This window comes from Vigna umbellata, chromosome 1 (genome assembly GCF_029865625.1).
Source record: "Vigna umbellata cultivar VRB3 chromosome 1, Vumbellata_1.0, whole genome shotgun sequence".
Taxonomy (NCBI): Eukaryota; Viridiplantae; Streptophyta; class Magnoliopsida; order Fabales; family Fabaceae; genus Vigna; species Vigna umbellata.
Window position 1 is genome coordinate 94429234 of NC_142165.1, and position 72089 is coordinate 94501322.

A 72089-nucleotide genomic window follows, 5' to 3' on the forward strand; every position below is an offset into this window, starting at 1 on the left:
AAGATTTGACTGAATATTATCGAACATCTATAATTAGACATAACCAAATACTAAAGCTTATAACCAAAATCTAAGAGTTTAAACCAAATACTACGAGCTTAGTTCGAACCCTCTTAGTTTAAATTTCAATTACATAATTTGGTAATATGACGACACCGAGTGCTTAATGCATCACCGAGCACTACTGAGACCGAGTGCTGGCATCTGGCCGAGCACGACCAAGACAGTTCAAGACCGAGCTGTCAATAATAGTTATAGCCTATGACAGACTAAACGCTGTTTGCAGACAAAAGTTATGTCTAGACTGAATGCTACATTAAATTGAAAATTAACACTAAACCGAACGGTCATTAACTGAGAATCCACAATAGCATAACTCAGTTAAGACCGAGCACCAGAGAAAAGTCGAACTGTCAATTAAAGACCTTCAGCAAACTACATAATTCTGCAAAATAGCTACATAATTAAGATCGACACTAAACCTTACCAATTTCACTTGGTCACGGTACCATAATCATACGGATACACAATCATCATAAACCCAGCATCAATATTCCACACCAACAACACCGAGCGCCCAATTCATCAAATTTTACATTCATACAGCTTTATCCAAATCAATTTCATACACATGCATAATTATCAAACAACATATTCATACATCAAAACCAAGTAATTAAATTATCTAACTTCCCTTACCTCTTAACCGGACCAATGGAAGACCTCTCACTGAAATGGCTATCCCACACGCACAATCACCGCCTACAAATCTTTGGATGGTTGAGAAACAACATTCACCCAACCCATAACTAAGAATTAGACCCAGAAGAGTAGTTGATTGACACATGCAAGTTATAGTGCTTGCATGTAACAGGGAATGTAGAACTTCAAAGGACAAAGGAATTTAACTTACCAATTCCAAAACAGTAACTTGATGGGTGAAAAGAGAGGCTTTTGTCACCAGAAAAGCTTAGGCACGGCCTGATTGTTGATCAGGTGAAGAATAAGGTGAGAATTTGTAGAGAGAGAATGAAGAGAATGGTAGAGAAATGGAGGAGAAAAGAAGAGAGAGGAAATTTCTAAGAGAAAGAGTGGTATCAGAAAATGGAATGAGAATTTACATCTTTCATTATATAGTAATATTATTTTATTACAAAAATATTCGGTCTCATTATTCTCACACACCTGCACAGTTCAAACCTTGATAATTTCTCAGTTCTTACATCTGTCCCTTCTTTCTACCTGTCATTTTTAGGATTTGACAAATTTTAAACATAAACAATAAAATAGTATAAACAATAAATAATAATCTTAAAATTTAAAATAGTCATAAAAACAAAATTAAAATTATAAAATGATGAAAATAAAGTTATAATTTATTATTTAATTGAAATTTATTTATAATATTTTTTAAGGTTAAATATGTTTCTCTTTCCTATATTTGAACGCAGAATTCTAATTCGTCAATGTCCTAACTTGATATAATTATTCTAAAATAACGATGTTAATCTTTTCGAAATTGTTAAATGATATTATAGATTGACGTTTAAGTTGAAACTTGTCAAAATGATATAAACAACTTATGCATCATTTAATAAAAAAGAAAATTAGTGCAGTTGAATTTAAATGATTATATTTAATATTTTTAAGGACTAAAGTGTATCAAATTGAAAATCGTTTATATATCCCAAATATATTTTGATCATATTTTCAATTTCTTTTTTTTTTCTAAAATCTATTCATCTTCATTCTTTTAAATTTATCGTCGAATCCAAACTTAAACTAAGTCTAATTTTATATTATGATTGTAGAATTAAACTTTAATAAATAAATAACATATAACATAATAAATTTTAAAAAGAAAACAAATTTTGTTATAATGAGTTTGAGATTATCTCATATCATACTAGAAGATATACTTTAGACTTATTTCAATTTTATAAAATTATTTGTATATTAAAAATTTTATGCACCTATATATATTTAATTGATGTTTAACCTCCAATCTTATAAATTTAAAGTGTGATAACAAGTTTATATAATTAATTTGAAGAATTTAACTAGACCTAGTTCACTCGTATACATTTAATTAAAGTGTGTATGTTTCATTTTAAGAAATACTTAACCTTTTAAATTTACTAAAGTTAATTTTTTTTTAAATAAAAGTTATAAATATTTTTCAGATATATTCTACTGTTTCGTCAGTAACTGTTCTGGCACGGAAACACATGCATAACATCATGGATCGTTTGTTGGCAAGTGCGTGATGGCTAATAATTACAGATATCAATGCCTTTTACTTTTTGGAGAGAAAAAAAAAAGTACTAGTTAATAGTTTAAGGTAGCCAAGCGACTAAAATAAAATATTTATTTACAATATTATTAATATTTTTTTTGTTGTTTTCCGCGGAGAGTATAAATTGCTAAAGTGAAAATGAGTGAAAAATAAAACAAAGTAGAAATTAGAGGAGTTTGTTTGAAGAAGAATTTGAAGGTTTCATAAAAACGAAATATTTTATTAACAATATTAATAATAGATATTTCGAATTGTTTTTAATTTAGAATAAAGAAATATGATGATTAAAAATAAATTGGTAACATGGAAATACGTTTGCCTGAGTGTAATTTAAATAAATTTATGTAGAAGTATAAATTCAATTTTTTATATAAAAATCTTGAAATGTTTGAATGTAGTAAACCAAGGAAAAATTATGTTCATCAATTTAATATTTTATATATATTTAAAAAATGAAAGATGGATAAAAGTTTTAGGTGCTTATAGCAGACAACTTATAATTGGATCTTATTGTTTGGGCCATTTCTTCTTGCACCTCCATTTTTTTCCTGCATCCCCACTGAACCATTAATCTCAAAAATACCCTTTAATCCTATCCCCTTACCTCGTCACCCCATCGTTCATCCCATCTACGGCCACTTCAAGCAACTCTTTATTGCGGTCTCCCTCACTGTTTTCAAACAAAGACGCGATTCCACAAGCTTTTGCGGTCGGCAACGACAGCATTACTAGTTTGTTTTGGATTGATTAATTCGAAATGCATTTATAGATTCCGGAATATATTTCAAGTTGACCAATTTAAAAATTATATATGTATACTGAATTGAGCAATCCAAAATACACTCTCAAATTCGATACTAAAGATTAGCCATTACAGGAATTCATGCAATTTTGGTTTTCGGAGGGAGAAAGATGAAGTGCAGTGATTAGGTGAAGAACGACCGACGAAGTCAAGGAAGTAGAATACATTTTAAATCTTCTTTACTTTAATACTATTTGGATTCGGTCATTCTTTATATTCTTTTGACTCTGATTATATTTAAATATACATTTTTTTACGTAATCACTTTTGATTAAACTTGAGTATTGTTTAGAATATAATTACTTTTAATTAAATTTAAATATTTTTGGAAGATGTAGGCATTTTTATCTAAATTACTTAGTTAAATAAAAAGGTATAATGACAGTTGCTAATTGAAATAAGATGATGTCCTTAATATGAATACGAGGTTATAAACAGTCCCTTAAATTGTAACGAGCACAATTTATTTTTCTTAAAAAGAAACTTATTTATATAAAGTTCAGAAAAAAAGGAATAGTTGTTAATCCACTTAAAGTCATTACGATGTTAACAAGTTTTTATTTTTGTTGAATATTGTTTAACCATGTTTAAACACATAGACATAATAAATGTTGTCCTTGCAACATTAAATGCATGTGACATCTTTACACAACTTTTGTTAGATATAACATGACTTATTAGGTCTAAATAGGTAGCTTTTTTTCTCTTCAACAAAAACATAGAGCATGGCACAACTAGTTGATTTCTAGTACAACATTTCTCCCTTTTGATTATTATTTTTTTTGTTTGTGGATAAACTCTTCAACATTATAAGATCCTTTTTAGAAAAACGAAAAGACAAACATTTCATGTTCATAAAGAATAAATATTTTATAAGTCTTGTATATGTAACATGAAATGTTATAATCTTATCGAAAGTATACTTTTTGTTTCTAAGTAAAAGTTTATAAGACAAAGTATATAAGTAAAATATTTATGTCTATTTAAACACACTTCTTACATATGTTAGGCTTAAAAAGACACTTGCCTTTGTTTAGCCATACTTTGTTGTTTAAGAACAATTTAGAGCCAAACAAGACGGTTTATTGAATTTTGATCTAACATTTTTCGATTACACTTGTTCGATATCAACCAAGTTCACTCAAATTGTTGATACTTTTCCTTTCAACATTTCCAAAAGTAAAAGATACTATAGTTACGAAATTTTAGTTTTTATTTTCTTTTTTATGATTGTTTTATGTTCAAGTAAAGTCTAAAAAACTTATATTGATTTTTATTCAGTGTTGTTAAACAACATTATGCAAACATGAATATGTTTTGTTTGTAAGATGGTAGTTTTTAAACATATCATATGAGACACAAAGTATTTTGTTTTATAGACTATATACTACATGTGTTCTTATATTTAATATTTATGTAATTATGATTTCTCTCTTAAAATTTGATATCAAAGAAAAAAAAAAGATATATAGATATATATATATATATAAACTTAAAAAAATGGAATGCTTTTAATCTGTTTTCCTATCTTGTTTTTTCTTTGAGTTTATACATGTATATATGTAACACAAATATCCAAAATCCAAAAACAGATTGATTCTTTTTCTGAGCAAATGAATCCAAAATCCAACTATTCTTTTTTCCAAAAGTTTATCAAACTTCACTTGTGTTTATCGTCAATTCTCAATAAACTGCACTATAGGTTGATTTTTTATTATTTTGTTATCATATCATACAATCTCACACACAACTAGGTATATCTTGATTCCTTTGTATCTTCCCAAGGTAAAAACTTGTAAAGATAATGTCGAAAGAGGAGTAAACCAGTTGAGGAAAATCAAGAATTCTTTTCAACATTAACAAGCCAAATAATCTTGCATCATCTTATAAAAGACATCATCATAAGGATATGTTTGGACCTTTCGCAGCTTAGCCACTTTGAAAGCAACCGAAGGTGACAGAGGATGACAGAATAGAAGAGTATCAGAAAAAGAGAAAGAATGAATGCAGAGGGAAACACTTTTCTATTTCTTTTCTTGCCTCCTTTCCCTACAATACAGTGCTATATATGCACTTTGGTAACAACCTTGCAGTAACTAATCATTTGTAATAATAAAAGAAATATTAGGAACTTTATCATTCATTTCTTCCTAACGGTTTTCCCCTTTTTACGGGAAGACGTGATCACAAAATCCTTGAGGTAGCCTGGCTGGCGTGGAATCCTTTTGGTATTTTCCTCACAGTCCTCATCTGTTGTAACTGCTTGGTTCTGACCTGTAGTGGGGCCTGTATGTGAAGTGGTTATTGGGCCTGTAGGTGACTCAAGTAATATGGGTCCTGCAGTCCTTACATCCCCTCCTTGATCAAGAAGCACCTTGTCCTCAAGGTGAAATTGTTGTTGGAACTGAGACCAAGATTCCCAACTTGCTTCTTCCAATGGCAAGCCCTTCCATTGGATCAGTACCTGAATATCGGATGTGGGGAAATCAGTATTGCTCTTCCAATCCACAATTGCAACTGGTTCTAGAATTGGTTGGTGATCCTCAATGTTAGGTGGGAGGGATAGAGGAGATGACGGTAGTGGCCCCTTGTGAGGGCGGAGGAGACTTATATGGAATACATTGTGAATTTTGGCAGAAGGTGGCAGGTTTACCTCATATGCAACTTCACCAATCTTCTTGGTAATTTGGAAGGGACCAAAAAAACGTTTCATAAGCTTTGTAGTGGTTGCACCGGTAACAGTTGATTGTCGACGTGGCCGTAGGCGGATATACACCCAATCACCTACTGCAAAGTGTAAATCCCTGCGATGTTTATCTGCCCAATGCTTCATAGACGACTGGGCTTTTTTGAGATTAGCTGCTAGTTTCTGAAGTATTGCAGTACGAATGGAGAGTTCAGATTGAGCAGCTGCATTGGTTGTGTCTTCGGAAAGCAGGGGAGGAATTAGAGGAGGTTTTCGACCGAACATCACTTCAAAAGGAGTGAAACCGGTGGAAGCATTGACGGATGTATTGAAATTCCATTCAGCCCAAGAGAGAAATTTACCCCAAAGGGAGGGCTTGTGATGCACAAATGATCGAAGATACTGTTGTAGTACCTTGTTGGCCACCTCTGTCTGCCCATCTGATTGGGGATGGTATGCTGTGGACATTCGAAGCTTGGTGCCACTGAGTCTGAAAAGATCTCTCCAAAATTGACTCAAGAATATCGGGTCACGGTCGGAGATAAGGCTGCGAGGTAACCCATGATGTTTACAGACAATGTCAACAAACAATTGGGCCACATTTGTAGCAGTGAAGGACTTGGGAAGCATACCGAAGTGTGCCCCTTTTGAAAATCGATCCACAACCACGAGAATAGTAGTGAAATTCTTATAAGGAGGAAGGCCAATGATAAAATCAAGTGACAAATCCTCCCAACAGTGTGATGGAGGAGGAATCGGTTGGAGCAAGCCGGCAGGGCGTTGAGTAGGCAACTTCGTCTGTTGACAAACTGTGCATTGCTCGACAAATTGCTTGACATCTTTGCGAATGTCGTGCCAATAAAAAGAGGACAAAATCTTGCTCAATGTACGGGAGATGCCTGTGTGGCCTGCTACAGGAGTGCAATGAAATTCATGGAGGAGCAATGGTATATAGGAACATGTGGATGGCAGCCAAATCTTATCCTTGAAGATAATGAGGCCTTCCTGGATCGAATAATGAGGATAGTCATGTGGAGCAGTAACGATCTTGTCTTTGAGAGTAACAAAGGCAGGGTCATGTTGTAAGGAGGACTTGAGGTCCTGCAGAAAATCCAATTGGGGAATTGTCAATACAAGAAGGGACGTGGGAAGAGGTTGAGCTGGGTCCTCCATGCGTGATAGAGCATCGGCTGCAGTGTTGGTCTTGCCTGGTCGATACTGGATCTCAAAGTCGAAACCCAACAACTTAAAAAGGTAATTCTGTTGTTCAGGTGTGAGAACCGTTTGAGATAAAAGTTCCTTGATCGACCTTTGATCAGTTTGAATCACAAAACGGCGTCCTAAGAGGTATTGACGCCACTTTTGAACAGCGGAAGTAATGGCACACAATTCCCTAATGTAAGTGGAAGAGTTGCGTAGCTTTGGACAAAATTGCTTGCTGAAATAGGCAATTGGGTGACCGTTTTGCGAAAGAACTGCTCCCATTCCAATTCCCGAAGCATCTGTTTGAACAGTGAACATTGAGTCAAACTTAGGAAGAGCTAGGACAGGTGAAGCCAGTAACCTATTTTTGAGGGTGGTGAATGCAGCTTGGGCATTATCGTTCCACATAAAGTTGTCCTTCTTGAGGAGATCGGTGAGAGGTTGAGCAATGGAGGCGTAACCTGCAACAAATTTCCGGTAGAACCCTGTTAATCCCAAAAAACCTCTAAGGGACTTGACTGTATTGGGGGTGGGCCAATTACTGACTGCAGCCAATTTAGCAGGGTCTGGTTGAACGCCTCTGTCGGAGACCACATGACCGAGGTACTGAATAGACGAAGTGCCGATGGTGCATTTGCTACCTTTCAAACGAAAACAATTGGAGAGAAGCAGTTTGAAAGTGGTTTCCAAGTGATGTACATGATCTGTCAGTGTGGAGCTATAGACCAAGATGTCATCAAAAAAAACAATGATGAAACGTCGTAAATGGGGTCTAAACAGATCATTCATGGTAGCTTGGAAGGTAGAAGGGGCATTGCACAGTCCGAATGGCATGACCCGAAATTCGAAATGGCCATTGTGAGTCCTGAATGCGGTTTTCTCTGTATCAGCTGAGACCATGAGGATTTGGTGAAATCCTGAAAAAAGGTCAAGTTTGGAGAACCACGAGGCATGACCAAGTTCATCCAGAAGCTCATCAACGGTAGGGATTGGGAACTTATCCTTGATGGTGGCAGCGTTTAGAGCCCTATAGTCAACGCAGAATCGCCACGTTCCGTCTTTCTTTTTTACGAGAAGCACAGGAGAAGAGTAGGGACTATTGCTTGGCTTAATGAATCCCGAGTTAAGCATTTTCTGTACTTGATTTTCTATTTCTTGTTTTTGGAAATGTGGGTATCTGTAGGGTCGTACGGTTATGGGAGGAGTGTTTGGGGCTAAGGTGATTGCGTGGTCTGTGGTGCGTGGTGGGGGAAGGGTTGTGGGGGTAGAGAAGATGGATGAGTATTGGGAGAGAAGGGATTGAAGAAGTGGTTCGGTGGTGGAAGGTATGATTTTAGATTGGGATGTAAGCTCTGTAAGTGGGGTAGTGGGAAAAGGGTTGTGATCAAGTGTTAACTGAAATAGCGCTTCAACCCGGTTGGTGTTGTGAAGACGACGGAGCTGATGGGCCGATATAGGGAAAGGGTTTGGGCCAGAATCCCCGTTTAACTCAACAAGCTTCTCATGCCAAGTAAAGCGCATAAATGGACCATTGTAATCCATAACAAAGGGACTGATCATTGAAAGCCAATGAACACCCAAGACTACATCAGTGCCCGATAGGTCCAATGGGTACAAGTCGATGGAAAAATCATGAGTGTCCAAGGTGAGAGTGATATTAGGACATAATGAAGAGCAAGGTAAAAAGGCACCATTACCTACCATCACCCTTAATGGGCTTGGTGTTGGCTGAGTTGGCAAATGAAGGAATTGGGCCACCTTGTTTTGAATAAAATTGTGTGTTGCTCCACTATCAATTAAAATTTGCACTGCATAACCCTGAATAGATCCTGTAACCCGAAATGTTCTTGGGGACCATTGACCTGAGAATGCATGGAGGCTTATAAGACCTGCCTCTTGAGTGATCTCCTCTGAATTAGGAATGTCCTCCGTGGACGCATCCTCCGCATCATCCTCTGCGTCGAAGGTAGTAAGCAATAGAAATTGTGGTTTGCAACGATGACCCCTAGTATAGCGTTCATCGCAATTGAAACAAAGATTCTTTTCTCTACGAGATTGCATTTCGGCTTCTGTTAGCTTTTTAACGGGAAGCTTGGTTGTAGGTGTGGGAAGTAGCGGTGGAAGTGTTTTGGCAGGAGAGGGTGTGTTTGGTGGAGGTGGGGAAAATGGCGGTGGACGGCCAAAGCGGTTAAAGGGTAAGGGTGATGAGCGAAATTTTTCTTCGTGGAGCTTGGCTAAGGCAATGGCGTGAGGGAGATCTGGGGGTTGTAAGGCGGTGACCTCACGACGAAGATTGGGCTTTAAACCCGATAAGAAACAGCTAAGGTAAAAACTCTGTGGGTAATCGGAAATGCGGTTGGCCAATGTTTCAAAATCCGAAAGGTAATCTTGAAAGGTGGTGGTTTGTGTGAGCTTACAGAGGGAAGCAATGGGGTCATCAAATTTGGAAGGGGCGAATCGCAGTTCCAATGCGCGGATGTATGAGTCCCAAGATGACAACAACCCGTTATTGAACATCCACTGGAACCATGCAAGAGCTTGGCCTTCAAGATAGAAGGAAGAGATCTGGATGCGTTGATCAGTAGGGGTCTGGTGATAATCAAAGAATTGATTGACTTTGAAGATCCAGCCAAGAGCATCAGTGCCATTAAAGGTGGGGAGGTCAAATTTGAGTGGTCTGGATGGGAAGTGTGGAGGGTTGGGGGGCGGCTGGGATTCGAGGACTGTTGTGCGGTTGGCTATGTCATGGAGGGTGTTGGATAGATTGGCATGGGAAAGGAGTAATTGTTCCAGTTTGACGTTAAGTTTGGTGAGCTCATCATGAGGAGATGCGGCCATGACGATAAGTCAGGATCAATGAAAGCACCAATTGAAAGCAACCGAAGGTGACAGAGGATGACAGAATAGAAGAGTATCAGAAAAAGAGAAAGAATGAATGCAGAGGGAAACACTTTTCTATTTCTTTTCTTGCCTCCTTTCCCTACAATACAGTGCTATATATGCACTTTGGTAACAACCTTGCAGTAACTAATCATTTGTAATAATAAAAGAAATATTAGGAACTTTATCATTCATTTCTTCCTAACGGTTTTCCCCTTTTTACGGGAAGACGTGATCACAAAATCCTTGAGGTAGCCTGGCTGGCGTGGAATCCTTTTGGTATTTTCCTCACAGTCCTCATCTGTTGTAACTGCTTGGTTCTGACCTGTAGTGGGGCCTGTATGTGAAGTGGTTATTGGGCCTGTAGGTGACTCAAGTAATATGGGTCCTGCAGTCCTTACACACTTACTTTTTGTCTCAACTCTCAAAGCTCTATCTGCAGACCTTAAATGCTTTTCTCCTTTATATCATCGTTGATACAACTAATGACAATAAAATTACTATGTCAAGAAAATCACAGTTGTTCAACCAACGGAAAACAATTTATTTTATTTCAATTTTTATAAAAGGACCATAATCAACGGATAAAAAAGTATCCCTCATTTGAAACTCTCCTCTTTCAGCTTCTCCCATTGGCTCTGAGAATGGTCAGAAAGTCACAGAAGAATTCCACTTGTGTAGTCTTAAAATTGGTGTGGTGTTTTAGACAAGGAACTAATAAACTCTGTTTATCAAAGTATGGTCGATCAACAGATCTACCAAAGGGACATTTGACAGTGTGTGTAGGCGAATCGGAAGATGAGAAACAACGTGTTTTGGTGCCAGTTACTCATTTCAATCACCCCCTTCTTGGAAAACTATTGGAAGATGCAGAGAAAGTTTACGGGTTCGATTATCCAGGTGTAATTACCATACCCTGCACACTCTCTGAGTTCCAGAGAGTTCAGAACATCATTGCCACCACTCCAAGCTACCACACCTCCCTTACAATTTCTTGTTCCATCAACTGAAAACTTCTTTTTCTCAATTCCATTCATTGGAATTCAGATTTAGTTTAAGAGTTTCTATCTCAAAGTCTCTACTCTTTTCTATAACTAATAAATGTCACCCATAATGTATTTAACAAAAAAATAAACAGGTGAGTGAATATAACTTTTCTTAGACCAATACTCTGGTGTAGTAGTAATAGTTCTTCTTAAAACATGAAGATTAGGTTTCAATCCCTTTGGAATAAAGTCATATTTTTTTTTAATTTTAAAAAAATAGTTTTTAATGAAGAATCCAAATAAATATTTCATTAACTTTCTCATTTATGAATTTATATTTAAAATATAAATTAAGCTGAATAATATATAATTTTCAGAGAAAATATAAACTTGTTGAAAGAGTGTCTTATAAGACACATCAGTTTTTAGTTTTCGTTCAAATTAGTTTTAGGTAGAAACTCCTAAAAGAATTAAAGAGTGATATCTTTTAATATGTTATTCTAATTAATATATATATATATATATAGTTGAATAAAGCTGAGTGTACATTTGTTCATAAAATTACAATATAATTAAGTTGTAACAGAAACTAAAAACAGTAAACTGAATTCAGAATTTAAAGCAGAAATGCATATTGAAAATAGAAAGCTAAAACAGAAACTAAAGCAATGCAGTGAATAAAAATAGCAAAATTGAACTAACTGTAAACTGGAAGTGTAAGCATAAACTGATATGGATATTGCAATTAGAAATGAAATGAACACGTGAACTGAATTATAAAAGAAAAAATTAGAAGAAATCCAACAAACATAAATGCAGAAACCAGAAACAACATTGTGCCAGCAACTCAAATCGAAGAAACTAGAACAGTAAATTTCAGAAACAAAGTAAAAGTAACACTATTCAAGGCTGAAGAATTAGTAAATTGACATCGAATTTTGTTACAGTTGACTCTTCATTTGCAGTTTTTTTTTTTTTTTGAGTTGGAAGACAAATCTCCAATCTGTTTAAGCTTTGTCCACCAAAAAACAGAATATAATGTTTTGAAAAATACTTAAGCCTTGTAGGTTTTAGTCATATTTAATTTCATGGTAGTAGTTGTACAGACTGCGTTGAAGTGTCAAGGTGAAGAAATGTTGTAGTTTACTCTTTATTTGCAGTTTTCTTATTGTTTATGTATAACTGTTTAACGGTTATGGTTGATTGTAGTTTTTTCCTTGTATTATGTATAGTGTTATGTTCATTATGCATTATGTTGTTGTGGTCGACGTAATAAAACAAATAGTATTCTGATTTCCTCTTTTTTGTTATCTCTGTTTGTATATTGTTTATACTTGTTTGAACAATGAATTGAGTTAACAAAAGCAAGAGTTTAAGAAGGATGACTTAACAAGCAAAACGAAAATGAAACTGAAGTGTAGAATCAGAATTACACGAAAACTAGAGAAGAAGGAAAACACCTAACAGAATTAATAGCCAAAGCCTGTAATTGAAATATGAAATGGATTCTAATAGTTTAACCATGATTCTAAACAACATTTAATCGATATAAACGTATTTCAATAGGTGAAATGAAAGCAGAAATACTTCATATATATATATATATATATATATATATATATATATATTGTAAGAATGTAAAAAATAAAGTCTTAAAAGTTGATAACGTGTTTAAACGATGAGACTATATTATTTTAATATTAAGAGTGTTAGATATATTATCTTTATTTTATATTTATTTTTTATTTTTAATTTGTTAATATTTTTTATTTTAAGTATAACTCATATTTCTTCTATTATAAATAGAAGACTCTGTATATATTGAACAAAAAAGATCAATCTCATACATAGTTTTAATATATTTAACACGGTATTTAGAGTTTAAGATAAAAAATATAAATTAAACTCAAAATATAAATAAAAAATAATAACAAACTAACTAAAGATAAAAGATTAATATAAAATAAAACACCTTTATTGAAATCAAATTTAAAATATTTTCAACTATAAATAAAATAAAAATAAAAAAGTTAACAATATTTTAAATAATAACAAACAAACTAAAGATAAAAGTTAAATATAAAATAAAGATAGTATATCTAACATGTATTAAACTTGTTACTAGTATAATCCATAAAAACTTAGTGAAAATATCTGATTCTATACTCGATGATACTAAATTGTTAATAATTTACAAAAAAAGATTTGCATGAAACAAGCTCTCAAATTTGTTGCTTATGAAGAGTTTTTTGGGTTAGTATTTTATATTTTATATCGTCTTACAAACTATTAAAAAACTCTTCCTGAGTCTCCAAAAAACTCTTCCTTCTATACTCGATGATACCAAATTGTTAATAATTTGCAAAAAAATATTTACATGGAACAAGCTCTCAAATTTGTTGCTCATGAAAAGTCTTTTGAATTAGTATTTCGTATTTTATATTGTGTTACAAATTATTAAAGACTCTTCCTAAGTCTCCAAAAGTCCTAAGTTTCCAAAAGACTCTTCCTGAGTCTCATATAAGCTTCTTCTTACAAATCGTAGTTATCATTGTTGAGAAATATATTGTTGACATCTAATAGATAAAGAGATTTATATAAACTTCTTCTTACAAATCGTTGTTAAGAAATTTATTGTTGACATCTAATAGATAAAGAGATCATTATTGAAGAGTCACTATGACTACAAATAAAATAACAAAACTATCATTAAAAAAAACATATATAAACGAGTGAAATACAATGATAAAAGAAAGGTAAAAGAGACGAGTGAAAAAAGAAAGGTAAAAGAGACAACAATAAAAGAAACCATGAAAATTTGGAATTAAAAAAAAAACTCAAAAATATTGCTAAAATAGTAGGTAGAATAGTAGCCACGAACAGACGTCAATATTAATTAAATGAATAATTAATGAGTTTGTTCAATATTAATTAAATGAATAATTAATGAGTTTTATTATCTAACGTCAATATTAATTAAATGAATAATTAATGAGTTTTATTATCTAAAAATATATTATATTAATGGATAGTTAATGGATTTAATTGCCATGAAGCATATAGTTAGTGGATTTAATTGCTATGAAGCCTAGAAAGAAGAGATTAATGTCTAGATAATTTTTTCCAGAATTATATTAAAACCTTTTTTAAAAAGATTGATGGTCAACCACCAATCTAAAAAGATTACATAAAAAAGCTAGGACAATCAAGGCACGGGGCAGAGTTAAGATGGACGATCGAAGCAGAGCTAAGGAAGAACGATTGATTTCGGATTTTAAAAGGATATATATATATATATATATATATATATATATATATATATATATATATATATATATATATTATCCTTCTTTGCGAAGTTCAAGATATGTTGCTCGTGATTAATTTCTTGAAAGGATAGCAAGAGATCAGACTAAAAACTAAGATAAGAAAGATGTCCTGGATTTGAAGGAATGGCGTTCACCAAGATACTAGAGCAGCACGAACCACACTAACTAATATTGTACTTATTTTATGTAAAAGGGTACTATTACGCTTATATACACTACCAGTATAATTAATATGGTATAGGGCTACTCAAGTTATACAAAGAACAAATTTGATCTAAGCAGCAGAAACCAGTAGTAAGAATGCAATTCAGAGTATTACATTATCAAACAGTCTCTGTGTGTACAGCCCAAAATCAAGCACTGTATCCTGTGTTTGATGGATGTAATTGGCCAGCATGATAGCCACCGCAGGCTGCCACACATGCATTCTCCATGGAGGTCTCAGAAACGCCACTGTTGCATATGTTGGCGAATGCTCGCATGTGTTTCATTCCATACTGAGTCAGAGACCCACAGTGAGTTTCAAACACCCGGACCTGCAACCCCAAGTTGTGTATCAGTAATCAAAAACTGATGTTTCCCTTTTGTGGAATATGTACATCAATCAAATTTTTGGACAGGATTGGTCCAACCTCTCATCACATGCATTTTGGTCACACAATGTGTGGAAGAAGTGATAGAAGAAAATTTATTTAAGGAAAAGAATACAACTGTGCAATGAATGTTAACAGAAAAAAAAATTAGTTATTTTTGTTTACCATTGATTTTAAGCATGTCCAGTCATCAACAAGGGGAAGACCAGGAGTCCTCACGGATTGTAGAACAGAAGAAGCTTTTCCTGGTCCATACAACAAAACTCCAATCAATTCCACGCTACCATCTAAGTGTTTCCTATGCTTCACTGTCTCCGTAATCTGTTTGAGGATGTCTGTCTTCGTTTCTGGCTGCTGGTTTGATCTCTGATACTGTTGAAGCAAAACCACTTTTGTAAATAGATGTTATTACCATAGTAACAGTATTTGAGCAATAAATCTGATCGAGGACGTAGAGAAATCTATAAATGGTGAAGTAGATGATGATGACTTGATTTGAGGGGAAAATAGGCATACCATTTGCCACATGAAGAAAAGATCTGCATCTCTCTGGTTAACAACTTCCATTTTAGCTTCTGGTCTGGCGTTGAATGGAGGGAAGTTCACAGTGGCAGGATTAAAACCTTGGTATAAATAAAGCTTTTCGGCTGTGATGTTGGCATCACCATATTCCATTACATGTGAACCCATCCCGTAGTTCTGAAGATTTGAAGTCCGATGTTTTACCTGCACAAGAAAAAATGTTTCTTGTTTTCTTTTCCCCCAATGCTATTATTCAAAATACACAGCACTGCAATTCATTCAAAACATCTTACCGATTGGTATTGTTGTGCCACGGTTTCTTTTTTCAGATTGTGACTCTCACTGCAGAAAATGTAAGTGGAAGTCAGTTTCGCATTTCAAACAGAGCGGAAGTTAACATTTATAGTGCCAATATCATCAATCCATTTTTCACTAAAAAAATTCAAATTTTGGCCATTACAATTTACTTTCAATGTCATCAAAGACCTAAAGGAACAACAAAAGGACGTTGACCAAAGTGAGCAAGGTGCAGAGCTGTAAGTGAAAAGAGTTTTTTTTTTTTTAATGTTTATAGTGGGTTAAACTTGAACACAAGAAAAATGTATTTATACCTGTCTTCCATCCAAGCAACGCTGTACAAATCCCCCAGGCAAGTGATGTATTCTGGAGGAGGAGAAGGATGCATTCCAGGACAATAAGTTCCCCAACTATTCTCTTGGGCATTCGATGCTGTTGTGACATAAATATTCAAATTCTTGGGCATTATACCCTCAAAAATGCTCCCACTTTCACATGCTTCTACGTATATCACCTACATCGCCAAATCGTAACTTTTTCACAACTTAATTAAAGTTATCGGCATCATTTCCAGTCATCATATACTCAAGAAATGATTTTTTACCATCTTCTTGTAGCCTCTAGATGCATGTTTCTTCTTCAAGACATCCACAAAATCCATAGCATAAAGGTAGGGCAAGTTTGGCATCCCTACAATCAAATTAGAATTCACAAACCTATAATGTCTTTATCCAGTATAAACATGCTTCTGGTTTGAACAGTTTTTCGCCCTTACACAATTTTAGTTCATACAACTACGTTCAAATACTAATGACTGAGTTCTGAAGGTTCTTAATCAGAAACAACTGGAAAAAGAAATGAAAAGCTTAACTCACCAAGAACTCCTGGACCTCCATGATCAGAGTAGTATATAAATATTCTATCTTCTGCTTTGCTATTAATCACCTTGCCACTTCCTCCCTTCACTTTTTTCTTGTCCCCCAGAAGAACGGCGAAGAAATTCCTGGAATTCACATTCTCACCAGTGTAATCCTAAAATGAAAAAAAAAAATAAAAAATCAAGGGACAAATTCAATGAACGGAACACCACAAGATAAGCAATTTTCTAATACTCTAGGTAACAAATCCTTTTCTCTTTACACACAAGAACAAATGGTAACGATTCGTTTTCTATTTGTCACTGTAATGGCTAATTTGTTTAGACAATGGAGCTAGTGCCTTGTGAATTGACCATTAAAATATTACTATTTGAAAAATATCATCAACAGTGAACGCAAACTTTAGACATCTAATGTCTATCAATAACGCAATAATTGCGTTTACCAGTGTTCTCTCCTAATTTATCAAATCGAATATATTAGAATTTAAGTCACTCCACCACCATCCATATGCCAAGTACCACAATTAATTAAGTCAATTGTTGGCAGCAACAAAAGTTTCATACGGAGTTTTATTTTTTATTTTTTGTATATATATTAGTTTCATTCGATATGATCTAATATCAACGTTGCTTTCCACCAAAAAAAACTTTAGACTTATATGCTCCAACGCACAATCAGACAATGACAGAAGAATGTCAAATCTTTTTTGCGTAATTTAACGTCTGTTTCCAACAACTACTAGGTATGATTAAATGTTTTTTAAATAATTTTTTTTTCACCACACTTTTTTTAGTGTTTTTCCATTCATAATACACCACTCTCTTCTTCTAAAAGTGAGAAATGAATGTTAATATAGTACAACTGTATCTCAAAGGCAAAAGACTCGCTTAATATATATATGCGTGTTTTTTCTTTCAAATATACAAACATCACATAAATCAGCAGACATGTTGCACCACCTTGTTTTAAAAAAGAAAGGTTGAGAAAAAAGTTTTCCCATTTCGAAAGACTAACATGGAAACCTTTGGCAGCTGTTAAATAATTGAGAAGAAATTAAAGCTCAAAAAAGTGTGAAAGTTTGACACGAGCGGATTAATTAAGCATAAGCGCAGGTAATACTAGAATAATTAAGTTTGTTAGCTTAAATAGAAAAGGAATTAGCAGAGAGAAGGAAATGACCTTAGGAACCCCAGCATAGACATCTGGACCCCGAGGATGGTTGATGATCACTCCAGGTCTGGGATTCTGCTTGTTGTGGGCTATGTCGTCGTACATAAACACCACAATGTTTTCTTTTTTCACTCCACCTTTGATAAGCAACTGGTACGCATGGCACACATCTGCCTGTACTTAATCATACCATTAGTTAAAAACAAAAACACAAACGAATTAACTCATTATCTAATTTTAGAAATCAAATGAACCAACTCACTTGATGCCTGTAGTTTCCGAAGCCGTTTGAACCGGCCACCAGAACCGCCCATCGCGTTCCCAGTTCATCCGACTCGTCATCCACCGCTTCGGTGGGTAACTTTATGAACGAGTCCAGCTCCCTCCGGTTGGGCCTGGCGCCTGCACCCTGCACTCTCATCAGCGTCACCAACATCCACGACAAAAATACGACGCTGCAGCACGAGGTTTTGCTGAGAAGAAAGCGACGAACGGCCATGTCAACGATGAAATCCGTAACAGTTCTGAGAAGAAGTTTGGGAATTAGCAGAGAGGTTGGTAAAGCAGAGGAGTGAGGACAAGTGCGTTTATTAGGCTATTGAAGAGGTTAACGACAATATGGCATGCAGATTCAAGGGATGACACGTTACGATTGATTGAGGGTGCGTGTCTTGTTGGACTGCCTCTGCCAAAATGTGTGAATTTGGCTCTCTTTTTCCGGGAAAGCGTGCACTTTCTATCAAACCATGGTTCTCTACTCTCTCTTGCAGCTAATCTATTTATATTCACTCGGCTAACCTCGGTTTCCACCATTAACATTATTATACCAATACATGTTGCATTCGTGAAAGCTAAGTACAACATAAAAAATAGTTTCAATAATTGCATGTATTATATTGGTCTTTCTAGGATGATTTTTATCAATCTCTGCAGAAAGAAAAAAAAATGTTTTTATCTTTCTTATTCTATTTTTAGATCTTTTAATTTAATACTTGTTTTAAATTAGTTTTTTAGATGTGTAATAACGATGATGTAACACACCGCCAAATAACACTGATGAATATTAATAATGTCAATGTTATTCGAAAGAATGGTAAAATATACCCTTCTATAATACCATGTCAATAAATATATTGTTTCATGATTCTTAATATTGTTATTATTACAAAGTATAAGTAAATCTTTCTCTTGACACTATACAAAAATTAAAGACAAACCGTGTCAACTTTCAAATAAATCTTATACCATTAACATTTCCTCTAACCAATCATTTAAAAGAGAAGAAAACAGAAAATTTTAATAGCAGTTATTATAACACACTTCGAACTAATCAATCATTCTCCTTGTCTTGCTCCTTTCATGTTATGATTTAATTGTACAATGAAATCGTAATTATTTTGTAAACTTTAAGAGTTTAGAGAATATAACTTAATATAAGTTTTGGTAAAATAAACTTTTGAATAAAATATAAAATTTAACATTTATTATCTATTTATTATTTTTTATTTATTTAAAAATAAAACTTGGTATTAAATGCGCGTGAGTACAATTACTTGTTTTTTTTTCCTATATTATATGAATCCTTTGTTTTAATTTATTTAAATATTGTTTTAAATTCATGAATTATGCAAGAGCTGTTGTTCTTAGAAGGGTATAAATTGTAAAGGTTGTATTCCAAAGTATAGATATACAAGTCTATTTCTCGTCGAAGCAAAGAAGAATGAAAATATGATGTTATTCAAGTAAGAAAAATTATTAATATAAGGTTAAAATTAAAAAAGAAAAGGAAAAAAAAGATATTTTGCCCTTGGATTCTCAAATATTAGTATCATCCTTTAATCTTCGAATGGTTTAGATTTTATTTGACAAGAAAATAATGTATAAGGAAAGTAAGAGAATCACTCTTCAAACTTTGAGTTCAAATATGTTAATATGATAAAAATGAAAAAAAAAATCAAAATAGTAAATATTAAAAAAATTATAAAAACTATGAAACGGTTAAGTGTTTTGATGTCATAAAATATATCATACGTGTGTCTCTAAGCATACCACTAAGATTTTTATCTCTTTAGTTTGAATTAAAATGTTTTTAATTGAATAGAACTTGTCATTCTTAAAACATAAATATTTCATTATGTTTACTATTTTCTTATTTTATAATTGAAGTCGTCTTGGGTCATTAGACGTTTTATATTTAATTACTAAATAAGGATTGTAACGTAACTTATTTTCTAAAATTAATATATTAGATTTTTATTATAATTCCCCAATATATTTGAGAGTGTTAAATTTTATAGAGACAAAAATTAATAAATTAATATTTTCAACAAAATAAATAAAATTACATAAACTAAAATTTATAGAAAAAAAATAGTAACAAAAACAAAATGTGAGATAGGGCATAAAAGGTAAAATTATTTAAACATATATGATTTTGTCTCATTGAATACTTTAAAAACCATTTCACTGAAATTAGAGAAAAAAAAGTATTTAAGATAAATTCATAAGAGAAAAATAATAATTGAGCTTGGAATGGAATCAGCTACCCAACCTTCGTTTGGTCGACTGAAGAGTTTAGGTGCATCACGCTTGATCCGGTGACTTTATTTTAAAATAAAGACGGTATGCGAATATCTGTACCGTATTTTTACTTTTAAACTGATTTCTTCTATAATTTCATATAGCTTAATTATTACGCCTTAATTGATAATTTTATTTTTCTTTTCTTCTCCTTTCTCTTATTCATACCAATTATTTTCCATAACAAAATATTTTCTTCCTCTTCATTATTCTACATAAGCAAGATGGTTTATCAGTTATATTGGGGCTCTAGCTCGATGTGAACTAAAATTAAATTTTCAGACCAATAAACAATAATCCATAATTGTGTTTCATGCAATCCGAATACACATTGGCACCATAATTGTATTTTATGCATAACTGAGTCAACCTTTTGAGGATAACATTAATAAATATTTTAGGTACACCACTAATTCTAAAATCTATTTAGAATACAAACTCAATTAATAGTTAGCTATAAATAATATAAATTTGTTAATATTTTTAAGGTAAAAATTAGAATTCACTATAATAATATTATATTAAGATATGAAATATTTATTATTACATATTTATTATCTTATTTTTTTATTGATTAAATATTAAAGTGTCTTTTTAAATTTTTTTTTTCTTATTTGATGATAGAGGAGAAAACATTGACATTTTGGACTCTTGTAAAGGTTATTTGATTCTTAGTGTGGAGTTAAATAAGATTTTTTTAAGAAATCACATAGTATCCACTCGAAATATGATGAAATATTGAATTTCATCCAATAGTTGTAAAGAGAACACACTAATTACTAATTACTAATGGAAGAGAATTGTGACTTGAACTTTGAAAGGAAATTAAGATGTTGAAGAAAAATAATATTGAATACATGGAGGCCTTGGAGAATGAGAATGCTTGGATTCAACAATGTATAGAGGAAAGACAAATCATCCCTCCCATCCAAAACCTAAGTATAGCAAAAAAGAAAAAAATATCCTAAGGCCATTGAACCTTCCACTTATGTCAAGAATACAAGATGAAAATAGTTTGAAAACTAGATTACTATCATGTTTATACCCAAACACCTTTTAGTTCTTGTTGACACCACTTTGTCAACAACATAACCAAAATTACTCTATCGACAAACTAAAAAGTCTCCATCTTAGACAAGTATGATAAACATTTGACTCAAATGAACACATCAATATGTACATCCTTGATATAAAACTTCATGATTGAAGGCTCAATCCTTTAAGTTTTTTCTACATTGTTGAAGGAGTCGTTCTAAGTTGCTTCATTAGGTTGTCACCTCACTCAATAGAATGTTTTGACACTCTAGTCATAAAGTTCAAAACACGATTTACAACCTTTTATCCTCATCACTTGATGTTTGTTGCCCAAGTAAACATTGAACAATAGAAGAAGAGACCCTAAGAGCATTTGTGAAGCGCTTTGGTGAGTTGGCACTTGATATAGTAATCTTAACCTTGAAGTGAAATTTCATCATTTAGTTAGAGTTTTAAGGTTGAAACCTTTTGGCATAAAGCCATTGTATTTTCTACAAAAGGGTAAGCATATTAATAAAATTGAAAGAAGTTACAATTTAAGGAGAATAAGGGAAATATCAATGAAGACTTTTGAAGTCCAAAAAGCAATATTCTAATTTAAGAAGAGTTGAGGTGTCAAAAAATATCCAGTTTCTCAAGCTTCTCACAAAAAAAAACTTTAGATTCATTAAGATTCTTTAATTCTCAAGGAAGTTAAATGTGGGAGTCAAAGTCCAATATAAGAGAAACCCCTTTAACAAGTTAACATTGTGAATTAGGGCATGAGTCTTAAGAAACTTATCTTTGAAAGACTTATAACAACTCAACCACTCACATATTTAAAAGAGGTCCATGAAGTTCTAATAGATATATAATACAAATTCAAAAAGTATAAGAGTTTGATGTCGGGACAAAACCAAAATGTATGCATAAAGTATGAAGGACTAGAAAAAAAGGCTCATCCAACTATTATAATGTAGTTTTTCTATATCAAAACTTATTTCATGCAAAAAATCTTTCTCAAAGAAATTAAGGGGAAGACATAAACCTAACTTAGCAAATAATGTATGATAAACAATAGAAAGGACTTTTGGATGAGAAATTTTGACAAATAAGTTCTTTAAGGGGACAAGAAATAACATGTGCATCCTTTTCATTCCCATAATGGCTTAAGGCTTCTGCATGCTGAAAAGAGTGAACCTTCTTAATCAAAGTGTGTATGGTGGTTTCCTTAAAAACATCAAGTACAAAGTATAATAATCTAAGAAGAAAAATAAAAAGAAAAGCATGTACAAAAGGATTGAGTAGAAGTTGAAGGAGAAACCCACGGCAACAGGCACAAAGGAAATGTAAGGAAAGATGGGAGAGAAAACATAACATAGTTGGATAGAAAGAAAAGTGGGGAAAATAAAGGCCAAAAGGCAAGAGAATGGATAAAAAAAATTGTAACTACCAAAATATGAGACATTTCAAATAACAATCAATTAGGAAAAGACACATGGAAGGTAACCATGTTGCAACTAAAAAGATAATTAGAAGTATCACCATCATCCAGGTGTGAAATTTTAACCTACCTTAATCAAATAGTATAGCTTGAGATTGAAGGAATGTATAGTGATAAGGAGGAGTGTGACCTATCCTAAAAGAAATTTATCACTCAAGACTAAAGGAATGTGTAGCAATAGGTAGGATTTTGACCAACTTTAAGCAAGTCTTATCACTCAGCGCTAGTATAATGATAGGTATGATTTTTTATTAACCCAAAAGAAGTCTATTTGTTCATAACTAGGGGGTTATATAATAATGTGTAGTATTTTGAGTTATCTTAAACAAGTTTTATTGTCAAGACTAAGCTCGTGTTCGTTTAAACGTGATGCACTATTTATCGTGATTTAAGACGACAGATTTACATATTATATTATGTTCGTTTTCATGTATTTGGAAGCGATGGAAGACAATGATTTGCAGGATGTATCATCTTTTTCATTCTTCACCGACTGATGAGATTTGGAGGTATTTATCCTAAAATGCACTTTTACCCTCTTCTAATAAATATTCAACAAGCTTCTGCCAATATATGAAAAATGCATGCAATGAGCTTATGATGATATGAAAAAGAAAAAGAAAAAGAAAAGCATGTTATTACAACGTGAATAATTATAATAATAATAATAATAGTAGTAATAATAATAATAACAAATAATAATAATAATAACAAATAGTAATAATAATATAATAATAATAATAATAAATAATAGTAATAATAACAAATAATAATAATAATAATAATAAAACAACAAATAATAATAATACTAATAATAATAATAATACAAAATAAATAATGATAATAATAATAAAAATAGTAATAACAAATAATAATAAAAATAATAACGTTTTTTTCATGTTAAAAATTAATTTTTTTTCTTATAATAATTTTACAATTATATATATAATATTAACAATTATAATTTTTTATTAATTATATTATTAAGGGTATTTTGGTAATCTTCAATTTTTACTAATTAAATCATTTTTTTAATTTGTCTCATCGGTCAAATTTTACACTAATTTTCACAAGCTTTACTTCCAAATTCATTATCATTCACCTTCAAATCTCTTAAAACAAACAACAATCAACTCACTCTTAAATCTTCTCAAATTCATCTAGTCACTCTCCCCAAATTCATCATCTCAAGTGAATACAACCTAAAGGTCATGATGGACAATATTCTAATCTATTTATTATTAAATAAGTATCCCTTAATATTGAGAAGTTACGTAATAATAAATAAAATTTCGACATATCTTAAGCAAATTTCATCATACAAGACTGAAGGATTATATAACAATAAATATGATTTTTACATTTATCTTAAACAAATCTTTAACCCTCAAGACTAAGTATAATAAAATATGAATGTTAATAAATAAATTAGAATATAGTTATCTCAATTTTATTACAATCAACTAGAATAAATATATAATATGAAACAAATTAAAAAATAATATAATAAATTTTAATACAAGTAATAATACTCATCGTTGTTACTTAATGAGAAGAAGAAAAACTAAGAAGGTGGATTTTAATTTTGACAAAAGTATTATAAGCTAAAAAGTATATAAAACCGGTAAAATTAAGATAGAATAGAAGATACATAGTACTCAAAATGGAACGATCTCGTATATTTTGTCTGCAACAATAATTTAAAAAGATTTATTTTGGATTCTATTCATTAACTTTAAATCAATGTTACCCTCCCAAACACATTGATCATTTCCAATTGGAGAACCATTTTGAGCCCTCTTTTAATTGATTCAAAAAGTGAATCGTGTCTCCATACCTGCATAAAAAGTGTGAAAAGTTAAACTAATTGTTAAGCCTAAAAGATTAGAAACAACATAAAAACAACGTAAGAAAAATACGTCTCTCAAGTTACTGAAAAAAAAACCCTGAAAATACAAACTATATTCTGAAATAAAAATATATATAGTCACTACGTCTTAAGAACAAAAGATCCATACTTAATTAACATATAATATTTAAAAAGATAAAGGATTAAAATAAATTTTAATAAAAAAAAGGATAAATCTATTTATTTATTTTTGCCTTATATGCAGCTTATAGTTGTAACTAACACGCGTGTTGTTCATATCGTGTAGACTTAATGTATATATGTAGAGTATCTTTGATGCAAATTTAATATCAGTTTTATTAAACTTTGGCAGACGCAATTCGTATTAGTCCCATAATTGATGTCTATTCCATCCATTATATATACATTTGAACTGTGATTCTTCCAAGGGACGACGAAAATATCTAGTACTTGCAATACAATCTTTTTCATGTCACATTTTAAATTTAAGTCTTTTTTAAAGCAGATATTTTTATGGCTAATCAATTGAGTATTGAATGAATCCACTAACCCAACAAAGAATATTATCCTAATCAGGAGTTTTAATCAGTATTGATTAGAACCACTTAAATAAAATATCTTGTTCTGAGCTATCGAGTCTCAACTTTCAAGTGGCTTTATATGGGAATACGACACTGGATTGGTTTAAAAAATTATTAGTACGTGGTTGAGACTCTAGATTTTGTATTATATATGTGTGGCTCAAGTTAATGTACTATGTAGTTGATTTAAGTTTTGTAGGCCCATTGTGTTTATTCTTGGCTACAAAGTTTGGCAAGTTGTAGCCATCACCCTACTCATAAATTTGTTTGTGTATCTAAATGTAAATGCAACAACTTCGAAATTCTCTCTTTTTCTTTATGTCTCTTCTTATTCATTTGATCAGTCACTTAATCCACAAACATATGCAAATTCTCAAGACCATGACAAAAATTAAAAAAACAACATTCGAATTTAAGAGTGGCATCTGAAGTAACTTATCAGTAAAAAATAAAAAATATTATTTTACCTCTACATTCAATTGTTTAATTTGTTTTTTTACTATCTAATATAATATGTTGCTTGAACTATCGACAACCAAGAGAATGTTCTAGAATTGGTTGAACCAGCTTTGTTCTTAATATACGTAACAGAAAATATGGCTTCCAATGGTGCTTAATTTGTGCTATTAATTTGCTTTTTGCTCTCTGACATTATTTGGAGATGTGAAATGTATCTACCTGCCTTGGTTTTCATCTACAGGGGTTAAAAGGGGTTGGTTGACTTTCAGATTCATTGTACAGCTATAATGGGGATATTTTTCTTATAAATTTTTCTTAAATTATTTTGTGATTCGTGTACTTTTTATGTCCATCGTTGTTTCTCTAAAAAGCACGTTTTAGTTTGGTTAATAGTAAATAATTTTAAAATATTTAAACAAACTTAATTTTTTTATTTAATTATGTTTGAAATAAATTTTATTTAAGAATTTGTTTAATTGTAATTGAAAGTTTATGTTTTTACCCTAAAGAAATAACTTTGTGCAAATTTTTTTTATTAAGTTAAATAAATTGGATGTGTATAAAACCTCTTCCTTAATGATTTTGTTGAGAAGAAAATTGGATATAATTCTTCGAGATTTAATTTATTCGAATAAAGGAAGTTATTAAGAAACTTTTATTGTTTGAATGACATTCTTAATTGTTTTGGTTGCTGCGAAAAGAAGTAGGGTCAACAGAGGTGCTTAATAAATTCCAAAAGTGATGTGGAAAATTTGCCTCGGTTGAAGGCATTAAAACGTTAATGCTTATTAAGAAACGTTTAGGAAGTGTATATGTTTATGTGTGTTATGGAGATGTGCGCGGGATACGTTGTGTTTTTGTACTGATGAAACTGATTGGTGGTGTTAGGGTAGGTTTGATTTGGTGAATTAAAGGAGCAGTTTTCTCATTGAATTTGTTGGCATGAAACGGAATTGAGTGAGGCTCAACATTGTTTTGTAAAGGTAAAAGTAGGTATGGAAGATCGACTAAAAATAAGAGAATATGACAATTTGTATTGGAGGTTGTATTTGAAACATCCAAAAATATAGATCTATATTTAAGAGTACTTACATTTACAATAAAATGAACAGTTACAAGGAAAAATAAAGTTAACTTACAGTTATCCTAAAATAACCATAAAATTAAAAACTTTACAGAAACCTATACTGATACAAACCATAAGAGCAAACCGATCTGATCAACCGAACGGTCCTACAAGCATTGTATTACACTGAACGGCCCTATCTTGATACAAAAATAAGCACAAGACCGACTATCTTACTCTAATGGAAACCATCTTCTTCTGTCAGCGCCTGCTCCAGAGAACCCTCATCACATTCTGCTCACACCCACAGGGTGATCATTGCAATGACAAAGACGATTGAACGGACAACATGACAAGACAGGAAAATAAGGGTAAGCTAATGTAATTTATTTATACAAACATACATACATTTCGTACAAGTACAACCAATGCAAATACGGATAAGCATATACAACTGAACACTATACTTCAAACATAAGTCGAACACCTAACTTGACCATCCGAATTGTATGAATATGTAGCTTGAGGCCATTCATGCACTCGGGTGGTGTAGTAACTGGAAAACCATTAACTACCACCCGAGGTTAGTCCGTTATAACTCACCCAAGAACCTATGGGCTAGGACCTCCTGCCATTCTCACACAATGCCTTATCTATCTCTACTTGAGAATTGGTAATCATCAGAATATCAGGATGAACTCCGTGAATTTCACTATCCATATTCATACTATAACACCACTTTGATACACTTTTCACTGAGACATTTACCACTTCAATACACTTTTCACTGAGACATTCCTCCTTGGAATTCTCTTCCACATTACTTGAAACATATGCCTTATTGGAATGTCAATAAAATTTCACATACACAGTAGATCAATACAACTATCTCAACCCATCATAGTCAAACAGTGATAACAGCATTTAAAGACCAAATATTCATTCATAGAAGAAAACCGAACTGCAACAACATAAACCCCGAATACGACCGAACGGTAAATGACCAGTCAGGCCTAAGCATGGGCCAAACTCAGTTAAGGACCGAACAAAAAAAAACATCAACATATATGAACAAAACCGAACACCCTGTGAATGGTGGAGACCGAACGGTTTCTCACTTCCCAATGGTAAGGACCGAACGGTCCATAAAAGATAAGACTTAAGAAGTGATCGAACACTATTTCAGTTTTGGTACCAACACATATAGATATATGCTTCAGTTTATAAGGAACTCAAACTTATAAGTTCACAAAAATTTCAAAATTATCATCACGTTTTTATATGACCGAAAAAAACAATATGATTTCAAAATACAAAAATACATTAGTGAAACCAGTATTAATTAAATAAAGCAATTTTTTTTGAGTTTTTTTTTACTTAAAGAGGTTATTTAATAATTTCCCGTGAATTCATAACTTACAAGATGAATCCTTAGAAAATGATGACCATGCCACTATTAGAGAATGGGTAAAGGCATTATTTGCTTTGGTTTACTATCATACTATAATACTATAAGTTCTTAGTTTATAAATGTTTTTCACACTCTCAACTATATCAATCAATCGTTATAGATTTTCCTGAAAAAATATCAATTTAAAGAGTAAAAAATAGGAAAATAGTTTCATTGAAGATAGAAAAGAGTAACATAGTTATATGTTTTTGTCAACTTTGAGAAAGAAATAAGATTAAAATAAAAGAATGAAAATGCATAATACATCTCTCACATTAAGAGGATTAAATGAACTACCTCAATGTTAAAAACTATAGTGAAAAAGTAGTTTACTTAAATTAAACTAAAAATTAGTTCAATCGAAATTAACTAAATTATTATTTGTTTTGTTAAACTAGACTGCACTAAATTATACTAGTTTTGAATCTAACTACTTGTGAACAGTTTTTGAATTGTCTTGAATTTTTTTAAAAACCTTGAAACAAAGAGAAAAATTATCACCCGATAGTTAATTTGGCTATGTTCGCCACTTTTTCAAAAATTGATTAAAAAAACAAAGCATTCCATTTGATATGTGTCATGCTTTTTGCTTTTGCTCAATTTGATTGATGTGATTTTTGAATTGTTGTTTTGTACCCGCATCAGGAGTGAACAAAAGATTGCAATACAAGATGTTATAAAGATTATGAACCTCACATTCAGACTTTCAAAATGCACTTACAGAGCACAGCAACTCAGACACATTCAAGAAACCGAATGAAGCCAAGAAGCCCTAATTTGAATTCCAACCCCCAGATTTGAATGACGACAACCACCACAACTGCTTCGACTTCCTCAAACTCTTGGTATCCTTCATCGTCATCTCTGCTTGCCTCTTCTAACCCACAGCTGCCACCGCTACCGTCACCAAGGGCAAGAAACGCTTGTCCAAAAAAACAGTCTGCCAAAAAACCTGAAGCTCTCTCATGGAAGGAGCTTAAAACGTGTCAAAATGCAGTTTATTTTTACTCTCGACTGGTGCGTACTGCGTTCTATCTCGGATTAGTTATTGTCCAACGTTCTATACGTTTTCTTCAATCGGGAACGATATACTTAGATAAAGCAGGTTCGTAATTTTGGTAGTTGCTGATTTGGCTTTTGGTTAGTATTGTAATTGAGAAACCATAGACCATTGCCATTTCTGGCGTTTTGGCTGTCTGTACGGGAATGAACATCGGGTTCTCATTAGGGGGAAACAAAATCTGAAAATTAGTTTTACGTTTGTTCAATTAAGGATGGGGCTCCAGTGATTTTTCCTTTACAATTCTTAGCTATTTTGTGCTTCTTCTTTATTCTTCTCTTAAGATAATATTTTTGCATTATAGTATTTTTGCCTTCAAATTCAAACTTTTACACTATTAGTTAATCAAATAATGTTTGCTTATCTATCATTTTTGGCATCAAATGGAGGTAGTGCTACCACAACTAGGTGATTAAGTTGTCAAAATCACTCAGTATGTACTGTTATACACACCTTCGAAAAATCATCATGTCACGTGGACACATTCGATTTGTAGTTTCTACTGAAAACAAAAGATAGGAAATAATTTTGGGTTCTCGGAATGGATTTGCGAATCCAAGTTAGCACGCTTTGTTTTTCCCCCCAAAACAACAAAAAATGCATTCTTATTTGCCCCATATCAGTTCATTCTCTCTCCAATGTGGAAGAAAAATCGTCTCCTATTTTTCTTCTGAAATTTTAGTTGGCTAACCTTGTATTTGTACAAGGAAAATTTCAATAAATAAATACCAAAAACAAACCCAACTATTTGACAATGGACACAATACGGCTATCAAAAGTAAGAAATTCCTTGTTGGGAGACCAAGCAAATACACTAAGCGGCAACTTCTTGCTCTTTTGAGGCAAGTTGGTTCTGAATGTGCTGTGGCACCACATCAAACATGGCTAATTGCATTGAGTAGGATGCACGGCCCTTTGTCATCCCCCTGAGTGTGCTCACGTACTGGAACATCTCAGCAAGAGGTACCAGGGCATCAACAACCTGCGTTTGTCACCAACAAAAGCAAGAAAGGAATAAAGTCCACCTCCAATCCAAACTAAAAGCAAAACAATCCACTGAAGGAAAAAAAAAAAGAGAACATGAACATTGTCCTCATTCATCCTATTCACATGTATCCATGTAGTCCTAAGACCCATATAGAACCCAAGACCTTCGAATCAACTCTACTCAATCCTACTATTTCACCAGCCCGATAGGCAAAAGTTTTCAATTACAATCAACCAACATGATAAACAAGAGAGCAGTCCCCTAGGTGATATACACTGTTTTTTATGATCATACCTCGTGGGAATATCCATACGGTCTTTTTCGAAGATTATGATGGGTGAGGTTGGGAGGGTTTTTTTATCCCACTTTTCCTTTATTGCCATTTTGGGTGTTGTTCCATAAATTAGAATTGTGTATAAAATATATGAATTTGGAAATGTAGATCATTTTAAGACAAACAATACGGCACAAGAACTTTCGAGCAGTACCTTCAAATTTAATATAACAATCCAACAAGGAGAAGTTTAATAGGATAATCCAAGAGAACCAAGTTACTAAACTTACCTTTAGGCCACCAGGTTTGTCACCAAAACTGTTGATCTGACCTCTTCTTGAGTTGAGATCACCAATTACATCACCTAGATGTTCTTCTGGAGTAACAACTTCAACCTTCATTATAGGTTCAAGCATCTTCGGTCCAGCTTTTCTAACTCCTTCCCTAAATGCTCCTCTTGCTGCCAACTGGAATGCCAACACACTCGAATCTACATCGTGATAAGAACCATCTACAAGTACCGCTCGTACATCAACAACTGGAAAGCCAGCAAGCACACCGTTGCTCATGCACTCTTCCAATCCTTTCATCACCCCAGGAATATATTCTTTTGGTACAGCACCTCCTTTGATTTCACTCTTGAACTCATATCCACTACCTGGATCCATGGGTTCAAACCTTACTGTGATATCTGCAAACTGACCTTGTCCACCTGACTGTTTCTTGTGCACATACTTCACTTCTGAGATTTTTGAAATGCTTTCCCGGTAGTTTACTTGGGGAGCACCAACATTAGCTTCCACCTGCGTTAACAAATATAGATAATGTGATTTTCCCAAAATTATGTTATTGCTACATAATCCTTAAAATGTGTAAAAGTAATTTAGCATAAAACTACTAAAGGAAGAGAGATATGGAGAAGGGAAGAAATGTTCACGCCAAGGGAACAAGCCTATAAAAATGGAAAGGAATAGTACACCAGACAAACTAATGCTTTATCAGATGATATACAGAGATTTTATCAAGGGTGGTTCTTTATTCCTTTGTTCTTATTTTACAGGTAATAGTGAAAATTCAAAGTGCAAGCAAACAGATTCCGCTACAGTCTAATGTGATAATGTCCATGTTTATTTACCATTATTACTTCTAATCGTAACTATTCCATGCACAGCATCAAGGATGGAGTTAAGAGTTTCAAAGACAAAAACAGCTAATAAACACAACCATGCTAACCGATCATTGAAAATTCTCAAAAGAAATGAATTAGAGATTACCTTAAATTCTCTTTTGAGCCGATCAACAATGATTTCAAGATGTAATTCTCCCATCCCTTCAATCACTGTCTGGTTTATCTCTTCATCACGGGAGAAGTGGAAAGAAGGGTCTTCCTGTGCAAGCTTGATTAAACCAGTTGCCATCTTGTCAACATCAGCTTTAGTCTTGGGTTCAATTGCAACCTTAATGACAGGATCAGGGAAGTCCATCCGTTCGAGCACGATTGGATGATCAGGGTCACACAATGTTTCACCTGTTATAGTATCTTTCAAACCTGCGAGAGCAATAATATCACCTGCCAAAGCTACTTTAACATCCTCTCTGCTGTTTGCATGCATTTCTAGAAGTCTACCAATTCTCTCCTTTTTCCCTTTGTTTGCATTGAGTACGTAAGACCCAGCACTTAGCTTTCCAGCATACACCCTGACAAATGTAAGGGAGCCTACAAATGGATCACTCATGATCTTGAAAGCTAATCCAGCAAAAGGTTCATCATCACTTGCTATCCTCTCTATTGTCGCTTCTGGGTTTTCTGGGTCACTGCCCTTCATTGCTGGCAAGTCAAGTGGTGATGGTAGATAATCAACTACAGCATCGAGCAACGGTTGGACACCCTTGTTTTTGAAAGCCGAACCACACATCACTGGCACAAAACTGGCTGATATGGTTCCCTTCCTAATTAATTTTTTTATAGTTTCCTCATCCGGTTCAATTCCTTCCAGGTAGTTCTCCATAGCCTGGTCATCTAACTCAACTATGGTTTCTATCAGCTGGGATCGGTAATCCTGAGCCAGCTCTTGAAGATCTTCTGGAATATCTACAATCTCAAACTTGGCACCCAGCTCTTCTCCTGACCAAACTATAGCTTTCATCCTAACAAGGTCTACAACTCCCGCAAAACTATCTTCTGAACCAATCGGTAACTGAATTACAAGTGGTTTAGCACCCAAATTTGTTACTATCATGTCTCTTGTTCGATAAAAGTTTGCTCCAAGGCGGTCCATTTTGTTGACAAAACAAATTCGTGGAACCCCATATTTGTCTGCCTGCCTCCACACAGTCTCTGATTGTGGTTCCACACCAGCAACACTATCAAACAAGCATATAGCTCCATCCAACACCCTAAGAGCTCGCTCCACTTCTAAGGTGAAGTCGACATGACCAGGAGTATCAATAATGTTGATCCGGTGCTTATTCCAGAATGTAGTGGTTGCAGCAGAAGTAATGGTAATCCCTCTTTCTTGTTCTTGTTCCATCCAGTCCATGGTTGCAGTTCCCTCATGCACTTCTCCAATTTTGTAGTTCCTTCCAGTATAATACAGAATTCGTTCAGTCGTAGTAGTCTTTCCAGCATCTATGTGAGCCATGATACCTATGTTACGATAATCCTTCAACGGAACACTCCTCTTTGAATCTGGAAGCAAAGTTAAAAAGGGTCATTTCCAAAAGGATGAAAGAAACCCAACCACAGTTCCTAGTCTTACAGAATAAAAGTGGACACCTTATCTCGCTTAAAATCTCAATTCAACACACAAACAACGGTTTTCTCCCTAATATCACAACCGAAGCCGAAATTCAAGAATAACACAAATATATTAAGCATGATACAAAATTGAAACAAACCCAAAAAGCGGAGGAAACTGTAGAAAAAAGGAGTTTCATTCATTTTGATTTCCCTCAATAAACCAGGTCCACATTCAAAACATTAGATTAGTCGCGAAGCAGAAAGGAAGTTAAAAACAAATAGAAGAAATTATTAGAGGTAAGGAGATGAATACCGTCAGCCGCCATGGCGAAAACAGAAAAGGGTCTTCTGGGAGCGTGTTGGCGTGGAAAGGGAGCATTGGAGTTAATGCGTGTGCTCCCGAAAAAGTGTGAGAGGGAAGAGGAAGTGAGAGAGTAAGAGGGTCGAGGGCGAAAACCCATGAAGCGAAGCGGAGAGAGAGGGGTTGTTCTTCTCTCAGACCCATTGAGGTTGCAAAGAGTGGTCGTCGCCACCCTCAATGATGACTCTGCCGCCATATTTTGAGCTTCTTCTCCTTCTCTGTTCTGTTATGTTGCAGTGTTTCAGATAAACAAACCCACACACTCACCCTGGCCTCAAGTTTTCGGTAAGGCCTAGGAACAAGATAGTGTCTTCTATTCCCTGCACTTTATTATATATAAAAGAAATCATTTATTAAGGTATATGTCGCAACCGGAATCGCGACGGGACGACGATCCAAAAAAGAAACGAGTTTTGAAAAGAGATTTGGAGTCGCCACCATAGTTTATTATGGAAAACTATGGAAAAACCTCAAAACGATAAAGCACGGTCCACGAAAACCAAAGATTGGGTTCGGGAGTCGGTTACGCGTGGGGAAGGTGTTAGCACCCCACAACGCCTGCCCTAAGGCAGTACCTTTAACTAAATGCACGAATATGATGTGGTTTTTTCAAAATGTTTAATTATCCCCTAAAATAAAATTCTAAATAAACAAAATATATTTTTTAGTTTTTTGGGCCCGACAAGGATTGACCTTGCTCCTACGTATTCTCATTCAAAATGAGAAATCAGGGTTACGTAGTTCTAGCTTGAAAGACTTTTTGTTTGTTTGAAAAAGCAGATGTTTTTAATTTTTGGAGATTTTTATGTTTTTAATATTTTCGAGAAAAAGAAGGTAATGAGTACTAGGCCGACGCGAACGGTCGCACGAGTACTCATACCTTTAAAATGATATTTAAATATTTTTAATTATTTTTGAAAAGAGAGATAACGATATTAAGCACTAGGCCGATGCGAGCGATCACACGAGCACTCATACCGTTATCTACTTATTTAGAAAAACTTGAGAGTATTGAGTGCTAGGCTGATGCGGACGATCGCACGAGCACTCATACCGTTATTTACTATTACATAAATAAGAGAGAAAGGTATCGAACACTAGGACGATGCGAGCGATCACACGAGTGTTCAACCTTTAAAACATATTTTTGTAAATTTTACTTAAGAAAAGAAGAAAAGGTTTTTAGCACAAGGACGACGCGAGCGGTCACACGTGTGCTTAAACCTTTGAAACATATTTTTTGAAATTTATTTAAGGAGAAGAGAAGGTTTTTAGCACAAGGACGACGCGAGCGGTCACACGTGTGCTTAAACCTTTAAAACATATTTTTTGAAATTTATTTAAGGAGAAGAGAAGGTTTTTAGCACAAGGACGACGCGAGCGGTCACACGTGTGCTTAAACCTTTAAAACATATTTTTTGAAATTTATTTAAGGAGAAGAGAAGGTTTTTAGCACAAGGACGACGCGAGCGGTCACACGTGTGCTTAAACCTTTAAAACATATTTTTGAAATTTCTTTTTATTTAAACTATCAATATTGTATTATTAAATATATATTTTAGGATAAGTAAATGTCTAAAATAAATAAATAGAACAAAATAAAATAAGACAATAAAGAAAAAATAAATAAACAAAAGAAAATTGAGAGGCTGAACGGACGCTGGGAAGAGATTCAGAATAACGAGCGTTCGTTAGGTAAAGAACGAACGTTCGTTGGGGAAGAGGACGAACGTCCATTGGGGAACATAACGGACGGACGTTTAGAAATGTGACCGAATGACGAGCGTTCGTCAAGAGATATGACGAACGGACGTGGAGAACGAAGACTCAATAACGAACGCTCGTTGAAGGCATGACGAACGGACGTTGAGAAATTGAAGCTGAGTAACGAGCGTTCATTGGTTCGGAAACGAACGCTCGTTCGAGTGCTCTTCAGGGAGAAAATTTGAACGAACGGTCAAAAAGCTTAAGGATAACGAGCGTTCGCTCATTGGGATAACTAGCACTCGTTGGTGAGAAGGTTTGAACGAACGGTCAAAAAGCTTAAGGATAACGAGCGTTCGCTCGTTTGGATAACGAGCGCTCGTTGGTGAGAGTGCTGAACGAACGGTCAAAAAGGCGAGCGTTCGCTCGTTTGGATAATGAGCGTTCGCTCTTTTGGATAACGAGCGCTCGTTGGTGAGAGTGCTGAACGAACGGTCAAAAAAGCTTAAGGACAACGAACGTTCGCTCGTTTGATGAGAATGTTGAACGAACGGTCAAAAAGGCGAGCGTTCGCTCGTTTGGATAATGAGCGTTCGTTCGTTTGGAATGGTTAACGAACGGTCAAAAAGGCTTAAGGACAACGAGCGTTCGCTCGTTTGATGAGAATGTTGAACGAACGGTCAAAAAAGCGAGCGTTCGCTCGTTTGGATAATGAGCGTTCGCTCTTTTGGATAACGAGCGCTCGTTGGTGAGAGTGCTGAACGAACGGTCAAAAAAGCTTAAGGACAACGAACGTTCGCTCGTTTGATGAGAATGTTGAACGAACGGTCAAAAAGGCGAGCGTTCGCTCGTTTGGATAATGAGCGTTCGTTCGTTTGGAATGGTTAACGAACGGTCAAAAAGGCTCAAGGTTAACGAGCGCTCCCTCGTTTAGATAACGAGCGTTCGCTTGTTTAGATAACGAGCGCTCGTTCATTTGGAATGTTGAACGAACGGTCAAAAAAAGGCTGAATGTTCCCGGACGTACGTTCATTTCTGGGCCTGGCCCAGTCCAATGCTTCTGACCTAGAATTTCCTAGGGGTTCAGAGATTCATCCTCATTCTCACTCCTTCAAGCCGATTTGCACCTTCTCCAGAGATTCAAGGTTTCTTGTTCAATCACCACAACTGATCACCACCTCTGCCATGGCCGACCACCGTCACCTCAAACAGAACGCGCCTTGGCTTCACCGGCGACCCCTTCGCACCACCAGAACCACCGTCAGCCAAGACACCATCGTTTCCACTTCTCTCTCTTCAAAAACCAGCGATTCTCAGGGATGGTTTTCCTCCGTCTTCATCTCCGATCCGCTCGTGCCATCCTCATCCATCAACATCCACTTCACCATTGCTAAAACCTCCACGACGAGCATGCACTGTCACGATGATGTCCCTCCCCATGCCTATACTCATCCACCTCCTCGGCCACCTCCACGGCCACCAAATTCCTTCTCAACAGCTCCAGGCCGCCGGGACTCAATACCCTCGCGCCACTGCTTCCTTGCTCTTGTCTGCACTCTCCGATACCGGCAACCCAGGGAGGGGTTCGTCTCCGCCAGTTCAAACATACGAGCTGCCTCTTCTTCGTCGAGCTCTCCGCCTTTCACCGCTGAGACCATCATCGGCCATCGCTCCAGTTCATCTCTTCATTCTTGGATTGTGCGATGGGTTTTGGATTTTGATTTGTTGAGATTGGCCGTGAGCATGGGAGTTATAGCAGAGAGAGGAAATATGGTGTAACAGAGAATGAAAAGAAGGGGAGGTTGGTGATGAGGGAACCCAGGATATTCAGAGGAAAAACGTTCATGATGGAAGAAGTAGCAGAAGCAGTTATGCAGTAAGCACACGATGAGTCTGGATGCATAGAGACTTACCTGCTACTACGTTTGCTGCTGTCGTCCACTGCGTAGCCGGTGACCTCTTCACGCTCTTCTCCTTCTCTGCCGGTGCTGGTGCCAATGATAACTCTGGATGATGATTCCAGAAAATCCTCCTTCCCTGCGTGCCCTTCCTCCCTTCTTCTCTCTCTCTGATCCACCCAAAATCCAATTCTCCTCCTGCCAAATCTTCGCAAATATTCCCCTAACCACCTTGTCCCCTCCTCTCCGAAATATTGGAAAAATTCTCCTTAACCACCTTGTCCCCCCTGCTGAGACACCCTCCTTCACGCGCCCTTTTCCACGTTTTCTATTTGTTTCAATTTCATTTTATTATTTTTTTTTTTTTTTTTTTTTTTTATTTTCAGTTTTAATTTTATTTTTCAATTTTTTAATTATTTTGATTAATTAACTCTATTAAAACAAATTGAAGATAAGAAAAATAGAAATTGAATTAAAAGCAAAAATCTAAATACATAAAAAATAGAATAGAACAAAAAGGTAAAATAAAATAAAAATAAAAAAACCCAATAAAAACACACATTTTTTTTTCAACCCGGACAAAATTGAGTGTTGACAGCTGCCCCTCTTTACTTAGATATTACTAAATAATATGAAAATTTAATCTTTTCTTATTATTTAAGTAAAGCTAAGTAAAGATAAAAACACTAATTTTGTCCGGGTTTCAATCATGAAAGAAAACAAACAAAATGGTTCAAGTCCCGATGCCAAACGACCAATGTCAAGTAAAGTATCGGTAACAAACTAAAACCTGGATTTGACCATTGCCTCGCAGAGGGCCAAACTCACAGAACAGAAATTTAAATCCGACCATTGCCATGCAGAGGGCCGATAACATAAAACTAAAACCTGGATTTGACCATTGCCTCGCAGAGGGCCAAACTCACAGAACAGAAATTTAAATCTGACCATTGCCATGCAGAGGGTCGATAACAGAAAATTAAAACCTGGATTTGACCATTGCCTCGCAGAGGGCCAAACTCACAGAACAGAAATTTAAATCCGACCATTGCCATGCAGAGGGTCGATAACAGAAAATTAAAACCTGGATTTGACCATTGCCTCGCAGAGGGCCAAACTCACAGAACAGAAATTTAAATCCGACCATTGCCATGCAGAGGGTCGATAACAGAAAACTAAAACCTGGATTTGACCATTGCCTCGCAGAGGGCCAAACTCACAGAACGGAAATTTAAATCCGACCATTGCCATGCAGAGGGTCGATAACAGAAAATTAAAACCTGGATTTGACCATTGCCTCGCAGAGGGCCAAACTCACAGAACAGAAATTTAAATCCGACCATTGCCATGCAGAGGGTCGATAACAGAAAACTAAAACCTGGATTTGACCATTGCCTCGCAGAGGGCCAAACTCACAGAACGGAAATTTAAATCCGACCATTGCCATGCAGAGGGTCGATAACAGAAAATTAAAACCTGGATTTGACCATTGCCTCGCAGAGGGCCAAACTCACAGAACGGAAATTTAAATCCGACCATTGCCATGCAGAGGGTCGATAACAGAAAATTAAAACCTGGATTTGACCATTGCCTCGCAGAGGGCCAAACTCACAGAACAGAAATTTAAATCTGACCATTGCCATGCAGAGGGTCGATAACAGAAAATTAAAACCTTGATTTGTAACTTTGAAAAGTTGATAAATGCCGAGTAAAACATGAAGATTTTGCAAACAATTTTCCTCGCTTCCTCTAAGATGATGTTATGTCATGATGATGCATGGATGCATGGACACATGAGACCTTCATTTTGGTCTTTTCTTTTAATCTCGTTTTTCATCATTTTTTTTTTTTTTTTTTTTTTTTTTTTGAAAATTCCATGCTTGGAATCCATTGTTAATATTGTCATCAAACACAATGTACGTTCAAAACGCATTCCTAAAATCAACGTTGATAGGTATAGAACCCTTTGATGAGCAGGAAGAAAGTGTAACCCTGAGTTAAAATTCTTTTTATCGCTTTTTGCAATCCAAATTAATTTGAACCCTGTAGAATGTGGATGAATGGCTATGCAAAACAAATGAATAATGATTAACGTATGTGTGTCCCTCCTTTGGGGAAAAGTGCTATTAACATGTTGTGCTCCCATACTGCCCCAATTTTGCACAATGGAAAAGTGAAAAGATTTGGGTATGAAGGAGTCCCCCAAATTGGATGATCTTCGATTGACAGGGAGACCTCTTTTTTCTTTTTTTTTTTTCTTTTTTTTTTTTTTTTTTTTTTTTAAATAACACTGAATTGTGTCGTTCACCACATCATTTTGTTTCAAAGTTAAATTCGTGAGAAAGATTAGGACCAACAGTCTTCAGTCAGCGTGGACTTTTATGGGCTTGTACCGTGGTTAAAGGTCAAAGGGTTTTGAAAGAAAGGATAACAAAGGCCCAAATAAGTGTTTGATGGTTAAAGTCTTTAAACACGAATCATTTGCAAGGTGCCCAGTCAATTGTCCTTAGGGATTTGAATTTCAAGCATATTTATTGTTGTTTTTTCTTTCTTTCCCTTTGGATCATTCTTTTCGTTGCCCATGTTGTGGTCTTTTATGATATTTCCCCTTTCATTCATTTTTTCTCAATTTTGGATGCTTGTGATGTACCCTTTCAAATTGACGTCGACATGCTAATGATTCTTGTCTAGGGTGATGAAAACAATTATGAATTTTGGCTCAAAAGGGGTGCAATTGGATGAACTGTTTTTTGACGATTGGATAACGAAAAACGGCCACACGTCACTCCGAATCTTGTTTGTCTGACTTTCTCTTGAATTTAAACCTGAAACTAAACTATGTAGTGCTTGACACATCAATTTCATTTTTTTTTTTTTTTTTTTATCTCCCTAATCAATGGATTATCGGTGGTATGTAACATGATGAAAACTGCCCCAATATTAGGCATATGGCGAAATCCTTCGTCTTGTGAGAAACGAAAAAGTTAGGGTTCAAGTAATGTGAATGCAGATGCTTTATCAAGAAAAGAACACCGGTTACACCCAAAACCTTGAATCAGGGAAGTATTCACCAACGGTATTTTTCAAAACTGTTTTCGAAAATACTATGTCTTTGACAACTTTATTAACAACAAACTCAACATGTAACCCCTTTTTTTTCGTTTTTCCTTTCCGACATCCTCCAGGACCGAGCTCGCCAACCTGATATACCTGTGATGCTTTTATCAACACGCGTTTACTTATTTTCATTTTCATTTTCACTTAACTACTTAACAGCTCAGCGTGACATGCAATATTTCAGATGGAATGCAAACCAAAATATGAATGAACTACGCGAATTTCATTTATTAAAGAAAACATAGAGTACAATAATCTTTAACGATAATATCAACATCCCCTTAATAGCAACGACTATCACGGAATCATCATGCGTAAAACTTTTTTACTGCATCAGAATTAACTGGCAATGGTAACTCCTCTCCGTCCATTCTTGTGAGAATTAGTGCCCCACCAGAAAATGCTTTCTTCACTACAAATGGCCCTTCATAATTTGGAGTCCATTTGCCTCTATGATCCTTTTGTATAGGTAGGATCTTCTTCAACACCAGCTCACCTTCATGAAATTCTCTTGGATGTACCTTTTTGTCAAATGCCTTCTTCATTCTTCTTTGATACAATTGTCCATGGCATACTGCTGTTAGTCTCTTTTCATCAATGAGATTGAGCTGGTCGAAACGAGCTTGAACCCACTCCGCCTCTTCTAATTGGGTTTCCATTAAAACTCGTAAGGACGGAATTTCCACTTCAAACGGAAGTACTGCCTCCATTCCATATACAAGCGAGAAAGGCGTTGCCCCAGTCGATGTTCGTACCGAAGTGCGATAACCATGTAAAGCAAAAGGAAGCATTTCATGCCAATCCTTATACGTGACCACCATTTTCTGCACAATCTTCTTGATATTTTTGTTAGCAGCCTCTACTGCTCCATTCATCTTTGGACGATAAGGAGAAGAATTAAGATGATGAATTTTGAACTCCTCACATAACTCTGTCATCATCTGGTTGTTCAAGTTAGTGGCATTATCAGTGATGATCCTGTTAGGGAGTCCGTATCTGCAAATCAACTCCCTTTTTATGAACTTGGTCACTACCTTTCTAGTCACATTAGCATAAGAAGCAGCCTCAACCCACTTGGTGAAGTAGTCGATTGCGACTAATATGAAACGGTGTCCATTTGACGCCTTTGGCTCTATAGCTCCGATGACATCTATTCCCCACATCGAAAAGGGCCATGGTGCAGACAACACGTTCAAGGTCGTGGGTGGAACATTGATATTACTTGCGTATACCTGGCATTTCTCACACTTTCTCACATGTGTACAGCAATCATTTTCCATAGTCAACCAAAAATACCCCGCTCTCAGTATCTTCCTGGCCATTGAGTGCCCATTCATGTGCGTGCCAAATGTACCCTCGTGTACTTCTTTTAGTATCAGGTCGGCTTCTTTTGCATCTACGCATCTAAGGAGAACCATGTCATGATTCCTCTTATATAGAATATCCCCACTCAAAATGAAACTGCCAACCAACCTCCTTAACGCCCTTTTGTCGTTTTCTGATGCCTTCTCTGGATATTCTCGGGTCCTAAGATAATGCTTGATATCAAAGTACCAAGGTTTACCATCTACCTCCTCTTCGATGAAATGACAATACACTGGCTTTGCATGACTCTTCATTTCAATCATTGGCAATTCTGCATCTTGATCAACTTCAAACATCGATGACAAGGTAGCCAATGCGTCTGCTAATTGATTATCTTCTCTCGGTATATGATTAAACGTGATGGAATCGAAATACTCAATTAATCCCCTGATGTAAGCTTGGTATGGAATTAATTTAGTATCCCTAGTCTCCCATTCTCCCTTCAATTGATGGATGACCAAAGCTGAATCTCCATATACATCTAGAATTTTTGCTTTAGACTCTATAGCTGCTCGAATTCCCATGGCACAGGCTTCATATTCTGCGATATTATTCGTGCAATTAAAACACAACCTTGCCGTCATTGGAATGTATTGATTCTTAGGAGAGATAAGCACTGCCCCTATTCCATGCCCCATTACATTCGAGGCCCCATCGAATAATACCGTCCAGGCTTTTTCATTTTTGTCCTCTTTATTCTCAGCAAATAAAGCCATGATATCTTCATCAGGAAATTCAGGTTGCATTGGCTGATAATCATTAATGGGCTGATGGGCTAAATATTCCGCTAAAGCGCTACCCTTGATAGATTTCTGAGTAACATATACAATGTCATACTCCGATAGTAGCATCTGCCATCGAGCTATCCTTCCAGTGAGAGCAGGCTTTTCAAAAATATACTTGATAGGATCCATCTTGGATATCAACCAAGTAGAATGGCTCAACATGTATTGCCTTAGGCGATGAGTAGCCCACGCCAGTGCACAACAAGTTCGTTCTAACGATGAATATCGTTGTTCGCAATCTGTGAATCTCTTGCTCAAGTAATATATAGCATGCTCTCTTTTTCCATCTTCATCATGCTGACCCAATACACAACCCATTGAATTATCCAATACGGTCAAATACAAAATGAGCGGTCTTCCTGGCATAGGTGGACGCAATACAGGAGGGTCTTGCAGGTATTGTTTGACCTTTTCAAAAGCAACTTGACAATCTTCATTCCAGACTACGGCCTGGTTTTTCCGTAGTAACTTGAACATTGGTTCACAAGTATCAGTTAATTGGGAGATGAACCTAGCAATGTAGTTCAATCTTCCCAAAAAACCTCGAACCTCTTTTTCTGTTCTGGGCGCAGGCATTTCCGTTATCGCTCTTACTTTGTCCGGATCAACTTCTATCCCTCTTTGGCTGACAATAAAGCCCAACAATTTTCCAGACTTTACTCCAAACGTGCATTTGGCAGGATTTAATCTGAGTTTGTACTTTCTCAGTCTCTCAAATAATTTCCTTAAATTGGAAATATGCTCCTCTTCTGATTCCGACTTTGCAATCATGTCATCCACATAAACTTCAATTTCCTTATGCATCATATCATGAAAGAGTGTCACCATTGCCCTTTGGTATGTTGCCCCAGCATTCTTGAGTCCGAAAGACATCACCTTATAGCAGAATGTTCCCCATAACGTGATAAAGGTCGTTTTTTCCATATCTTCCGGTGCCATTTTAATTTGATTATATCCCGAGAATCCATCCATGAACGAAAACAACGAAAATTTGGCCGTATTATCAACCAGAGTATCGATATGTGGTAACGGGAAATTATCTTTCGGACTTGCACGATTTAAATCACGATAGTCAACACACATTCGAACCTTCTCATCCTTCTTAGGCACTGGTACAACATTCGCTACCCATTGTGGGTATCTTGCCACAGCCAAAAATCCTGCGTCAAATTGCTTTTGGACCTCTTCTTTAATTTTTAGTGACATTTCCGGCTTCATTCTTCTTAGTTTTTGCTTGACTGGAGGGCATTCTGGTTTGAGTGGGAGCTTATGCTGCACAATATCGGTATCCAGACCCGGCATGTCATTGTAAGACCACGCGAATACATCTTTAAACTCCTTCAACAGGACACGCAATCTTTCCCTCACCTCCGTTTTCATACTAGTACCGATTTTCACCTCCTTTATCTCATCCTTCTCTCCCAAGTTAAGTATTTCAATCTCCTCCTGATGGGGTTTTATCTCCTTAGACTCTTGTTCCACTAATCTCAATAATTCCGGAGAGGGTTCCACATCATCTTCGAAATCATCTTCCGTATTATTGATAGGGTGCTCAAAATTAGGAACATTGATATCATTATTTTCAAAACAATCATTGTCACATCTGCATCATTTAAATTTATGAAAAAGTATAAATAAATGAGATAAACAAAGAAAAATGCCAAATGATGATGAAATGCAGCTTTATTATCACGCTGAGTGAAAAGTAAAAAGAATCAATCCGCAAAACTTTAGTTCTAAAGCCCCAATCGAAACTATGAGCTTAATTAAAACTATTACATTTTGTTCACATTAAGCATCACAGGTAAATCCAGTGTTTCCCAATTGTTGAGTTGAGTATCAGGGGAGCAAGCCCACACAAAGCTCGAACTTTGAGGCCTTTCTTCATCCTCCACGGCTGCTATCTGGCCAATGTTGATCCACCCAGCACTGCGGAAGCTTTCCTTGATGTCAACAATGTGAATTTTGCTCTCTCTGGGCCCTCGTCTTTCTGCACGGGCCAAACTGCGCTCTTTTCTTTCTTCAATCACCCTTTTCCTGTCTTCCTTGGTAGGTTTGTACCCCAAGCCATATCTGTTCTTATTTTCAACGATTTCTAGAGGGAATGCTCGCCCCTGCCGATATTTGCCCAAACCTTCCCCATATACATAGCCCTCTTTTATCATAATCTTAGCCATCATAATAGAAGCACATGATAAACGAGGATTTACTGGAAACTGTTCCACACAAGCATTTCCCACAATCTCCAACGATTGAAAGGCTATCTCGAGAGCTTCTTCAGCCGCTTCGATGTATCGTGTGGATGATGGCCCACTCACAAGAAGATCCTCTTCTCCTGATACTATCACTAGTTTATCTCCCATCACATACTTCAACTTCTGGTGTAATGAAGAAGGCACAACTCCAGCCGAATGGATCCATGGGCGTCCCAACAAACAACTGTAAGCTGGCAGGATATCCATAACCTGGAATGTTATTTGAAAAACACAAGGGCCAACTTGTATTGGCAATTCCACCTCTCCCATCACTTCTCGTTTGCTACCATCAAACGCTCTCACAATCATTGAACTCGGCCTCATATGCATTCCTTCGCAAGGTAGCTTTTCCAGAGTTGCTTTCGGCATGACATTCAAGGAGGACCCATTGTCCACTAAAACACGCGCTATAACATGATCCAAGCATTTCACAGAGACGTGAAGAGCCTTGTTATGCCCTCTTCCTTCAGCAGGTATCTCTTCATCCGTAAAGGTGAGATAATTATTAGCAACAATATTGCCAACAATACCTTCGAATTTATTCAACGAAATACCTTGCTCCACATGAGCCTCACTGAGTATCTTCATTAGCAACTTTCTGTGTGATGCCGAATGCATGAGCAAATCTAACAAGGATATGCGAGCAGGCATACGGTTTAACTGTTCCACCACCTTATATTCGCTTTGTTGTATGAATTTTAAAAATTCAATAGCCTCCTCTTCAGAAACCTCTCTCTTCTCTTCCTTGTCGGGGATTTCCTCTGTCTGTGCCCCCTTCCCCTTTAAGAATTCTTTTGCTTTCGCGGCTATCGTTGCTTCATTATCATTAACCCTTTCTCGTGCCAACTCAGGTGATGTGAAAATTCGACCACTCCTAGTCATTCCCCCTATCCCTGATATGTTTTTGACGACAGGATCAACGCTTTGCGTTTCGCCTGACGCATACGTCCCATATCTCCATGGGACGGCCTTTTCGTTCTTGTAAGGAAAAGGGGCTGGTACATGGATAACCACAGGCGACCTTCCTTGAGTTGGTGGGATAGAAGTAGTCTTAGTGAAACGAATCACCAATGGTTCTGGTACAATCATGCCGGATTCATCACCAGTTTGTGCAAATACATCACCCTCTTCCCTCTTGTAGCATACCTGCATCAGACCACGATCTAGCAGGTCTTGCAGAATTTCTTCAAATTCAACACACTCCTCAATAGAGTGCTCAGCCTCTGGGTGGAGCGCGCATGCCATACTCTCATCATAATCACCCTTCAAGATACCCACTTTCAGCAACGCCTCCAAGATAAACCTCCTGGAGCTCCTGATTTCTTTCACATTTCTCACCAGCTCATGCTCTTTCTCTTCGACAGCATTCGTCGAAGTACTTCCATGCCCAGATAAAGGATTGGACTCGACACTAGGCTTATCCTCTTGGAACTTTAACCACCCAGAATCAATTAGAGTCTGCACTTTATGCTTGAAAGCCAGACACCTCTCAGTGGAATGACCAGCGGCCCCTCCATGATAACTACACTTTGCCTCTGCATCATAACCTCTTGGGTACGGAGGCTGCAAAGGCTTCAGGGGACAAACGACAACTAGCCCTTGTTTGATAAGCTGAGGCAATAATTCCGTATAAGTTGTAGGAATTGGAGTAAAATTAACATAATTTCTTTCCTGGTTCCTTCTTGGATAAGTATTGGGACCCACATTCATATTGGAACCTACATTTGCCCCTCCCCTCCAATTATTCGTCGGGATGTATTGTGGTTGATAGTACCCCGGTTGTTGTTGAGGCCTAATTTGATGACCAAATGACGCGTTAGCTGCATGTGGATGTTGACCCCAGTATGGTCGATAGTTATGGGTGGGAGCTTGACCTCTCCACACGGGGGTTGCAGATGTTGCATGCACATCTCCCTCCTTTCTTTTCCCTGAGTTGAAATTGGGTTTTTTGGAGTTTGCACCCGCCGACGAGCCATATGCAATCTTCCCATTCTTCAACCCGATCTCTATCCGCTCACCTATCACGATGATATCGGCAAAATTTGAAGATACATTTCCCACCATATGTTCATAGAATGGTGGTTGGAGCGTATTTACAAACATTGCCACCATTTCTCTATCGTACAAAGGTGGCTCAACTTGTGCAGCCAATTCCCTCCACCGCTGAGCATACTCCTTAAAAGTTTCGTTGTCTTTCTTCGACATGTTTTGCAACTGTAAACGATCTGGCGCAACATGTGTATTGTATATGTACTGCTTCACAAAAGCATCAGCCAAGTCTGCCCAACAACGAATTCGAGCCGGCTCCAAATGGGTATACCAATTTAACGCCACTCCAGCCAAACTATCTTGAAAAACATGGATGAGCAGCTGCTCATCATAAGCATATGCAGCCATCTTTCTGCAAAACATGGTCAAATGGCTCTTTGGGCATGTATTTCCCTTATACTTCTCAAAATCTGGTGCCTTGAACTTATGTGGTAATTTGACGCCAGGAACCAAACTCAATCTGGCAACATCTCCGAATCCATAACTTTCATACCCCTCAACAGCCCTCAATCTTGCCTCTAGGCTCTCCAGTTTATCCTTTGCCCCCTCAACATTACTAGTTACCCCCTGAAAAGAAGTATATGGCGCAGCCCTTGTAGAAAAGCCCTCTCCGGTAATCACAGGTGGCACCGGAGTTACTCGTATTCCATCAGACATGTTTGCATGCATTCCCTCGTTTACCATAGGTGCGGACATTATGACAGGTCCCTGAGTACTGATTGGCGGTAAGTTAGCAGTGGTAGGGAAAGAGAATGAAGTCTGCTCCCCTTCTGTGTATTCTCCCACAGGTGGGGTGTAACCTGGAGGTAATCCATACATTGGGAACGAAACAGATTGGCTCCCAGCATTGAACAACGGAGGGTAATATTGAGCACTTCCCTCGACTTGCGCAGGCGTCGCCCCTCCCATAGTCTTCAGGGCTTCGAGAGCCGCCAAAATCTGGGCCATTTGATCCTTCAACTGGTTGACATCAGCCTTAATAGATTCGTGTGACTGCTCCCAATTCTCCATGACCTTCGAATTAGCTCTGGTCCTGTACGGATGTCGTGGAAAACTTGCCGTTGTTCTTTCACTTGTACTGAGAATTATTTTTTATTAAATTATATTATATAAGGATGAAAAATGCAAAACGAAAACATGATGCATGCTAGTGATAAGTGGAAATCACAGGATAACAATGACAATACTGATGGAAAATTAACACAAGCCGATACCAAACAAACATCCCTTATCTTTCATTTAAAGGAAATTTGATCCATTACATAGTCTAAGGAACAAAACACATAATTCCGATGTACATCAAACCCGCGCCCGGGCAATGAAAGATTTCATCTCTCCCACCAACCATTTACAATGATTAATAAACAATTCTATTTCCGCTGGTGAGTTACAAAAATGAGTGCTTGCTTCAGCATTCGACACCATCCTGGGGATGTCTTCAATTGCCCCGTTTGCCAAAGCAGCCAACTGAGAGAATCTTTCCTTCCAGTGCTTTACAGCCATTTCTTGCTCGGCGATGTGCTCTTCCATTCGCTTTATCAAGGCCTGATGCCTTTCTTCAAAATCTATCGACCTCCATCGCTCCTCCTGTTCCTCGATATATTCCTCCATTTGTTTTATCAGAGTTCGATGCTCTTCCTCTGCTTCTGTTAGCTTCCAACGCTCCCTATTCATATCCGCCTCAAACGACATGGCCATCTCTTTCATCTCATGCCCCGCTTTTTCTATCTGAATCTGCGCTTCTCTTAATCTCTTTAGGGCTTCTCGTTTATCTCTTTTGGCTTCTTCGTAGAGGTGCTTCCACTCCTTTCCCTCTTCTAAAGCCACCTTCTTCTCATTTACCCTCATGGATAATTCCTTACTCGCAGCTGCCAGATCCTGTTTCACTCGAAATGTGTAATCCCTCTCAGCCTTCTGGCTTTTGACAAGGTTTTCATAAGCCCGCGACTTTTCTTCATTATCATTTTTCATATCCACAAGATCATTACGCGCCCTTTGTAATTCGTTTTCCAACCTAGCATTCCTAATTTTCAATTTCTCCATCTCAGCTTTTAGTTGTTGCAGCTCTTCACTTTCTGGAGCTTGGGATGGTCCTTCACTAGCTGATTGATCCTTGATCGGCTTGAAAGGCAGCTTGACTACTTTCACTCTCTCCAGAATCCAGGTGTGATAACTAATACTGCTATCCACTACTCCATCCCTTAAGTCCTTCTCTGCTCGAACAACATTTTCCCAGGCGCTTTTAACCTTTCTTAACAGTTCGATGAAATGCCCGTCTTCGTAATAAATGAATAGGGTAGCAAGGTAATCTGATGAAGGTGCCCCTTTCATGGGATGCCCAAATTGTCTTTGCACCAAAAGAGGATTGTAATTTATACAGTACCGGGCACCTATGAGAGGCACATTAGGAAAACTACCACAATGTTGCATAGCCAGTTTATTTCCGAGCCAAGGAAGGCGTCATTTTATACTTCTTTCGCTCAAGCCGGCAAGGAATCGGGCCCAATCGTTTCCTCCTTTACCTTTAAGCCCTTGGTGTGACAAAGTCTCTGCTAGACTCTTAACGTCGACCATCTCTTTAAACACGCGCGTTGTCATCCATGTATACAACGCCGGTAAGCAACAAAGAATCTTCTTTCCCTTTCTCTCATGGCAAAAACTCAAAGTCCCATAAACATCCGCAAGAATTGCTGTTACAGGATTCTCTGATCTGGTTTTACTCGCCACGAAGACGTCTATCGCGGTGTAATCCACAAATTCTTCTATTTTGGGAAACAAGACAATGCCATATATGGTGAGGGCTAATACATCCATAAAAGTTTCCCAATCTTCTTTATCAGCCAGATGATGTAAGTACTGCTCTAGATATCCCTGTGATAACCCATGCACTTGATTCCTCATCATCATCCTGTCTTCAAGCTCCTTGGGATGTAATTTCATGATGGCAGCAATGGTGGGTATAGAGGCATGATGCTCTAAATGTTGATAGGGAGTGGTGCCCTCCAATGGCAAACCCAAGATATGCTCGAACTCCTCTATGGTTGGCGCCAACTGAAAGTCTTGAAATGTGAAACATCGAAGCGGAGAATCATAATATTGTGCCAAGGCTGTGATAGCGGGTATTTGTACTTCAACCTCCATTAAATTCAACAAATTTCCATATCTTCTCTGAAAGGTTTCTCTCTTTATCGTCTTAAGCCTTTTGCCCAAGTTTATCAGCCCGGTCAAGTTTCCCACATGAGTCCTTAGACTATACTTCTTTCTTAAATCGGAAGAGTCGGTGTGCTGTGTAGCATCGGATCTTGTGTTAACATCCATCTCGTATGAAGTCAAGTAGGTACCTGTGATTTCCCTTAAAATTAACATGTTACTAAATGATGTATGAATATGATGCATGATAATAAATAACATGACAAAACAAAACACATGCATGGTATGAAATGTAATATCATAAAGAAAACGAACAGCGTGAGGGTTACAGAAGCATATATTCCTCCCATCGTGCCCTACCAAAGGTTCACTGCTTTGAGTTCAAAGTCAAGTATATGCAATCTCACAAGGATGATTTCCTGAACCTAAAGGTCAAAGGTCACTAGAGCTATGGCCCCCTTCATAGCATTTCTACAACAGTCGAGTAATCAACTAGGTGTGAAAACACATATGAAGAGAACAGACTCTAGCTGGAGTTCTCACGATAGCCAAACAGGAAGTACATCCCAGAGTGACACCGCTACACAACTCCTCTAATTCTAAGCTACGCTCAGACCCGGGTATAGGGCCCCACTCATGATATGCCAAAAGTGTGTGTGTGAAGGGAGGAAATTATGCACACCCAAACCCTCACCTGCAAAACAACCAGAAAAATTCCCAGGCAGATATAAACATATTGTCTACCCTAGGGTTCAATATTCCACAGTTATTGCAGTTATTCTAAATATCAAGCATAGATAGAGAAAAGGGAAAGAAAAACACAAAGCAAAACCACACCAAATTCGCGCATCTAATTAAATGGCTCGACTCTCTAGACGTCCCCAGTGGAGTCGCCATCTGTCACAACCGGAATCGCGACGGGACGACGATCCAAAAAAGAAACGAGTTTTGAAAAGAGATTTGGAGTCGCCACCCTAGTTTATTATGGAAAACTATGGAAAAACCTCAAAACGATAAAGCACGGTCCACGAAAACCAAAGATTGGGTTCGGGAGTCGGTTACGCGTGGGGAAGGTGTTAGCACCCCACAACGCCTGCCCTAAGGCAGTACCTTTAACTAAATGCACGAATATGATGTGGTTTTTTCAAAATGTTTAATTATCCCCTAAAATAAAATTCTAAATAAACAAAATATATTTTTTAGTTTTTTGGGCCCGACAAGGATTGACCTTGCTCCTACGTATTCTCATTCAAAATGAGAAATCAGTGTTACGTAGTTCTAGCTTGAAAGACTTTTTGTTTGTTTGAAAAAGCAGATGTTTTTAATTTTTGGAGATTTTTATGTTTTTAATATTTTCGAGAAAAAGAAGGTAATGAGTACTAGGCCGACGCGAACGGTCGCACGAGTACTCATACCTTTAAAATGATATTTAAATATTTTTAATTATTTTTGAAAAGAGAGATAACGATATTAAGCACTAGGCCGATGCGAGCGATCACACGAGCACTCATACCGTTATCTACTTATTTAGAAAAACTTGAGAGTATTGAGTGCTAGGCTGATGCGGACGATCGCACGAGCACTCATACCGTTATTTACTATTACATAAATAAGAGAGAAAGGTATCGAACACTAGGACGATGCGAGCGATCACACGAGTGTTCAACCTTTAAAACATATTTTTGTAAATTTTACTTAAGAAAAGAAGAAAAGGTTTTTAGCACAAGGACGACGCGAGCGGTCACACGTGTGCTTAAACCTTTGAAACATATTTTTTGAAATTTATTTAAGGAGAAGAGAAGGTTTTTAGCACAAGGACGACGCGAGCGGTCACACGTGTGCTTAAACCTTTAAAACATATTTTTTGAAATTTATTTAAGGAGAAGAGAAGGTTTTTAGCACAAGGACGACGCGAGCGGTCACACGTGTGCTTAAACCTTTAAAACATATTTTTTGAAATTTATTTAAGGAGAAGAGAAGGTTTTTAGCACAAGGACGACGCGAGCGGTCATACGTGTGCTTAAACCTTTAAAACATATTTTTGAAATTTCTTTTTATTTAAACTATCAATTTTGTATTATTAAATATATATTTTAGGATAAGTAAATGTCTAAAATAAATAAATAGAACAAAATAAAATAAGACAATAAAGAAAAAATAAATAAACAAAAGAAAATTGAGAGGCTGAACGGACGCTGGGAAGAGATTCAGAATAACGAGCGTTCGTTAGGTAAAGAACGAACGTTCGTTGGGGAAGAGGACGAACGTCCATTGGGGAACATAACGGACGGACGTTTAGAAATGTGACCGAATGACGAGCGTTCGTCAAGAGATATGACGAACGGACGTGGAGAACGAAGACTCAATAACGAACGCTCGTTGAAGGCATGACGAACGGACGTTGAGAAATTGAAGCTGAGTAACGAGCGTTCATTGGTTCGGAAACGAACGCTCGTTCGAGTGCTCTTCAGGGAGAAAATTTGAACGAACGGTCAAAAAGCTTAAGGATAACGAGCGTTCGCTCATTGGGATAACTAGCACTCGTTGGTGAGAAGGTTTGAACGAACGGTCAAAAAGCTTAAGGATAACGAGCGTTCGCTCGTTTGGATAACGAGCGCTCGTTGGTGAGAGTGCTGAACGAACGGTCAAAAAGGCGAGCGTTCGCTCGTTTGGATAATGAGCGTTCGCTCTTTTGGATAACGAGCGCTCGTTGGTGAGAGTGCTGAACGAACGGTCAAAAAAGCTTAAGGACAACGAACGTTCGCTCGTTTGATGAGAATGTTGAACGAACGGTCAAAAAGGCGAGCGTTCGCTCGTTTGGATAATGAGCGTTCGTTCGTTTGGAATGGTTAACGAACGGTCAAAAAGGCTTAAGGACAACGAGCGTTCGCTCGTTTGATGAGAATGTTGAACGAACGGTCAAAAAAGCGAGCGTTCGCTCGTTTGGATAATGAGCGTTCGCTCTTTTGGATAACGAGCGCTCGTTGGTGAGAGTGCTTGAACGAACGGTCAAAAAAGCTTAAGGACAACGAACGTTCGCTCGTTTGATGAGAATGTTGAACGAACGGTCAAAAAGGCGAGCGTTCGCTCGTTTGGATAATGAGCGTTCGTTCGTTTGGAATGGTTAACGAACGGTCAAAAAGGCTCAAGGTTAACGAGCGCTCCCTCGTTTAGATAACGAGCGTTCGCTTGTTTAGATAACGAGCGCTCGTTCATTTGGAATGTTGAACGAACGGTCAAAAAAAGGCTGAATGTTCCCGGACGTACGTTCATTTCTGGGCCTGGCCCAGTCCAATGCTTCTGACCTAGAATTTCCTAGGGGTTCAGAGATTCATCCTCATTCTCACTCCTTCAAGCCGATTTGCACCTTCTCCAGAGATTCAAGGTTTCTTGTTCAATCACCACAACTGATCACCACCTCTGCCATGGCCGACCACCGTCACCTCAAACAGAACGCGCCTTGGCTTCACCGGCGACCCCTTCGCACCACCAGAACCACCGTCAGCCAAGACACCATCGTTTCCACTTCTCTCTCTTCAAAAACCAGCGATTCTCAGGGATGGTTTTCCTCCGTCTTCATCTCCGATCCGCTCGTGCCATCCTCATCCATCAACATCCACTTCACCATTGCTAAAACCTCCACGACGAGCATGCACTGTCACGATGATGTCCCTCCCCATGCCTATACTCATCCACCTCCTCGGCCACCTCCACGGCCACCAAATTCCTTCTCAACAGCTCCAGGCCGCCGGGACTCAATACCCTCGCGCCACTGCTTCCTTGCTCTTGTCTGCACTCTCCGATACCGGCAACCCAGGGAGGGGTTCGTCTCCGCCAGTTCAAACATACGAGCTGCCTCTTCTTCGTCGAGCTCTCCGCCTTTCACCGCTGAGACCATCATCGGCCATCGCTCCAGTTCATCTCTTCATTCTTGGATTGTGCGATGGGTTTTGGATTTTGATTTGTTGAGATTGGCCGTGAGCATGGGAGTTATAGCAGAGAGAGGAAATATGGTGTAACAGAGAATGAAAAGAAGGGGAGGTTGGTGATGAGGGAACCCAGGATATTCAGAGGAAAAACGTTCATGATGGAAGAAGTAGCAGAAGCAGTTATGCAGTAAGCACACGATGAGTCTGGATGCATAGAGACTTACCTGCTACTACGTTTGCTGCTGTCGTCCACTGCGTAGCCGGTGACCTCTTCACGCTCTTCTCCTTCTCTGCCGGTGCTGGTGCCAATGATAACTCTGGATGATGATTCCAGAAAATCCTCCTTCCCTGCGTGCCCTTCCTCCCTTCTTCTCTCTCTCTGATCCACCCAAAATCCAATTCTCCTCCTGCCAAATCTTCGCAAATATTCCCCTAACCACCTTGTCCCCTCCTCTCCGAAATATTGGAAAAATTCTCCTTAACCACCTTGTCCCCCCTGCTGAGACACCCTCCTTCACGCGCCCTTTTCCACGTTTTCTATTTGTTTCAATTTCATTTTATTATTTTTTTTTTTTATTTATTTATTTTATTTTCAGTTTTAATTTTATTTTTCAATTTTTTAATTATTTTGATTAATTAACTCTATTAAAACAAATTGAAGATAAGAAAAATAGAAATTGAATTAAAAGCAAAAATCTAAATACATAAAAAATAGAATAGAACAAAAAGGTAAAATAAAATAAAAATAAAAAAACCCAATAAAAACACACATTTTTTTTTCAACCCGGACAAAATTGAGTGTTGACAGTATATATAAAATTACAGCTTTTTCTATTTTACGAATTTAAGCTTCACCAGAAATAAATTTAATAAATATATTAATTTAATATTTTAGAGAACAGAAAATATTGTGCTCCTGTGTCTTAATGACCTACAAAATATGCAATTAGCTTACATGGTTTGAGTTTTTAGTTATCTATTTTTCATGGTTGGAAAATAAAAGCAACGTGGATAACAATTAGCCCTCTCCTTGGAGTGGGTTCTCTTCCAAAGGATTGAACTCATCATGGCCTTATATGAACCACTAGTTATCACAACATATTGCCATTTTCCTTTTATCTTTACTTGGTGTTAAATTGCGTGTCAATGATTATTTTTAGGAGTATTGCTCATTTAGTTTTAAACATTTTTAATATATATTTTAACGTTGGCTAGAGTTTATTATAAATTATAAAATCAGAAAAGAGACTTACAAAATAAGAATGAAATCTAAAATCGAACAATAATACAGTTATCTAATAATGGACAATGTATTGAGAAAGAACCGTTAGATATATTATTAATATTTTTAAAAAGTATCACGTAATTTATGCATTAGAATATTTTCTTTTAAACGGATACTATGTACTTTTATTTCACACCTAGATTTCTTTTTATTTTTCTAAAAAAAAAAATTCAATTCTGTCTTCTAACATTCTTTTAAATTGTTTTTAGTAACTTTTGTTTATACAAAAGTTCACGTTCCAGTTACTTTAAAAATAACACATCTTATAAACTAGTTTTAAATTTGTATTTACACGTACATTGATGTTTGTTCGTATATCTATTAAAAGATATTCTAATATTTATTAAAAGATATTTAGAAATTGAAGAAAGAAATAATAAATATTTTTAAGTTTATAATTAAGTTTTGAATACAATTAACTTCAAAAAATTATTTATAAGTTTAGAAAATCAATATGTTTATAAAAATATAAATAATAGACTCTGTAAAAAATATAAAAAAAATATAACATATGTAAAAATATATAATATTCTCTAAAAGTATAAAAGATGTATAAAGTAGACTCATTAAAAATACAAATCAATATACAAAAAAATTGATATAATGTATATTACTAGACTCGTCTAATCAATACATTGACAAACTCGTATAGTATATATTGCTAGACTCGTCTAATCAATATACGATACTAGTGCAAAAATAGCATACAACGTCGAATATTTTGGGCCTTTCATGTCAAATTCGAGAACGACGTCATATCGGGAGACGTTAAATTGACGTCGAATTTAAAAAATTCGACGTTAACGTCGAATTTTATCAATAAACTGACGTTAACAATTTTTTTATTTTTTTAAATTAATTGTGATCCTTTTTTACAACTCTACAAGATCTGAAAAACAGAAAAACAACAAATTTCAGTTTTTGGTATTTTGTAAAGCATGAACTATGAACGTGTAATATAGTATCAACAACAAATAACAATGACAAACAACAATGACAAACAACAAACAAGTCCAATCAAACAACAAACAAGTTCAATCAAACAACAACAACAAACAAGTTCACCCAAACAATAACAACAAACAAGTTCACCCAAACAATAACAACAAACAAGTTTAACAAATAAGTTCTTCAAAACGAAAACGAAAAATAACCTTGGTTCATCAGAATAAAGTGTTGCCACACGTGAGAGAGAAAGCAGAATGCGCCTTTAAAGGACAACAACACGAAAAATAATCGGTCAAAACAAACAAAAATCATACCTAAAGTAGTAAATTAACATGCATTTGTATCAAATGAAAGAAATATTACATGTGATGGTCGTCAAACTTCGTTCGAGAAAAGTTTGAGCAGAGAAGAGGATCTCGCGCGCTAAGATAAAGTGAATGAATTTTCAATCTCATGCTCAAGTTTTTATTTAATTCACTAATTTTGACGTCTAACGCTGGGGCATTCGACGTTTTATATCCTTTTACGTCGAATGACAATTCTAAACGACGTTTAATAATTGCATTTATTTACAAAAATGCCACCGGTCATTTTTAACGTTGGCTATTGAGTGGTTTGACGTTGAACGCGTGACGTTATACGCTGTTTTTGCACTAGTGCGAACACACTTATCTAATGTGTATTACCAGACTCGTCTAGTATGGACAAGCTTGTCTAATGTATATTACAAGACTCATATAATAAAAAATGGATAGAGTCGTCTAATGTGTATTAATAGACTTGTCTAATATGTGTTAACATATATTGTTATAGTCGTCTATCGGTGTGTAAACAAACTCGTCTAATGTGTGTTGCAAGACTCATATAATCAACGTACAAACATATTCGTCTAATGTGTACTCTTAGATTCATCTAATTAACTTATGGAATGACTTATTTAATATTTTTTTGGCTATACTTATCTAATAAGTACAGACTCGTCTAATGTGTATTATTGTACTCATCTAATATTTTTCGTTATACTCATATGATCAATCTGTGAACAAACTCATTGTAAGATTTATCTAATCAGTGAATGAATAGACTTGTCTAATGTATATTAATATACTCGTTTAATTTGTGAATAAAAAGACTTGCATAATGTATATTGTTAATGTCGTTTAATCGATATATGAATGACTCGTCTAATGTGTATTACTAGACTTACCTGTACATCGTTTGACTCGTCTAATATTGTTGGTTTTACTTCTAATTAATGTCTTCCTAGACTTGTCTAATAATTATTGTAATATTCATCTAATCAACATATGAATCATCTAATCAATGTATGTGATTTGTTTAATATTTTTTATACCCATTTAATTATTGGATGGATAGTATCCTCTAATTGTATTGTTAGACTTGTGTAATTTTTATGTTATACTATTCTAACTAATCAATGTATGCAAAGACTTGTTTGATATGTATTGGTAGACTCGTCTAATCAATATATCGACAAACTCGTCTACTATGTATTGCATGATTTGTATAATCAGTATATGGACACACTCGTATAACGTATATTGCTAGACTTATTTGATTAATGTATATTCAAACTCATGTAATGTGTTTTGTAAGTCATTTAATGAGTGAACAAACTCGTTTAATATGTATTAATATACTCATCTAATCTGTGTATAGATGTATTTGTCTAATATATTGTTAGACTCATTTAAACGGTGTATGGACATAGACATTTAATTAATATATGTGCAGATTCATATAGTAAGTCTCGTTTAATCAATGAATGGACAAACTCATATAATGTGTATTAATAAATTCGTATAATTTGCATATGGACAAACTTGTGCAATGAGTATTATCAGGCTTGTCTTATCGATGAATAAACATATTCGTCTCATTTAATGTTTGTATCTATACTTGTTTAATGGTTCTATGGACAAACTCGTTCAAAATATATTGTTAAACTTCTTTAATCAATGCATCGATAACTTCGTTTAATATTTTTTGTCATATTTTTTTAATCAATGAATGGAATAGCTCGTCTAATGTTTTTTGTTATACTCGTCTAATTAGTCTATGAACAAACTCATCTAATGTATATTACTATATTTGTTTAATGTTTGTTAGACTAACTTAATAAGTGTAGACATATTCATCTAATGTTTATTGCTAGACCCGTTTAATTTTTTTTGTTATATTCGTTTAATTAATAAATAAAATAACTCATCTAATATTTTTTTATACTCATTTAATTAATATATGGATAGATTGATATAATATCTTTTAATATATATATATATATATATATATATATATATATATATATATATATATATATAATTAACCACTTAAGAAGGAAAAAAATCTTCTATATGGCTAGTCTAGATAGTTATGGATTAGATTTTTTAAATTTCCAGATCCATTATATATTAGATTTATAATTCAAATTAAATATATTTTAATTAAATTTTGATTTTTTTTCCATTTAACCAAAATTGATACTTTGAAAATTGATTTTAAGTCTACATTATTAGGTCTATTATATAAAAATTGAATTAACTTGATTCTATTTTAATGTAAACTGACTTATGAAGATTTGAGTATGATTTATTAAGTTTGGCTTGGATCAGAGTTAATTTGAATTAACATGGATCACTGACTTGACTTGATTTGTAATCATGTTGATCAAACTCTTTTTATGATTCAATTCTATCCTTCTCCGGAGACGGACTCAACTCAATTCTTTGGTTTGAGTGAATTCTTAACTGTTTAGGAAGGTTAATTGGTTACTTAAAAACCAATAAGCGTACGTAGTGAATAACTCTCTCATAAAGGAACTTGAATCGTGTCCATTATTCCATGGGTTCTGAGGCCAAGATATAGCCAGAAACTCTTTTTAGCAGTCACAAACAAGAAATTAGCAAGTCCTTTTCATTTTAATGAAAACGCCTTCAAAATCACAAATTTATTAATCAAGAATACAATCGAACCACTCAAATTATATTGCCCATTTACACTTACAGAGCATGCATGCATTACATAGGGCAAAATGAACATATGAAACCACATGATGACTTATTATTGGGTAAAGCAGTGGAAGAAATGAATGTTTTAAGCAGACATGATAACGGCGTCTAAGTGCGGTACTTGGAGGCAAAGCGATTAACCAACGCAAGAGCATTACTGGTGACTTGAGAAGCATCGACAACCTTAGGTTTAATGGAAGACTTGGAATTAGCATCATCAATGCTGTCAAGACACGTGTCCTGATAAGTCATAGCAGCACTAACCCAAGTCTGAATATTGCTGATGTGCCACCGGGAATACTTCCCCTTACGCTTACCCAGGAGGCCCAGCTCCTTCAGCGATCGGTTAAGATTGTCCACACTATCATTCATGTTCTCTATGCAATCTTGCACCGCATTGTTCTCTCTTACTTTCAGTCCCTTCGTCTTCTTCATTTTCTCAAGAGATGATACGCATGATCGAGTCTTGGATACGCTCACGCTCAGGGCAGTGCTGGCTAGTTCTTCCTCGCTCTGCCTAATCTTGCTGGCGTAGCCTGAGAGGCTTTCAACGCACGCCACGGGGTACCTTGTCGCCTTGCATGAGGACTTGATAAAGTCTGTTGTCGCAGCTGCGGATTCGGCGGTGGTAGACATGTGAAGGAGCAGATTTAGAATGAGCAGAGAAAGGCATAGTAGCTTTGTTGCCATGCTTATGATTTTGTGAAGAATGGAGAGTCTTACGACGAATGATCCCTTATGTAGTGGTGAAAATGGAAGAAGGATTGCATGCACAGTTCTTAGGTTGTGTATGTGTCTCCCTGCCTAACACTGATTTACCATCTCTCGTCCACGCCTCCACGGCATTGACTCACTTTGTTTGTGATTGGATTGGGACCAAATCGATAAACCGATAATAAAAGGAGATTTGGTAGAGAAGGCTAGATAACAAGTTGCAAGTTGCAAGTTGCAAGACTCCGAACTTTGAAACTGCCGATTCATCGACGGATGTTCCAATTCGATACCCACTGCTTTTCAAATGATATTCTTAATTTTTTTTTTTATAAACTTTTTATTTCCCTTTAAATTGAATTTTCTATTTTTATATTTCAAATATTACAGGAAACTAATTCATTATTTGCATGTTAGAACAAAAAATTAAATAATAGTAATACTAAATGACATATATCAGTATTAATGTAATATCACTCCTATTTCTTAAAAAAATTATTAAGATTGGTAACTTAGATGTTGTTCGTCTATTTAAAAATAAATACAATGACTAAACATAATGATTTAAAATTTTAAAGAAATAAAAGTTTAAAAAAAATATTTTCCAAAAAATGAAACAAACATTCACATATTTTTGAACAAATATTTTAAAATTTTATATGCATGAAAAGAAACACAAATCATTTTTTTAATATTAATATTACTTTATTAAATTAATTATAAAATTATGTTAAGAAAAAAATATGAATTTTTTAGTATTAATATATCTCTATTAAATTAATTATAAAATTATGTTTAAGAAGCAAAGGTCTTAAATAAAATTGGTACTCTCTATTAAATTAATCATAATTTTGTGTCTGAAAATAAAATAAAATTAAATTATTATATCAGTTTTTGACAATTTTTATTGATATTAAAAATAATATTTAATGAATTAAAACTTTTTTCAATGAATTATAATTTTATTTAGAAAAACAAATTAGTTGTTTTTATTCTCTTATAATCAATTTTGACTTTTATTTTCTTACTATTATTTTTTATCTATTGATTTCACTCATTATTTCTTCTTGTTTTCTTCTATACTAAAGTTCTTCTGTTTTGACAAAGTTCTTCTAAAGTTTTATGTAATGTTAAAAAATTAAAGTCACTAAATTATACACTTTTAAAAAATGTTTAATTTTTTTTATACATGATAATTATTGGATCTTGATAAATTTGATTTATTTTTAAAATTTAATATCTCAAGAAAAATTATAAGTTAAGAAAATAATAAACCAATTGACATAATTAATTATATAAAAAATAAATTATTTAACTTATAAAATAATCTTAACAATTATAATATGAGTTTATTAAGAAAGAATTAGCTAAATAATAAAAACTAACAAAGATTAAACTAATTAGAACCTTATTATCTATTAAAAAAATTATAATAATTTAATAGAAAATTTACATAAAAAAATCTCAAAATATAAATTTTAAATAAAAGATTTTATTTCTAAGTTTGATTTCGACTCTAAACCGTTCCTTTGTATATAAGTGACATAACTATGTGTTAATCATGGTATTATTTTTAAAGAAATTACATTTATGAAACGTAAAATTTGTGAAAAAAAATGAAAAGAGAAAAATAATGAATACTCACCGGAGAGGACAAGGGAAGATTGATATGACTGTAATATAAAGTTGAACAGAGAGATATAGAGATAAGTGACTTGGTGAAACCTCATATGTCAAAAGTTATATACTATATTACAATCTTAAAGGAAGTCAACAAAGGGTTAGCTGAATATTGAAATGAAGATCAATTAATGGACATGAAATTTATTATCTGTAAGCTAAACATCAAGAAATTGAAGATGAAGATCTGTTATATTTTTTGGATACCCTATCTGCTGCATTAAATGTCCTGCGATAGAAAATTAAGGTTATATATGGTACTTGTATATAATGACAGTTCTACACATCACTTTGGCAGTAAAATAAACGAGGATGGGATTTTAATGTATCTGTCTTTTTATACTTAAATAGTACAGTTTATTTCAGATCAAGAGTTTATATTATGATTCTCAAATGCACAAGATGCTTACAAAAGGATATGCAGGTAAATTGAAAAATTCATTTGGAGAGAGAAGAAAGTTTCAAGATGAAGATGTGAAAAGAATAAGAAAATACATGTCCTTATTTTTCAATTTGCATTTTCAACGCTTTGAAGTCCAAATCATAAAGCAGGCATAACCTTAACAATCATGTGAAAAAAAATATTTGGGTGGGGTACCTTAAAAAATCCGATGAAGATTTGAACGTCATAAAACACAGATCGGACAGAAAAACAACCAATTGTGTGCATTCAAATTTAGTTCAAGTTCGGTACATTGGTACATTGCCCAATGTTAGACTTTAGCTCTACTTATATTGTTTTTTTTATAACCAGCTGGGGCTACTTATTTATAATTAATTGAACTTTTTCCTTCTTGTTCATGGCCATTTAAGAGTAAAAATCATCATTTTTAATCGTGTTTCTAAATTGAATATCTAACTTCGATCTTTAATTAGTATACACAAATATCAAATTATTTATGTGATTTAGTAGCTAAAGGACACCACCTCCAAAGTAAAAAAAGAAAAAGTTTTTTTTTTTAGATTTATGGTTTATTTGTATAAATTCCTCTCTAGTTTGTTCATTGGCTGTTGGCGCCAATTGCTGCGCAATTGCATGAAGCAATAAAATAAATCATATTTTAAAAGGCAAAGGAAAGTGAATGCGATCTTTGGTATTTGGCCACAAGAACAAGCCAACTTCTTTTACAATATTCCTCATTGCTAAATATTAATAACAAATGAGTCTTTTCTTATAATATTCAAATTCGTTTTAATTGATTCATACTTACACATTTATTCATTCTTGTCTTCTCCTCCAATACTTTTTCTGGTATCAATTTTAAATTATTAAAACATTTTTAATTTATTAGATGGTACAGGAATTTATACTTTTTTTTTCTAGTTTCCTATCATAGTTCTAGAAAACATATTTAATATTTATACTCTTTTTTATAATTATTTAAAGTTTATTTAATTAATATTTAATATTTCCTTTATTATTTATTTAATTTTTATACTATTATAATTTTTTATATTTAATATTAGAAAAAATATGTTCTGTACACATGTATTCAATTTTTTATAATAACAAGAAAAATTTTATTATCATTATAATTATAAAAATAAATATTAATAGTTTTTACAATTTTACTATGGATAAATTTTGTTTATTTCATAGGTATTTTTATTATAGAAATTTATTTTAATTTAATAGTTGATTAAATTTTAAAATTAATCAAATAAAAGAAATAGTTAAATTTAAAAAATATATAAATTGAAAAAAAAATTGTGCCAAACAGAAAATTCTGGTATAAATAGTAATATCATTTTTTCTGTAAATTTATCTAATAAGAAGATGTTTTGTTAATATTTAAAATTAGAAAAAGAAAATATATAAATATACTTATTTTCTCATATAAATAAAATGTAAATAAAAATTTCATCCTCGTCTAATATAAAATAAGATGAAAATAAAATTTATTTAGAAAATAGACAGTGAAATTGACATTTTGTATTTTTTTTAAGTTAAATATATTTTTATTCTTTGTAAAATTAAAATTCATTTATTTTAAATTTCGATATATCAAATAGGCTTGTTAAATAAGTTTATATTGGAAAACTTGGTCAACAAATTCATAAGCTTTTATTTTTAGTATGAAAAAAATATAATAATATACTATAAATTTGAAAATAATACATTTATAGTTTAATTCAATTACAAATCTGAAAACTCGTCAACAACTGAAAATAATTACAATTACTTTATCTAAACACTAAGAGTTTCAAGAAATAAAATATTTCAAAAGCAACCCTTTTATTTCTGCAATGACATAATAATTGTTGCACTAGCCGTGAAATCCTGAATGTAAGGATTATCAAAGATTTTTATCAATCATAAAATATTATTAGTGAAATATCATTCATCATAGGTCATATATCCTTCAAGTTGCTATATTTAAATTTAAGTGATTTAATATTTAAATTTAAGTGATTTAATATTTAAATTAATTTCCTTAATATATCCAGAAAATATTAGAACAAACAAAAAAAAAGTGAGGTGAAAGCTATTTGAGATAGAGGATAGGGTTTTGAATATAAGAATCTGAATTAATATGGATGTCATCAAACTTTAAACATAATAACGTGTAATCTTTTTAATTTAACAATGTTAATTATTTTTTTACTTGTTAAAAGGTATTATAATTAATATTTAAACTGAAATGTAATAAAATAATATAAACAACTCAAATATCATTTTAAGATGTATTTGACATGAAAAAACTTAACAAAATTATGTTTAAAAAATTATATGTATTTATGTTTAAAGTTTAAAAAATAAATTAATAAAACTAAATTTTAAATTCACATCAAATTTAAAGAATAAATAATTTATTTATTTTAACTTAAAAGAGAGATGAAATAGATAAAGTTTCCATTTAAGGTACTGCCGTCAAAATGGGTTGAAATCCGTGAGCGGGTTTGAGCCGGGTTGGGTTGGGTTGGAAAAGAATGGAAAATTTTTTATACGAGTCAATTTTGACCCGGCTCACTAAGAATCCGGCTCACACGGATTGAACCCGTGGTGGGTCGGGTTGGCTCACCAACCCACCTATTTTTTTTAATTAAATTAAATTAATTATTCAAATCCTATTTTTTTTATTGAAATCAAATTAGTTAAATTAATTATTCAAAATGCACAACCTTTACTTAACAATAAAGCCTTTCGCGTTGCTGTCTTTCCAAAAGTTTTCCTCTGCAAATAAAACCCTAAAATTATAGATTGGATAATAGTGTAGATGGAGATAAAGAAGAAGATGCTTCAAGAAAGCATAATACTGTGGATTTATCCATTTAAGATTCCAATTTAATAGATGAATAATATTATAGATTGGATAATTCAGGAATATATCATTTATTTTATCTTGTTTTTAGACCTATCTACAAGCATGACAGTTTTATCTTGTGTTATATATTTTTGTTAACAAATATATGTAGTTTCTTTGGTATGCGTATGTCTAATTAAATTAAATTGGCAAAATTTTATGCTTGAGAGCTTAGAATATATATAACAATATTTTTTTTTGTTTCACTTTCTTTTATATCAATTGGTCCAATTATTACTGTTTCAATTTGATTGATCAAAGTAACATGTTATAAGAATCTGAGAAGAAGAGGGTGAAAAAAAAGTTAACTAAGTGAACCAATGAGTCAACCCGTTTAACTCACCAACCCGTGGTGGGTCAGGTCGGGTTTAAATTTTTTCGGCTAGCTAATAAATAAATCAAGTTGGATTAGCTCACTAAGTGATTAATGTGTAGTCTGATCGAACCGGATTACCAGTTTTATGAGCTCTAATTTAAGGTGCGGTGAGATGATAAAGAGCAGTTATTATATGATAACATAAAACTATTTTATAACGGGGTTTGACCATAATTATTAAAATCTGACCGCTGAATTGGTTTAACCTTTTACAGAAGTTGAAATTTTCAAAAGTAGTGTGAACGTGTCAATAGCCTACTAAACCAGTACAAAACCAACGAGAATTTCTGAAAAAGTTTATTCAAACAATAACTGAAAATGTTTATTTAAACAATAACTTTCAATTTTTTTTATATTAATGCTTGTTGTTTGTTAAAATAAATAAAATAACTTATTTAGTAGATATTATAATTAATTTATTGATATTACTTTTTTTCTTATAAAACCTCAATTTACTCATTGATGTTAATTTTCAATTTGTTATATCTTTATTTTTATTTTATATTATTTTATGGTTTTTAAACTATAAACTAGCCATAATTAACATTGTTATAGTTTATCAAAATTAAAATTCGCTTATTTTAATATATTTAATTTAGACTTCTATAAATACTTATTAATAATTTATAAAATGATATTTTATTATAAGTTTTTGTTAGAAGTTTTACATACATACATTTATAAAATTTTAAAATTATGTATTTCTGGTTGAATAATATGATTTTAAAATATTCATAGATAGACAAATGTTGAGTCTATTATTTTATCCGTTATCAGACTATTATTGGATCATCCATTAATATCTAGTTCAATGTTCGATATCTATATACCTTAGCCTAAAAAAATATCTTAGAATTTTCACATTGATTAGAGATAAGGTTAGTTTACAATATGTAAGTGGATGAAAATCTCACCTTACAAAACTGATTTGATATGGTTGAGTTAGGTTTAAAGTTCATTTTTTTAACCTGGTATTAAAACCACGAGTTATAGCCTATTTTAACAAAGTTTATTATTTGTTAGATTTATTATTTTACCCACTATCGGACATTGTCATATCACACATTAATGTTTAGTCTCACATTTGAAATGTCTCAGTGTGAGGATGGTTTTAGAAGTCTTACGTCGACTAAAGATAATATTAATTTACAATATATACCTCATAAATTGGTTTTATAAAATTGAGTTCAACTTAAAATTTATTTTTTAATAATAGAAAAGGAAAAAAAAGTGAGGATGGAGAAGGAGAAGAAAAAGAAAAAGAAGTATTGAAGGGAAAGGAAGAAGTACGAAGGTGGAAAGGAAGGAGAAGAAGCATGAGAGAGAGGAAGGATAAAAGTGTAAAGGTGAAAAAAAAAAGGGAACATGAATCCAAAATTACCTTTCTAAACACCTATTTTGGAATATATATATATATATATATATATATATATATATATATATATATTTTAAATACATATACAATTTATAAAGTATTTTTAAATTCGAAAATATATTCTAGAATGTATATTTTGAAAAATATTTTTTTAATACATTTATGAATACATATTTCAGAACATGTGTTCAAATTTAAAAATATATTCTAAATTGTAGCATCTAGAGTTCATTAAAAAAAACGAGATGCAAGATTATTTTTTACCTGTCTATTGTAGTTTTAGTGAAAAAGTGATTTATGGGGTGCAGGAAGAAACAAATAGAAGTTGTAGCCATGTAACAAATTATAAATGACAGAGATAGTAATCCAAAAGCATAAACGTCACGCCCCACCACCAAATACAAGTTAGGAAAATGTATATTGCTGATAAAGGTTTATTTTGCACTTTAATTGCTTCAGGAAAAACAAAATCGGAATGCAAGGGCAAGTAAATTTAAATATATTTTTTTCTTTTTAGTTTTTAAAATCTAAAGTTGAAAAATATTAGTTTTTATATTTTATTTATGTTTAAAATATTAATATTTTCATGAAAGTATTTCTTGAAAAATAATTATTTTTTCAGTAAAGTTTCCATAAAAGTTCGTAAGGTGAGGTGGAACCAACTCTCACGTTTAAAAACCATTTTTATAACGTGATAAAAATATATGTTAGTCTTATTAGGTTAATTAATATGATATATAATACCCAATGCCATCATAAGGTGGGCGCTTCTTCCTTCCTGCACTCCACATTTTTCTTTCTGCACCTTCGATTTTTCTTTTTCATTTTACCCTGTTCGTAAGAGAACTAACTCGATCAAATTTTTTTGAGGGATATGATGTGAACTAGAACAACAAATCCAGTTAATTTTTGAAGATACGTATTCGTCAGATTTTAAAATTCAATATACATTTAACTATATGGGATCTCCAAATTAAGTAAATATTAACACAAATCAAATATCACAATCCGATGCTTAAAAAAATTTGACATTTAATTGGATTTTGAAATATTATGAAAAAAAAAACTCACACATAATCAGACTTCAAAATTTGATGAAAAAAAATATATACATAGATTTCTAAATTCAATTAATATATTTTTTAACACAGTCAAATTTTAAAATTTGATAAATAAAAAAATTCACACATAATCAAATTTTAAAATCTGGTAAAAAAAATTCTACTCAATGAATTTCGGTGAAAAATGTTAAAATTTTTTTTTACGATGTGATGCTCTCGTCAAGAGGAAAAAAAAAATCCAGTGTCACCAAGAAGGTTTAACTGTTACTTTTTTCCGATTCGATGATGTCACGGTTTTAACGAACTGGAGATGAAATTATTTGGTGGTGATCTATTTTAAGTTTAGGTATGGAGGAAGAGTTGAGGTCATTTTAGAATTTAATATTGATACTCTAAGAATTTTTGGTTAACTTATAAGTAATAGTAATGTTTATAAGAAAAACACACAATTTGGAAAAGTGAAACTTGTATAGTCTTGAAAAAGGTTATATATTTGTTGGCATTTGTGAGAAGTATTTTTTGTTTGTACATTCAAGTTATTCAACAAGTTTTCTTAAGTCACCTAAATAAGTGGAAATGTCTCTGATTCCTTTTTGTACATAATCGAATTTGATGAAAGATGTAAAGAAGTTAGTAAAAGCTTATTCTCTTAATTGATTATGAGATTTTAGAGCTTGATTTTACTGGAAATTATACTTCATATATTGAGATGAAGAAAGTTTATTTTGCTGAGAGTTTATGTATTTTTTTCAAATATGTTGTTTTCTTTTATCAGCTTTCTAAATATGTTGTAATATATAACTTAATTTTACACCCATTTATGTAGTGAGGGTTTCCAAATTTGTTTCTCTAATGTCAATGATATTTAGTTTTGTGTATAATTAACGGAAAATAGTTTGGTAAGAGATTTAAAATATGTGTTTAGGTATAGCTCAGTCATAATTAGAAAATTATGAAACGATAAAAGGAAAAAAAGAAAAACAATATCTTTTTATCAATATTACATGGGAAGTAAGATACAAGTGAAAAATCAAAGTTGGTAATAGAGATTTAATTATCATAATTGACATGGTCTTATATATATATATATTTTTTACTCTGATGGTCAACTTTATATGAAAAAAAGTAATAAAGTACAAGACAACAATACAGTGACGAAATATTTTAGGTAAGAGTTGCGAGAATTAATATAAAAAAATAAACGTCAAGTTATCATTTATAAATAAGAGTTGGAAATGTAAAAATAGGTTAAAATTTGTGAGTTTGATTTGGATTGAGTTAAAAAAAAATTGTAAATTTTAATATAGACTAAAAAGTTGACCTAACCTATTAAAATCGTGATTCATGATAGTAAATATTTTAATATCTACTTATAAACGGATTGAGTGTGGATATTATACTATTCATATTCACGAGTAACCTTTACTTGAAAAAAATTAAAATTAAAATTTAATTTATATTTTATTAAGTTAAATTTAATTAAAATTAAAATTAATTTATATTTTATTAGGTTAAATTGAATGAAAATAAAATTTTAACGTATAATTAATTTAATTTATATTATATTTTATGGAAGTGAGTATTCGCGGATTTGAAAATACCTATAATATTTTTTAGATGAGGTATATATTAAGACAAGTAACAAATAAAATTTTTTTGTTACGGGTCGAGTAGTAGGTAGACACTATCTGTGTTCCTTGATCTATTGTCATCCTTAGACTCACTCAGGTTGAGATAAGCCAGGTTGGCTCATCAATCTAAACATAAAAAGAAAAAACATTTTTTTAGATTGTTTAGATTTTATTTAGAATTATGATTTAGTTTTTGGGATGAATGATTATTTATTTTTTAAAATAAGAAAAACCAAATTTTTAAAATAAGTTTGAACTTTCTAGATTTTGGTTATATATTTAAAAAAATGTTACATTAAAAAATTATAAATTTTTTTAACTAAGTGTTTAACCAGAACTATCAATCCCTAGTGAATCGGGTTAGACTCAAATTTTTCGAGTTCCTAAATAAACTAGCTAAAATGAATTAACGTGGATTTAACAATTTAATTTAATGAAAATAATTCAAAGAAACTTGGTGAAAAGTGAAACCATAAGAGTTAAGAAAATAATATGTACTTATTGGGATATTATGTTACATTTTTTTTTAATTTTTTTTTGTTTATTGAGCAAATGAGAAGGTTCTCATAAGTGGAAGTTTAAAGTTTGAAGTCGTTTATAAGAAAGAAATTAACATGATATTTACATGAAAGTTCTATTTTATGTTTTGCATCTTCAATTTATGTTTGACCACACCTTCAAGTATCAAGCCACGTGGGTAATAAAGTTCTTTAAGTTTCTATTTGTTAAAAGGGTTTCATATGTTTATGGTTTAGTTCTACTTAATAATATTTTTGTATTAATATTTACATAGAATAGTCAATTCAATTCGGTGTGTGAAAGAATCTCACAAAGCCGAAAGGATCACGTAAAAAAAGTATGGTGGAATAAACGGTTATCTTTGAAGTGTAACCTACGAAAAATGCAAGAAGATTTATCTTCAACCATAATGACATGAATGTTCATGACATTGTGTTTAGAAATATCAAACTCATTGGATATACATTAATTTGTTTTGTGTTTTAATGCATTTCTTCCTTGATCATATCTAACATTGATTTCTCTGGTTGTTCTGTAATATTTTTCTAATTTACCATAAAATTTAAACGAATTTATAATGCTTTTATTTTTTAATTTTTACTAAAAGCTTTTGGAAATTCGATGTAAGTATAGACTATGGATGACTTTTTTCACCTTAAAGAAAATTTATTTTTGGATTACCTTTCAAGATTAAGTTTTGTTATTTCTATGTTAAAGTCCAAAAAAATTAGGTAAAATAGTTCAACCATAATTGTTATGGGATACTCATTCAATTTCTATTTTGGGATTAATCTAACTCCTTTTAATGTATTTCTCCATAATATATTACTTGAGTGATTTTATCAAAAGGGTTAGATAGATTCATGGTTTACTCCACATACTTTAAGGAATCATCCAACAACTATTTCACATAATTATGGTATATAAATATACATATTTATTTTTCATTAAAATTTTGTTGTTTGGTCTTGCTATGGCCGCTATGTACACACACAAAAAAAGAAGAAGACATGAGTTTGTTCCACAAAAGAAAATATAAACTAGTTATTACCAAATTAAGTATTTTGATTCAGTCAAAATCAATGCAATAAAAAACCACTCAATAGATAGCATCATACAAGCTGCTTTATTGACTTGTGTGCGGCGATACCTTTGAATTAGATATCAAATTTCCAGATAAATACCTTTAGGACGAACAATAAGACATTTCATATTAGATAGACAAGGTTTATATATTTAGGCCAATAATCATATACTTATTAACATTATGTATACTCGAACAATATATTAACAACGAGTAATATAAAGACTTAAACTATTTAAGGATATGAGGTATTGACTGGCATATAATAATAAAACCAACCATAATGTTTTTCTTTTGTGCTCTCTCTATAATTTAGACTTAAATAAATGATTTATTTTCCAGATAAATTTTTGGTAATGAGTATGGAATGAGTTTCTTTCTTTTTTTAGAACGTTTCTTCCAATACGAGTTATATCTTAATACAAGATGGATTAAAAATGTATCCTTAGCGAGTCTGGTTATTTATCAATGCTATCTTAGAGACCAAATGATAATGACAAGAATATAATTTTTAGTCAATAGTGTAATTTTGATGTTTTTGCTTTTGCCCTCGTATTCTCTGTTATACTTTTTATCCATCTTATTGATTATGGATTTTGTGTCTATTTCTATTATCATTTCGTATACGCATATTAAATAATTAAAAAAAAAGTAAGACAATTTATAAAGAGCATTAACTTTCGTTGAAATTTTAAAATAAAAAATAAAAAATAATTGGTAGCAATATTTTCAAGTGGAAACGGTAGCTGGAAATTGGACGGCTGGACGCTGGCGAGTGGGTGCCACCGCCATAGCATCTGCGTAGACCGTTGACCATTGACCTCGATAGAGGCTTGCGCGTTAAGAATACGTGCGATGCCAAACGCTTCCCTAGATTTTTTTTTCTTCTTTGTCTTGGTTCACACCATCTCGTCATAGTTTTATCCTCGAAACAGTATTTAATTACTTTTATATTGTGTCTGCTATTTTTGTTTTTACTTTTCTAGTTTCTCGTTGTTTTGGTTGACCTGTGGTGCGAAATTTCATCGATGTTCATCTTGGAAAATAAGAATATACATAAATGAAAATGTTTCTTGTTTAATATTTCAGTAAATAGGAGCCTGTTGATGAGACCTTTCCAACTGTGACTGAATTGTCTCGATATAGAAGAATTAATTTGATATGGATTTCTATGATTTTTAATTTGTTTTCCGCGTCTCATGGCTTCTCGAATGTTTTCTTATTTTATTTATTTAGTTACT

General features: G+C 34.0%; 3 protein-coding genes and 1 pseudogene across 3 annotated transcripts; all 4 read right to left on the reverse strand.

The window, feature by feature from the left end:
• Positions 1–14273: 14273 nt before the first annotated feature.
• LOC148206862 (vacuolar-processing enzyme-like) lies at positions 14274–18408 on the reverse strand. The gene is made up of 9 exons (XM_088104851.1): positions 17908–18408; positions 17655–17819; positions 16470–16626; positions 16199–16284; positions 15909–16108; positions 15591–15639; positions 15292–15501; positions 14941–15147; positions 14274–14718 (listed from the first exon to the last, which is right to left on the reverse strand). Exons 1-9 carry the CDS (start codon positions 18142–18144, stop codon positions 14536–14538), a joined length of 1494 nt encoding a protein of 497 aa, XP_087960977.1. The 5' UTR covers positions 18145–18408; the 3' UTR covers positions 14274–14535.
• Positions 18409–29870: 11462 nt separating this feature from the next.
• LOC148206863 (elongation factor G-2, chloroplastic-like) lies at positions 29871–33897 on the reverse strand. The gene is made up of 4 exons (XM_088104852.1): positions 33545–33897; positions 31766–33180; positions 30782–31294; positions 29871–30211 (listed from the first exon to the last, which is right to left on the reverse strand). Exons 1-4 carry the CDS (start codon positions 33786–33788, stop codon positions 30044–30046), a joined length of 2340 nt encoding a protein of 779 aa, XP_087960978.1. The 5' UTR covers positions 33789–33897; the 3' UTR covers positions 29871–30043.
• Positions 33898–40619: 6722 nt separating this feature from the next.
• On the reverse strand, positions 40620–47449 carry LOC148206864 (uncharacterized). Its single transcript, XM_088109003.1, has 4 exons — positions 47405–47449; positions 46250–47332; positions 44321–46147; positions 40620–44015 (listed from the first exon to the last, which is right to left on the reverse strand). The coding sequence occupies exons 1-4, from the start codon at positions 47447–47449 to the stop codon at positions 40620–40622; spliced, it is 6351 nt and encodes a 2116-aa protein (XP_087965129.1).
• Positions 47450–59020: 11571 nt separating this feature from the next.
• On the reverse strand, positions 59021–59844 carry LOC148206865 (21 kDa protein pseudogene; annotated as a pseudogene).
• Positions 59845–72089: the final 12245 nt, after the last annotated feature.

What these genes read in the sequence shown, in the direction of transcription:
- LOC148206864 (XM_088109003.1), bottom strand. Translation starts at nt 47,449, where the DNA reads ATGGTAAACGAGGGAATGCATGCAAACATGTCTGATGGAATACGA. An exon ending in ACATGTCTGATGGAATACGA is followed by an intron (nt 47,333 to 47,404) that starts GTAACTCCGGTG and finishes ACTTCTTTTCAG; the next exon opens with GGGGTAACTAGTAATGTTGA. An exon ending in CAAGAGGTTATGATGCAGAG is followed by an intron (nt 46,148 to 46,249) that starts GCAAAGTGTAGT and finishes GGGTGGTTAAAG; the next exon opens with TTCCAAGAGGATAAGCCTAG.
- LOC148206862 (XM_088104851.1), bottom strand. Translation starts at nt 18,144, where the DNA reads ATGGCCGTTCGTCGCTTTCTTCTCAGCAAAACCTCGTGCTGCAGCGTC. An exon ending in TCGGAAACTACAGGCATCAA is followed by an intron (nt 17,820 to 17,907) that starts GTGAGTTGGTTC and finishes GATTAAGTACAG; the next exon opens with GCAGATGTGTGCCATGCGTA. An exon ending in TTTTCTTCATGTGGCAAATG is followed by an intron (nt 15,148 to 15,291) that starts GTATGCCTATTT and finishes TTGCTTCAACAG; the next exon opens with TATCAGAGATCAAACCAGCA.
- LOC148206863 (XM_088104852.1), bottom strand. Translation starts at nt 33,788, where the DNA reads ATGGCGGCAGAGTCATCATTGAGGGTGGCGACGACCACTCTTTGCAAC. An exon ending in GGCTCAAAAGAGAATTTAAG is followed by an intron (nt 31,295 to 31,765) that starts GTAATCTCTAAT and finishes TTGTTAACGCAG; the next exon opens with GTGGAAGCTAATGTTGGTGC. An exon ending in ACAAACCTGGTGGCCTAAAG is followed by an intron (nt 30,212 to 30,781) that starts GTAAGTTTAGTA and finishes TGACAAACGCAG; the next exon opens with GTTGTTGATGCCCTGGTACC.